Source organism: Xyrauchen texanus, chromosome 45, assembly GCF_025860055.1.
Source record: "Xyrauchen texanus isolate HMW12.3.18 chromosome 45, RBS_HiC_50CHRs, whole genome shotgun sequence".
NCBI classification, from domain to species: domain Eukaryota; kingdom Metazoa; phylum Chordata; class Actinopteri; order Cypriniformes; family Catostomidae; genus Xyrauchen; species Xyrauchen texanus.
Window position 1 is genome coordinate 23,557,362 of NC_068320.1, and position 72,089 is coordinate 23,629,450.

General features: G+C 37.9%; 3 protein-coding genes across 7 annotated transcripts; 2 read left to right on the plus strand and 1 right to left on the minus strand.

Annotated features, from left to right (window-relative positions):
* Positions 1-4,574: 4,574 nt before the first annotated feature.
* Positions 4,575-16,320, plus strand: tmem63a (transmembrane protein 63A). 5 transcript variants are annotated; one of them, XM_052119033.1, is made up of 24 exons: positions 4,598-4,665; positions 6,022-6,054; positions 6,842-7,003; positions 7,139-7,218; positions 7,463-7,538; positions 7,612-7,649; positions 7,828-7,970; positions 8,171-8,222; positions 8,317-8,425; positions 8,501-8,571; positions 9,563-9,643; positions 9,775-9,901; positions 9,985-10,118; positions 10,397-10,561; positions 10,702-10,855; positions 10,963-11,069; positions 11,156-11,242; positions 11,993-12,052; positions 12,196-12,358; positions 12,497-12,602; positions 12,696-12,863; positions 13,024-13,139; positions 14,496-14,552; positions 14,665-16,320. In XM_052119033.1, the coding sequence occupies exons 3-24, from the start codon at positions 6,842-6,844 to the stop codon at positions 14,803-14,805; spliced, it is 2,397 nt and encodes a 798-aa protein (XP_051974993.1). In that variant the 5' UTR covers positions 4,598-4,665; positions 6,022-6,054; the 3' UTR covers positions 14,806-16,320. The 5 variants fall into 5 exon arrangements, with proteins under 5 accessions (XP_051974992.1, XP_051974993.1, XP_051974994.1 ...); XM_052119034.1 differs by having other exon boundaries at positions 4,615-4,665; positions 6,019-6,054; XM_052119032.1 differs by lacking the exon at positions 6,022-6,054 and having other exon boundaries at positions 4,575-4,665.
* A 6,876-nt stretch (positions 16,321-23,196) lies between these two features.
* Positions 23,197-30,810, plus strand: rsph9 (radial spoke head component 9). Its single transcript, XM_052119010.1, has 5 exons — positions 23,197-23,560; positions 25,056-25,224; positions 26,621-26,750; positions 27,251-27,397; positions 30,494-30,810. Exons 1-5 carry the CDS (start codon positions 23,322-23,324, stop codon positions 30,652-30,654), a joined length of 846 nt encoding a protein of 281 aa, XP_051974970.1. The 5' UTR covers positions 23,197-23,321; the 3' UTR covers positions 30,655-30,810.
* Positions 30,811-30,912: 102 nt separating this feature from the next.
* Positions 30,913-33,748, minus strand: mrps18a (mitochondrial ribosomal protein S18A). Its single transcript, XM_052118903.1, has 6 exons — positions 33,563-33,748; positions 33,262-33,293; positions 32,925-33,029; positions 32,675-32,798; positions 31,491-31,566; positions 30,913-31,373 (listed from the first exon to the last, which is right to left on the minus strand). The coding sequence occupies exons 1-6, from the start codon at positions 33,708-33,710 to the stop codon at positions 31,229-31,231; spliced, it is 630 nt and encodes a 209-aa protein (XP_051974863.1). The 5' UTR covers positions 33,711-33,748; the 3' UTR covers positions 30,913-31,228.
* Between the last annotated feature and the right edge of the window lie 38,341 nt (positions 33,749-72,089).

Genomic DNA, 72,089 nt, shown 5'->3' on the forward strand with positions numbered 1-72,089 from the left:
AGAAAGGATCAATAATGTGATACTAAAGTATGTGGCCCGCTACATCATTGAAAAGGACAGTGTCTCTTTCCTGACTCAAAGTTACATAAGTCAGGTGAAAAACATCACAGTAAGTGTCTGCTCCATTACCTTGAAATTTGGTTGCAACCTTGAAATGGTTTTGTGTGGAAATAAATGATGAAATTTAATTAATCAAGATTGGTACAGACATTATTTATTTTGTAGTATGTACTGATATTTAATGTAAATGTATAGTTACATTATATAAACGTATTTTGAAAGTCATGTTTTTTTCGTGGTGCTCAGAACATTGTCTCTCAGGGTTTAAACGGGTCTTTTTTGATGGCAAACCCACCCTTTGCTTTAAGTGTGAGCCATGTCCACCAAAAACCCTTTCTTATCAAACAGGTAAATATTAATCCCAAGTATATATTCACCCTACTGAAATTATAACATCAGCCAACACTAGTTGAGTAAACTTTCAATTCAAACCTTTTTAGTTACACCCACCCACCTGCACACCCAACCACACACAAAAAACCCACAATATATATATTGTAAAACTGAATTATTCATTTAACTTAATTCTTAATTTGCAAATTATATATTCTACTGACAAATGGTATATACCATAATACAAACATGTGCTAAAAATCTGTTTATTGAATGTCCCTCCTCATTCATTCCCAGATGCAGATGAATGTGAAAACTGTTTAGATACCCACTGGTCTCCTATAAATGCAACTATGCTAGTGTTTGCTTGTCTTGGTCTCCTGTTGACCCTGATTGTGATGCTTGTGTTCCTGGTGAACTGGACCACCCCGGTGGTCATTGCCGCAGGGTGGCCCATCTCCATCCTCATTTTTCTGTCCCTGATTGGGACATTCACCAGCTCAATACTGTTTGGTGGGAAACACACAAACACACATTGCCAAACTGGGCAGGGACTTTTCGGTCTTAGCTTTACACTTTGTGTGTCCTGCATCCTTGTCAAGTACTTTAAGATACTGCTGACATTCAAGACTAATTCTACAGTGAAACAAGCTCTGAAGAAAATGTTCCTGCCCTACTGTATCATTGGCATTTTGCATGGTGCTCCAGGAACTTATCTGTGGCCTGTGGTTGGGGCTGAGTCCACCCAAAGTTTTTGAGACAGCAGGGACACGGTCTGAACTGCTTATGCAATGCATCGAGGGGAGCTTCGTGTTATTTGGACTCATGTAGTGCCTGATGGACTTCTGGGTTCACCTTTCTAAGTCCAAAATGCTACAATGAGTAGAAGTACATCAGCTTCAGCATACTCATCTACATCATGGGCTGGGGCAGTGGTGGCTCAGTGGTTGAGGCTCAGGGTTACTGACCAGAAGGTTGGGGGTTCAAGCCCCAGCACCACCAAGATGCCACTGTTGGGCCCTTGGGCAAGGCCCTTAACCCTATCTGCTCCAGGGGTGCCGTATCATGGCTGAACCTGCACTCTGACCCCAGCTTAGCTGGGATATGTGAAAGCTAATCAATTTCACTGTATATATGCAAAAAACTGTGTGTATAATGTGTGACCAAAATAAAGGATTCTATTCTATCATCAGTTGGGTGTTGTTTGGATCAATCTACATGAAGAACAGTCTCTGTGGTCATGTCATACTTGCTTAAATCAACATTTTGGAAGTAATTCATATGGTAACTTTACATAAATATTAATTATGAAATTTTAATGTTTTGTCTTGTCCTGTGTTAAAAGTATTCCTTTACAAAATGCTAATCAGCAAGTCTTTATAAAGAAACATATTATAACATTATTTGTGGCACTTGATTTTTTATATGTTTCAATCACATGGGCCAAAAAAGTAAAGATACAGTGAGGTAGTTCCTTAAAAGACACCATTATTCCACATGCTATCACAAGTTTTCATGCAGAAAAGATGTGCAGACATGTAAACTGTCATGTTCCCCCTGTGTAAGGACAGTGATTTACCTGATTAAAAGAGTGAAATCAATCACAAGCACAGCAAATGCATTTTCCATGCTCATCTCAGAACGCAATAAGACATCAAACCATCTGTAGGAACTTAAAGGGAATCTACTGCAATTTGACTATTGTTTAAATATAAAAAAGTTAGTCTAGTCTAACCTCAGTTTCAATGAGGAAACCTGCAGCAAAGAAGGAAATATGATTAATGCTACACTCCCTTAGTGTCTTTACAGTAGCCTAACAAAGCAAAACATCTAAATGAGGGTGTGTATGTTTATGTTGTGTGTGTAGACTATGACTGTTCATTTGACACTCATTCCAGTATCTTGACTAAGTTGATTAGAGGCAGTATTCCTCAGCTGTCAGGCTGACTGAAAACAATCAAAGGCTCCATCCCCCAATCAACGCTGCTCTCTCCCAGAGCGACGCTGCAGCAATCAGCCATTGATTAGGGAACCTGTCGCCCTTCTCCAGCCTGCAGCAGGGGTTAATTTGTGCATCAGATGGTGTCGCAGAGGGCCTGGAGAGGGGAATGAGAACGTGAGCTGGATGATATTGCACGGATATAGTTGTCATGTCAATCACTTGGGATTCACTGTAAAGGCTCAAACACTTTCTTCATCTCTCTCACCACCCTCCCTCGCTATAATCTATTTAAGCCAAATGTGAGGATGCACCAATTTAATCAGCCACTGTTTGGAAATTCTGCAAATTTTTAACAGCCAAAGCAATCTAATTGCATGGTTGGATAAATAATAAGCCTATGTTGCATTGCACATAGCAAATTAAATTGGAGTCTGTACAATATTTTGGCACTTGTTTATAGATTTTTACTTTTCACATTGCGTTTTCCCTATATACTGAAGTCTTAACTCATTGTGATTCTTTCTCTGATTTCAATAGTACTTTATTGGCATGACTGTCTTTAGATACAATATTGTCAAAGCATTAGGCCTACAGTATATCTGCTTTTCCTCAATACCTTTTCAAAGCATCAATAGTCCTACTAATTTCTTTCTCCGGAGCTTGTACATACAACTTTTCATTGACAATGATTTCTGCATGCAATGCTTTTGATAAATAAACAAGTATTGTCTACACTGGAAATTAACAATATTGTAGGGTACAACGTGGTTAAAATTGGGTTAAAAACCTGAAACGACAACATTTATTTGTGAGACAAAATTACTCATTTTCAGTGATTTTCAGTTTTCTTCCAAGGTGATTAAAAAAAAAGAATTTTAATAACTGTCCAATAATTGAAAGGATAGTTTTTGGGGTTAAAAGCTCACTTGTTGAAGGGGCTAAAGACCACCGTAAAAAGATCCATAAAGGAATATTCCGGGTTCAATACAAGTTAAGCTTAATCAACAGCATTTGTGGCATTATGTTGATTACCACAACATTCATTTTGACACGCTCGCCATTTTCTTGAAAAAAAAAGAAGCAAAAATCGAGGTTACAGTGAGGCACTTACAATGGAATTGGATGGGTCCAATTCGTAAATTTTATATTACTCACCGTTTCAAAAGAATAGCCACAAGACGTAAACAATATGCATGTTAAAATGATTTAAGTGGGATAAAATTGCTAACCAACACTTTCAGTGTAAAGTTATATCCAATTTTACAACTTTGTTGCCAACCTGACGTAATGCCTTAATCCTTTAAAACCCTTAAAACTTTAAAGCATAAATAACAAGCAAGTTTTAACAGAAGAATCAATTTAAGTGGTTTTAATAAAATTATAAACTTCACATTTCTGATTTTAAACCCTCCAAAAATTGGCCACAGTCACTTCCATTGTAAGTGCCTCGCTGTAACCTCCATTTTTGCTCTTTATTTTATTTATGTTTTTAAAGAAAAAGAAGGGACGAGTCAAAATAATTTTTTGTGGAAATCAACATTATGCCACAAATGCTGTTGATTGAGCTTGACTTGTATTGAACACAGAATATCCCTTTTAGTGGGGGGAATAGATTTGTTATGAAGACTCTCACACTGGCTGACCCAACTTACACTGACACTTTGTGGCATGGATTCAGCATCATTCACACATGGTAGCTTTCAGTTTCCAATGCCATTGTAGAAATTTACTATTCACAGTAAGCCATGATTAATTTAATTAATTGTTGAAAGTGTCCGATAACAGTGCAGTTACTGAGATTAAGCCAGTACTATTTGGCAGGTCATGTGATTCTGACATGGCAGCCCCCATGTGAGGACTGCACCATGTAAAATAAAACAGCTTTTATGAGGTTGATATGACTGGAGTCTTCATCTGAGTGCTCATGATTTTATGCATATCTCAATATTACTATTAATTTCTTTAGGAGTAAAACTTTTTAAATGAGGGAAAAAATTACTGAGAGCACCTTTAAATTATGAAATGCCAAATGTGATTAAAATGAGCATGCAATTATGCAGTTTTAAGTGGTTTTATTTAATACACATTAACTTAATTTGTTACTCAAAAAACCATCTTGCTGTGCATAGTTATTGAAATGTTTAAGAAAGATATGTTTGCGTGTAATGTGTGTATAGCGCATTGGTGTGTTTGACTGGGTGGAGATCAGAGTGTGTCTGCGCATGTGCGGAAGTGAGACTTTGCGAAGTTTACTTTGCTCATTCGAGTTCGTCTCAGCTGAACATCCGACCGGTTTTGGAGAACCTAGAAGCGGAATAAAGTCCACCGAGGTATGCTTTTGTTTTGTAACATTTTTATAATATTAATAGGATACAACTGAGGTCCAGAACGTCAACAAGTCTTTTGGTTTATGCTGAAAGTTGAATCAAACTAACTTTGTCGGGCCGTTAGAAGAGTCAGATGCATTATTACGTCACGTCACCTGTCACACTTATTGAAGCATTTCACTGGCACCTTTGTGTTTGTTTTAATGCGTGTTCATGATAAAGTGTGGTTGAGATGCTGTCTTGTGTCCGACCGTCGGACAATGATAATTTAGTTGCTGTTTAGTGGATTGTCCAATGTCCATCACGATCATCAGCTGTCACTCAGTGAAGAAAGTATTGTTTTCAATAATGCACAGATGTTGCCTTGACTATGGCAAATCATAGCAGAACAGCCAGTTAGATAGGTGCATACTGCATAGGGGTTAATGCAATAAATACATGAAATATAATAAAACTGATTCTATAAAGAAAAGTTCTACAAAAAAATGTAGACAACAATATGTTTCATGTCATGCAAAATGCTGCCTAAACTATGGTATAACACGGCAGACAGTTTGATAATGGTTCAATGCAAAAGAGTTAGGGCACCACATTATAAGAACACATTGAAAGTGATCTTTCTTGAAAAAAATCTCTGTTGAAATCTGTTTTGCACTCATGTCTGTGTGATTTCACAGTTGCATCTGACACATTGTGAACCAAGAATTTCTCACTGATGGGTTAGTTGAATTCCTCAGTCAGTGGACACATAGTAGTTTCACTTACTCTAATGTGGTTTTAAGGCGGCTACAACTACTTCTGCATAATCTGTGCCTTTCAGCCACAAAAACACTCTCAGGAGTAAGTAAAACTTCTATGTGCAAATGCTGGGCACCACAGAGAGGTATGTCGATAAGATATGATTCTTATAATAGTCCTCGATTTTAACCTCCCATCATGAAGTAAGTTGAGTATCTCAGCTCTGTTGGTGAGTTGGCAAGTGAATGGTGACCAGACCGTTGAAGGTCCAAAAATCTCATAAAGGCCACATAAAAGTAATCCATAAGGCTCCATGTCAACAGAAGCGATAAGATAAGTGTGGGGGAGAAACTGATCATTATATAAGTCGTTTTTACTATAAATCTCCTCTTTCGCTTTCTTATTTTTAAAGTGAAAGTGGAGATTTATGGTAAAAATGACTTAAATATGGATCTGTTTCTCACCCACACCATGGATTTAACCACTGGAATCTAATGGATTACTTTTATGTGGCCTTTATGAGATATTTGGACCTTCAAAAGTCTGGTCACCATTCACTTGCATTGTAAGGACCAACAGAGCTGAGATAATCTTCTAAAAATCATTGTTTGTGTTCAGCAGAAGAAAGTCATATGGATCTGGGATGGCATTAGGGTGAGTAAATGAGATGAGAATTTTTAGTTTTTGGTGAACTATTTCTTTAAGGACTTTTATAATCAAAATGCCACATAATTGTAGTCCAACATCAAGGACCTTTAATAATAATAAATATGAAACTTGAATGCACTTTAACTTTTAGGCACTATTATGGAATGTCTCAAATCCCCCATGAATTTATGGCATTGATGTGGAATTATCATGTGATCTAGACCATTGTTAAATTCAGTTTTGCTTGTAATACAATCTTAAAATAAAATAAAACTCCCTCTCAGTTTTGACCTGAATGCATGTGACATTTTATTGACTGCACCCCCCTTAAAAAAAAGAATCCCCTTTCATTTCCTTCCCAATTTGTCAACATCATTTAGGCTAGTGTATCAACTGCCATCTGGGATGTTGTTTACTACCATATTACTGGCATATATGTCCTCTGAAACACCCAACAAATATTGTGTAATATTTAAAATAGTACGTTGTGGTTCATCTCTTCTTTAAAAGTGAAACTGAGAAAATGTTTTTTTATATGGTTGTCCACCCACAATCTACAGCCACCTCATTGTGACAATGAGCAATCAGCATTTAGCCTATCTTTAAATATTGCGAACTGTATTTCTGTTGATTCCCGGCCTGATTTCAGCTGAAATATCGATAAGACATAATCGCAAGGGGTATAAAAACCTTAAAGGACAACAAAACACTAGTCATTCAGTTTGTGTGGCCCAAAGAAAATCATATTGTACACTCTAGTCTGTACAGTACCTGTAGCCTGTATATCTTCCAGATGGCCTCCACATGGTGGGAGCACCTCCCCCTGTTGGTGGATAATGGAACTGGGCATGTGGACAACAGTAGCTGTTTCAGTGCCACACAGAGCACTGTACTAAAGGGGGTGACATTCGGAGGAGTACCCACAGTACTGCTGCTAGACTTTATAGTCTTTTTGGTAAGTTCTCATGTCATAAATTATATTATGTTAGGTTACATAAAATATTGCTTAGCAAGAGAGTTCATTGTGATCTGATTGACCCATACACATTAGAAGTGCGTGATGTAATTGTGTTACCGTTCCCATCTGCAGATACTGCTATTGGCCTTCACTTTGATCAGAAGGAAACTCTGGGATTATGGGAGACTCGCTCTTATCGCAGAGTCTCAAGGGTGTGTGACATTTCTCTCGCTATGGAAACATACTGTGCCTTACTTTTACCATGGAAACATACAATATCATATTTTTTTTGTAATTGTCTTAAACGCTGCAAATTATTCTGTTATATTTGTAACATTGAAGTTGCCCAAATCTTATTTAAAAAAAGTATATGTATTTTTTAATACCTATTTATTATTATTATTTATTTGTAATTAAATTAACTATTGATTACTGATATGACTATGTTTGTCACAGGTTGAGCGATGCCAATAAACGACGTTACAGTAGAATGACGTCATCCATTGCCGGTGAAGAACCAGAGTATGAGAGGGTACGTTTAGGATTTATCATCCTTATTATGGCATCAACAGCATCATCATTATGATTTTCTTCATTTCTTGTAGGGTTGCTGTTCTTGGCTCACTTTCATCATCAATATGGAGTAAGTACACACACACACACACACACACACACACACACACACACACACACAAAAAGCCTTTGTTGTGTTCTAATGTTGGTTTCTATATTTTTTACATATTCATAAGCTCAGTACGGGAAGTTTAGATTTGAAAGTTGAGAAGTGAAACTGATGTGAGTGTGTGTGTGTGTGCATACAGTGAGACGATAGTCAAGGAGAGATGTGGAGTGGATGCCGTTCATTATCTGTCTTTTCAGAAGCACCTGATTACTCTGCAGTTGCTCATCTGTGTGCTGTCAGTGTCCATCATACTGCCAGTCAATCTGTCCGGAGACCTGCTGGGTACTTGTCACACATTCACTCCACCACACATAATCCTCATAGTGTTAGACATATAGGCTATTTTATATTCAATTTGGTCTCAAGTAGGCTGTTACTGAAACCTTAGCTCTCACTATATGAAATATGTTCCTGTTTTTCTTCATAAATGACTTGCCCTGTTTCGGTCTCTGCTGAAAGGAAAGTGATTACTCTTTTTCCAGGCAATGACCCCTACAGTTTTGGTAGAACCACAATAGCCAATCTCCAGCAGGGGTATGTATGTGTGTTTGTGTATACAGTATGTCTTTAAATATAACTGTGAATGTGAGTGTCTGTTTAAACCGTGTATTGTATTATGTCTCTTCAGTGATAAACTACTGTGGCTGCACACTGTGTTTGCAGTTCTCTATCTTATGCTGACGGTGGCGCTGCTGAGACGGCACACTTCAAAAATGAAGGGAACTAAGAGAGAGATGGTAAGCCATTCTGCAATCTCACTCACGCATATACTTGTTGGTTGATGTCAGTCTAACGGGTTTGTGTTTTCATAGGCCAGAAACACCCTGTTTGTGAGTTCTGTTCCAACTACAGCCAGTGATGAGAGTATAAAAACTCACTTTATGTAAGTGGGAACACTTTTACAAGACTTCATGCAGTTCACTCTTATTAGCTATTCACTCCATCTTTTCCCTCCTCTGACTTACTTTATATTTCCACACTCTTTGTTTAATTAGAAATGAAATACACGTCCTCAGGCCACATCCATATTAATCAGTTTAATGTTGAAACCTCAGTTTTCAGTTTTCTAACGTCATAGTTTTCCAAAGCACGTGGTTGTGTAGAGCGTTTTTGAAAGTCTTTGTTTTCAGTGGAGGAAAATGCCGTTCTGGTGTGGATGAGAGGTGTTTTCAAATAGAAATTTGGCCTCTGCTTACAGTGGGTTAACCAATGGAATTTCAAGGGCAATTCGATAGGTAAAATTTTTCAAGACAAACTTTGATGTTTTAAAAGCTTGAGGTTTAAAGGTTTTACAGACCTTACAACAAACAGCCAGCTAGCTATTTAGGGCAGTAGGATCCGGGAACAACCACCCCACTTCCCTTCAGCTGCTCAGTAGCATGTCAACATTTGCTCTGTGAAGATTACCTTTGGATCTACGCATTGTATAATGCAATATCTTACCTTGTTTTATGGGATAATTTGCATTAAGTAATTGTGTGTAACAGTTTTTCATATTCTGTTTATGTTTCATGGAAAAAAAAACACACGACAAAAGCCACATCTGTTTATAAAATATATAACTCTATGCTGTACACTAATGAGCCAAAACATTATGACCACCTGCTTAATATGATGTTGGTCCTCCACGTGCCCAAAACAGTGCCGACCCGCTGAGGCATGGACTCTACAAGACCACTGAAGTTGACTTGTTGGTCCAGCACATCCCACAGATGCTCAATCGGATTGAGATCTGGGAAATTTGTAGGCCAGGGCAACATCGTATTCCTCAAACCATTCCCGAACAATGTGTGCATGAGAGAATTTTGGGTGAACTACTCCTTTAACCCATAAGATGTTTACATGTCTTAATTTGTTTAAACATTTGTTTGCAGAGAGGCATACCCTACTTGTCAAGTGATTCATGTTAACTTGTGTTATGATGTGGCCAAACTGATCAACCTGTCCAAAAATAGGTGAAGACTTTTCTCTCTTTATTTTTCCCAAATATCATATTATTTATGTTTTTGTGTGTCCTTAAACAATGGGAGAATCTTGTTAATCTGCTGTTGTTAGTTTATGTTTAATGACATTATATTGTAAACAGAAAGCGGGCTGAAAAAAACCTGCAGCATTACTGTAAGATTCTTGAGCGGCATGGCCGGCGGGAGGTCATCAACACGCGTCCGTGCAGCTACCTGTGCTGCTGCTGCCACTGTCAGAGCTGTGAAAAAGTATGATGAACCATACCATAAGTGGGGGGGATTTGTGGCTTTGATGTTTTGGGCATCAAGATAACATGTGTATTTCTGTATAGGTTGATGCTATAGAATACTATAGCTCACAGGAGGCTGCGCTAGTTGAAGAGGTAAATAAACTACAGGAAAGTGAACAGCTGGCTCCTCTGGGCATGGCTTTTGTCACCCTACAGAACGTATACATGGCCTCTTAGTAAGTGCTCTTCTGTCAGACTAACTACACAAAGTCTGTTCCAGAACCTAGTGAGCTGCCTAATTGGGAAACATTTTCTAGGCAGCATCAAATAGTAGGCAGCAAAAATGTTGATTATGAAAATAAGCATATTTTATTAAGTACTAAAAAGTATTGATGGAAAGAGTTGGGTAGTAATTTGCCATTCAGACACACTGTTCAATTAGTACAAACTCTGTTCTAGTGGTTCTAAAATTCAGCTGATTATATATCTGAGTGTCATTTGTTCTACCTCACAGTATTCTGAAAAATTTCAATGCTCTGGACTGTGGAGGCGGGGCAAGGGGTGTGGCTGGAGTTAAGTGGGGGTGTGGCCAGGAGCCTCAGCCATCCTCTAAGAGCACAGAGCTGAGGGTTCGAAGATGGAAAGTGAGTTACGCCACAAACCCACATAATATCTACTGGTAGGTTCCATTTTTGATGGCAGAATCTGTAATATTACAACATGCTTTTGTTTGGGAAGATTATTCCAGCTGATCTTCTACAGTTTGTTTTGTTTATCATTGTATTTACCTTCTTTTCTCTCTTCACATATCTCTTAAAGGGAGAATTTGTCAGTACGTGGTTGGCGTTGGTGGTTGCGTTGTCTACTGCTGAACATTGCCCTGTTCATCCTCCTTTTCTTCCTCACAACTCCCTCCATCATCATCAGCACCATGGACAAGTTTAACGTCACCAAACCCATTCACTATCTGAACGTATGTGACCAAACATGCATTTTTATTCTGTCTACAAAACACACATAGCATGATGCATGTATACCTATGGAATACATTGATGATAAGTCTGTGTGATGTGTTTTTAGAGTGCTGTTGTCAGCCAGTTCTTTCCCACAATTCTACTATGGACCTTCTCTGCCCTGTTGCCCACCGTAGTGTATTACTCTACTCTGGCAGAAGCCCATTGGACCAGGTACACTCTCAATCACAAACACTCACTTTCACACACAAGCAATTACACTCAGTAATGCTTGTCTATGTGTGTTTGTGCATGTGTAGGTCTAGTGAGAACATGAGCATGATGTACAAGCTGTACACCTTCCTGATCTTCATGGTGTTGATTTTGCCATCACTGGGCCTGACCAGGTAGGAACTCTCTCTTACTCTGAACATATACACACTAAAGCAGTAAGCTAAAATATGTTGTGCATTACAGTGACATTACCACAGTTAAGGGGTGTTAATTGATTCCATGTAGTCTTATGTAACAGCATTAAGTCTGACATAAATTCTGGTTTGCTGCCTGTTCTAGCCAAGAACAGCCCACTTAAACAGGAAGAGACCATCTGACTGACATTTAAAGCGCCAGCAACAGTTTTAATTTTTTTTATTTGTTGTTTAGGTGTTTTGTTTTGTTTTTGAAATAGAGTATTCCAAAATAGACCAGCTTGGAAAAAAAGGGTCACGAGTGATTGTAAAGAAAACACTATAAAAAAAAAAACATGGAAAATGTATGTGCTACCCAAACTGCACACTTCTGCACTCTTCTATGTCATTTGTAAGTGTAAGTAGTGCAAGTAGTTTGTTAACACTGAAATTGCAACAAAAAGAAGTTTACTACGAATACCCGGATGATGCACTTCTTCAACCATCAAAATGCTGTGTGGAATGTTGGACACTTCATGCACTCAACATTCGGGGACTGCTGTACGTAGCGGAAGGTGTGAAGATACCTGGCTGCATTGCGGGTCTGAAAAAACTATTGTAATTAATGGAGAACGTAGCAATGAGCGAAACTTCAGAACAGGACACTTTAACTCACATAATTGCTCTCTTTGCCTCTGTAAACACCTCTGATGGTGATCTAATGATCAGATCCATTGCCTTTTCCCTCAGTCTGGATGTGTTTTTCCGCTGGGTGTTCGACTTACAATCTGAGGGGAAGCTGAGGTTTGAGTGAGTATTGCTTCAGCTGTCGTCTTTTTTCCCATGTTATGTATTTGCAGAAAGATCTGAATGTTCTTTTGAAATGTTTTAAACATTTATTGACATGCACATAAATAGATGCAACCTAAATATAGTCTCTCCCGGTCTCTCAGGTGTGTGTTTTTACCTGATCAGGGGGCGTTCTTTGTAAACTACGTGATCGCGGCAGCTCTTGTGGGCTCCGGCATGGAGTTGCTGCGGTTGCCAGGGTTACTGCTCTACATTGTGCGTCTGGCACTTGCACATTCGGCAGCTGAGAGAACATATGTTAAACAGGTCAGTTTTTGACCTTTGACCTTTCAAAGAGGAATATTTACCAGAGAACCATAAACTGATTTGAATAGACATCTCTAATTCAGTTGTAACTTAAATAAACTTCTATTATCTCATCTCATCCCTGTTTTCTCTCTGTAGAATCAGGCATATGAGTTTCAGTATGGAGCAATGTATGGATGGACGCTGTGTGTGTTTACAGTCATCATGGCGTACAGCATCACCTGTCCTGTCATCGTCCCCTTCGGTGTGAATATTTTCTTCAATTCCTCTTACACAGTATGACTGTATTTAACACTCCATTAACATACAGACTTCTCCTCTAATGTCAATGTTGTAGGTGTGCTTTACCTGTTGCTCAAACACCTGGTGGACAAACACAACCTGTACTTTGCTTATCTGCCAGCCCGACTTGATCGGCAAGTTCACCTGGGTGCTGTCAATCAAGCACTGGCTGCACCAATCATATGCCTGTTCTGGCTCTTCTTCTTCTCTGTGCTCAGAACAGGTACTGCCCATTAATCACTGATTGGCTGAATACATGTGTGCTTCTCAGACTTACATTTTTGTTGTGCTTTATGTTGTGAGCTATTTTATTAGTGTGTTGGATAAATGTGTGTCCTGATGAATAAAACTGTTCTGTTTGTGATCTGTATCTGTCTCTGCAGGTTTCATGGCGGCAACATCTCTGTTCACATTAGTGGTTTTGTGTGTGACCATCTTCATCGGTATAAGTTATACCTGCTTCGGACACTTCAAATACCTCAGCCCCCACAACTACAATGTAAGATTATATTTGTTTCATTATAAGTGTAATGTCAATGTTTTAATTATGCTGATGCGACATCATGTACACGTATGGATGTTGTGTTTTGGCTTCGCTATGCACAATGCATAATTCAATTTCATTTAAACTGACTGATCTTAGTTCAGAAGACTCAGTACTGTCAGTAAAGGGTTAAACTTTTGACGTACAGTCATGTGACAAAACAACATAGCGCCGATCACAGCAGAGTTTGTCTTTGGGAGAAACGCCAACAAAACTACATCTGGTTAGAAACGTAATTATGTTTTAATTTTGAAACCTGTTTGAGTCACAAAATTAGAGTCTCTAGTTTCATCCAAAATGCCATTTGTAAAATTTTCACATAATTTATCACAAAACGTCACACTGCTGAACACAATGCACACTATAGTGTACAACATCACAAGGTTTTCATTAGAAATCCTTTATTTACGGTGCAATTTTACATTTTAGAGGCTTTATATGAAGAAAATACATTGCATTTCTAACTGTTTTGAGACCAGTGCAGACAGACAGCACACTGGAGGTTAAGTCATTCACTAAATAGGGAGCAAGAGAGCTTTCTATAGGTTTCCTATGAAGCTTCAAAAGCATTCAATCCATCTTTATATCAAAAGTTCAGTTTTAGGCTGCAGATGATGCTTGAAGTACTCAACATGTTTGGCAGACATAGAACAATGGTAATCAGTACTTGGATTCAGAATTTATAATGTATAATTTTAATTTAACATGGTTGGCAGTGATTTGAACCATGTTGGCTATAACTTATCAGAAATTAGCATAATTAATTCTGATTGGTAAAATGTCTCAGCACAGGCTATCACTTGTTTGTTTGACAATGAGACAAAGAGAGAATAGAGATTTTGTTGACAAAGTAGAAAAAAACATTGTAATATAAAAAGTCAAATCATTTTTATATGTGTAATTTTTTATTTGTGCTTTTCACAATACACATTGTTCCAGTGCAACTTTATAGATACTCCGCTGTATCTGTAATGTCTAAAAAAACATGAATATCCAACACTCCCGGAAAAATAATAAACAATTTGATAAAAACAAAAAATCTGACTTTTTATAGCTTAGTTTTTATTTTAAATTTCACAGCTTAGTCCTGCTGTCCACAAATGTGGACATACATTTTTAGGAAAACTATTTGTGCTAGATTTATTTCTGCATGTTTATTAGGGGTTACTTGTTACAAATCAAAAAGGGATACGGAAAATTCACTCAGCAGTCATGCTCTGGTCTCAGGAGGATAAATATTATATACAGTATATGATATAATTTACAATTCCTCTATTTTTATATACGTGTATGTCTGTAATGTCTATTTAGGTTAAAGAGGAAGATGAAGATGCTACAGATGGTGCCTCAGATTGCTCATCTGCCTCGGTAAATTGTTATTGAATCTGTGTTGCTATTTCAGTTATGAGGCAATTCAATATTATGTCTGTCTGACTTTGCAGTTTTGTCTCTGACTCTCTCTCTGTTTAACTCTTCATAGGTGTATATTCCCAAAGTGCTTAACCCAGACTCATTGTCTGAATCCTCTGATAAGGACGTTCCTTGTCAGTCATACGGCACAACGGACACAAGCCCAGCCTTTCTCATCACAGAGGAATACTGTCCAGATTCAGATATCTAACAACATTAGTCAACACATCCACCAATCAGATGATATCTATCAATATAACCAGCAATCTCAACTGCCCTTACATAATCCCAAAACATGGGAGCAAAAACGGACAACCTGGAATGTAAAGTGACAATTTGGAAAGTCCAAATACTCCAAAAAGTGGATATCTGGGGGGATTTTTTTTATTATTTTATTTTAAATCAGGCAGCTGTTGAGGAAACATAAGGAACATTTAATCATAAACTGCTGCGTAATTTATGCAAAGGAGCTTTTCGGGATCCAATTTTTCTTGCCAAAGACTGAACTGTTTTTAAATGTCTAAATTGCCTTTCAGATTGCCAAATATTTCTACATTACAAAAGGAGCCTCACCAATGAGCGTTTGCCAAGGTTTACAAATTTAGCTTTAGTAAATGAAAGCACACCTGAACACCTGAACTGACTTTTAAACTCACTGGTGCCTTTTTGGAAGCAACGGATCATACTCTTTATAACTGTAATTTTGCTGAATTTGGAGGATTTGCTGAGTTTTCTATGTCTAAAACTCAATTTTATACAAATGTTAATATATTGATCAATATTTTGAGCTCATCCCTCAGTGGCCTTTCATTGAAATATTTCAATTAATGTGTGTTATGTGCAATTCTGGGTAGTAACGGATTACATATAATCTGGATTATGTAATCAGATTATACAAATCAAGTACTTGTGATTAGATTAAATGACATTTTAAGATAATTTTGTGACATACTTTATTGAAAAACTTTTGTTATTTTTTTAAATCTTAAAAATATTTCATTCTAAATAAGCCTACCGCTAATATACATTAGACCATGCCTTCTCATGAAATAATAATGCAAGTTACTTAACACCAATGATTTATAACTGTGAAATACTATGTCTACATCATATCTAGTGACCTTCATTAATTATTGATTCTGGACGTCAACAAAAAAATACAAACCTGGAAGACAATATTTTTCTGCCATCTTGGCCACAAATAGCGTTGGAATCTTAATTTATCATGTATCAATTTATACATTACATTTTCTTAAATGCATTTAAGCAATATTATATCAAACTAGTATTGATTATCCTCCTTTAATGCATGTGACAATAAATAAACAAGAGTATAAGAGGTAATCCAAAAGTAATTAGATTACATAAAAGATAGAATCCAAAAGATTCCATTACGGATTACAATATTGTCATGCCATTTGTGATCTGTACTCAATTGCAATTCTGAAGTAATCCACCCAGCTGTGTGTGCGTGCGTGCGTGCGTGTGCGTGCGTGCGTGCGTGCGTGAATAGAATGAATAGGTTTATCGGTGGCTGTTTGAACTGATCATCAGTAGGTGGCACTGTTGCATTCTGAGTCACCTCCGAGCAGTTCAGGCCAAAAGAGGTGAGACTGGTTTGGGGCTGGAAAAATCTCCTTCTTTTCTCTTCAACAGTAATGCAATGTAAATATACTGTATACTATGTGGATATAAAGGGAAAGTCACCCACTGAAATGCTGTTTGGTGTTTCTGCAGTATGTAGGATGTGAACACTGCACACTGTGCAAGTTTTTTGAAAATGTATTTTAGTAGGCCTAAGTAGTAAGAAAGTATTCTGTCCTGAACATAGTTTAAGCTTGACGTGGTTCCTGGTTTTGTGTTGTGTGTGTGTGTGTGTGTGTGTGTGTGTGTGTGTGTGTGTGTGTGTGTTCTTCTGTATACGTTCATTATATGAAAAAAACAGTAACTGAATTGTAATTGCTGACCAGTTTAACGGCTCAACAGTTGTGAGTCTCATAGTCTTAAGCCTCTGGTTCCTGTAATGGATGAATGAACGCACCCCACACAAAATCTTGACATATCTTGTTTGACTGTTTCCAGCTCATTAGTCAGGATAGAGCAAAATCTTCTTATATTAATACCATAATCAGCCATAAACTCTGCAGCCTCAGTGACCTGCAACAAATGCCCAGGATCAAGCGCCCGAATTCAAGAACAGAAACTGATCTGATGATTGTGCATGCAGATACGTTGGAAAAGACGTAATTTAGAAACTCATTATTACTTTTTTATTTAAAGATATTGAGGGTTTTTAAACGGACATTATAGTGATGATGTTTTCAACCATTTTGTCTATTGTCATTTAGGAAGTATTGGCAGTACCATGGTAAAGTGATTATATGTTAATATCATGTTACTAAATGATTACTTTATTCACGTGCCATGGAATTTACATGGTACTTCCAGATATGTATTGTTCTGCACCAAAAAAAAAAATAATTTGATGTTACTCAGTTTATTACTCATGCCTTCAATTGAATTGAATAATGATGTCTCCAAAACTTGTGTAATTAAGTTCTCTTATCTTGGTGTTCGTGTAGAATGAACATAACTATTTAAGTTAAGGTAACTGATGCAAGTAGACTAAACTCAGATTTGCTATCTAAATATAATTGTTTTTTCTTACTTTTCATTTAATTGACTCAAACCATCATCAATGACCACACAATAACAAAGCTCAAATAAAGAAGATTATAACTGATTCTAGGGGAATCATGCAATAACTTAATTCTCCACAGAAATGCATAAACAGGACTGCTTGTACTTCATTTGCATTTGCACATGCACAAGCAAAACTGAGATAGATTTAACAGGGTCCAACTTGACTAAAGGGGACAAAGATCAATTGAATGGTGACATCACATAAAACAACAAGTTGCAGATAAATAAATAAAACTACAAAAGAGCTTAAATCTATATGGATTATTAATAACAACGGCAACATTTTACTATAAGGTTCCATTTGTTAACATTATAGTTAACAACATTATTTAACATGAACTACCAGTGAACAATATTTATTAAGCAATTATTAATCTTTTGTAAACATTAGTTAATGCACTATGAACAATTATGAATAAATACTGTAAAAAAATATTGTTCATTGTTCATGATACCTAATGCATTAACTAATGTTAACAAATGGAACCACATTTTGTTACCATAACAACTATTTAAATGCATCCATAATTTCCCTTTGGAATTACCCAAGGAAACATAATTAAAGCACAAGGGATTATTGGTATTCCCCATAGCCACAATTTTGTACTTAATCATTTGCGTTACTAACGCTTAAAAAACTTGTAAATGTTTAAAAAGTAATGTTTAATTAAGACAACTTAATTTATCCAGTCATTTCAACATTAGGGTTTACAGTGCAGATAGCAGATCTTGTGCTATGTATATTAAATAAAAAAGAACAACTTTAACATCTGCACAACATTGTAAATGAATAAGTGTATATACCGTTTAAATATTTTTATAGCTCCATTTCATCCTATGAGAGCCAGAAACAACAGCATTCACAACGTTTTAGACCACTATAAACCCTCAGAGGGTTTTACAACTTTTAACCTCAATACCCATGTGCGACTGCTGTGCATTTTCCATTCCCTTTTTGACTTGTAACTAGCCCCTAAGAAACACTGCCTAATAAATGACACTGCCGTTCAAAGCTTTGGAGTCATCAAAACTATGGAATAACATGGAAATATGGGAATTACGTTGTGACAAAATAAATAAATAAAAAATAAAAAAACATTTATATTTTATCATCTTCAAAGTAGTCTCCATTTGCCTAGAATTTGCAAACATGTGCTATTGACATTTTCTCAACCAACTTCTTGGGATACTTTTTATATAGTATTGAAGGAGTTCCCATCTATGCTGTGCACTTATTGGCTGCTTTTCTTTATTATTCAGTCCATTTCAAATACTCTTTTGTTTTGTAATGAAATAAATTAATTTGTTGGCACAATTATACATTTGTCTACAAAATATTTCAGCATATGCCTTCAGATCAAAAGGTTTTTAAGATCATGAGAAACAATTCAGTCAAGTTAACCCAAAATTGTGAATGGCAGTATATGTACTCATATGTGGACAGTGGGACTAAGTTGTTAAATGGTCTCAGAACAGTTTGTAATGCACATTATTTTCACCCTAACTCCATATAAATATGAACCCATCGATTCTCAATGTGATAATGCACAATGAATACAGGATATTTTAACTGAAACTGACCATACAGTCCACGAATGTGGTCATTGTGTTTAAGAGCGCACCGTTTCACAATAAATCACTCAAATGTAAAAAATGGCATACCGGATGAAACTAGAAACTCTAATCTTTTTACTCAAAAAGGTTTCAATGCAAAACTTAATTAGGTTTCTTACCAGATGTAGTTTGGTTTGTGTTTTTCACCAGTTTCTGGACTCCTCTGTGATCAACGCCATATTGTTTGATCTCATGACTCCATGCTTTGAAATTTTAACCCTTTACTGACAGCCCAGAGTCTCCTGAACTGAGATAATTCGGTATAAAATTCAATTAAATTATGCGTCACTTATAGCGAAGCCGAAACGTAATTTGGACATAGGTTGATGTAGGGTCTCAGGTGTTTAAAGACATAAAAGGCCACATACTTAGATGGATTTGATAAAGATGCGTCAAATAAATAAGCATTTTAGTGATTCTTAAAATCAGCTGAAAATGTAGTAGTTTGGGGCTTCAAGTGGCAAAACCCCCCAGACCAGTGAAGCATTCTGGGTTGAAGAGAGTCAAGCGTTGGCAGCTGAAGCGAATCCAGAAATACTCTAGAAACAGCTACTGAAGGCCTGTAGGCAAACCAACCACTTGGATAACAAGTAAACTTTCACTTTTTAAAGAAAGTGTACCACCGTTGACTGGTCTCAAACACACATCATATGATGAATGAGTCGTCTCCAGCTGGGTTTGGTCTTTCATACCACAGGAACTAATTATTGTACATTGCACTTGTATGTGGTGCCTCAAAATACCCCCAAAGATGATTCATCCCTCAATTAACACAGACAAAGATGTTTCCTCCTCTCCTCCCTTCTTCTCTTGTCTTTTCAGATAGTCTGCGCTCTTTATCGAAGCCATGATTGATGCCTCTGACCTCATGACCAGAGTATGTATGACTGATCTGTATGCTAGCCAACCACAAAGCCCAACAGCATTGATTTCCCCTTTAGATCCCTCCCTTTTGTTTGTGGGGATTATTCCCATGGCAACACTGGTGGTCTGTAAAGTTAACGTTCTCAGAGGCAGTGTAATAGACCTTCACCAAACCCTGGGGTTAAACTTATTCCCATTACCCAGACAGAAATTTTTCCTTGCCAGATGTCTTTTAAGGTTGGCAGAGTTTACTCAGGAAAAAAATGATGACAGCCCAAGGAAAAATAGAAATGAGAAAAGACACTGAAGAATTAGAGAAAGAATTCCCTGATTGAGCCTCATTCCTAGTTATGAGACCGATTCTTGCAGTGCTACTACTCTTTGTTTTGAAGCTGAAGTGTATATCATGGGATCGTTAAAATAGTTTACCCTCAGCTTACTATAGTACAGAGAGAAGTATAAGTAAACTAGCCATACATTAGGTTGATTTCCCTGAAAAAGTGTAAACATTGTAGCTCTGTGGCACATTGGTTTGAGCGGCGCAACATTGACTCAACAAAGAGACTAAAGTGAGTCAATTTAGGGAGATTATCAGATACTTTTGTTCTGCCTAATAATTAAAACAAATTATGCTTGGAAAAGGGTGTTTCTATAAAAACAAAACGTGGGCTGCATTCATGCCAATAGGTGTCACTATAACAAACAAGAACACTGTCGGCAAACTGATTTTTAGCTATTACTTATAAACTGTGAGCTCTGAGTATGGTATATTCTTCTGATGAAGCCATCAGTCTGGGTTGTTTAAACTGATTATTAAAAAAAACTGCAGAAAACTCTGCAGTGTCCGTCCACTTTATATCAGTCGATATTTTCGACCTTTTTAATTTGAATAATTAATTTGCAGTATATCATTGGATCATAGTTAATTCCTTCATAAAAGATACAGCCTTGTACCTTTTGTCTTTTTGTTAGATTTTCAAATACCTTTTAGCTTAAAATCAAAGTTTGTAATATTGGTATTCACCTCGGAGCTGGTTGGTTTGGGTCATGGAATAGAACTTCTTTATGAAGCATTTTTATGAAATCCCCTTGGGGAAAATGAATGGGAAGAATACTTCCGAAACCAAGATGACTGGAAGAAAGGCACTGTTGCACTCTAGTGTCAATCCAATATAACCCAATATAACATAACAAGGTGTCTAAGCTCCAGGCAAATCTGTGTCCAAAGATTTGAAATTCAGATATTTCTCTTCCTCTACTCCCCAAACTCCCCTTTCTTTCCTGTCCAAAATCTTTCCCCTACAGTCATAGCCTTTAAGAGATGTCTTCGCTTTGTGAGTTATAGCCAGAGGCGGTTGTGATGTTGTCACTGCTAATCTCCTGTGAATGTGTGTGTGTATGTTGAACTTCAGTGCTGCCAACTCAACGGGGTCTTTGTGGCAAGCCATTCCTTCGCTAATCACACTGATGCAGACATATCAGCTAGCACTCATGCTCAATGTCCTAGTGCTGGAGTGTTAAGTAGGCTACATATATGACACCTGTAACGGATGTTGCTTCTCAAGGTTTTTGGTCTTATGTGTGAGGTTTGTAAAAGTGCAGAAAAAAGCCTATGCTATTGAGCAGACATATAGACCAATAAAGGTGAACAAAACAAAACAAAGCACGTGAACATGTGAGTGGCAAAATGGGTGAATCTCATGAAGAACATAATTCAACCTATCTCTAAAAAACACACTGTATATACATTTTACACGAAGACAATTAAGCATGCATTAGAACCATTAAGATTATTTGCATTGTGACATTATTCTCATGAGAATGAAGCATTGTCACAAATTCATTAGTTATTAATAATGATTCTCATTTCTGTAATACATGTGAATCATCCTGTCCTGACACATTAATTGCTTTTACACACACAAACACACATGGATTAGTTCACAGCAGGCAGCTGACTTCTCCCATCACCTTTAGTTGGTGTTAACAGCACTTGACACATACAGTGTGTAAAGCTGTTGGTATCACGCAGGGGCTTTAGGTCAGACAGAACATACATCCTGCCAGCTGTGTCAGATGCTTCCTGTTTGTCTCTCTCAGTAGAGGAGCATCCTTAAACTGCAAACTGTCCTAAAACCACAAAGACATCATTCAACCAGACTACAGTTCTACATAATGTACATGTGCTAAAATTTCTGATTTTAAAATAAATTATGTTCAAATCTTAATAGAGACTTTCTTATCTCTTGTCCCCACAATGACCCTAAAAATAAATGCCAAAATGATTTCATTTCTCAGTTTTTCAATCTGTAAAGATTTCAAAGGGATGACGATATTAGTTTTAAAGGTGCACTCAGTAAAAGGTTCCTCATAAAAAAAAGTTGTACTCCTTAAGAAATTTATTGCAATTTTGAAACATATAAAACAATGTCCTCTCACATGAGCGAAGGACTTGAGTCATATCAGTAACCTTCAAAAATTTTTGTGGCTCTGTGGCTCAGTTGGTAGAGCGGGTCAGCCACTAATCGCAGGGTTGGTGGTTCGAATCCTGGCGCACACGACTCCACATGCCGAAGTGTCCTTGGGCAAGACACTGAACCCCAAGTTGCTCCCAATGGCAGGCTAGCGCCTTACATAGCAGCTCTGCTGCCATTGGTGTGTGAATGGGTGAATGAGGCGCTTTGAATACCGTTAAGGCTTAAAAAGGTGCTATATAAGTGCAGACCATTTACCATTTTACCATTTACAAAGATCCCAAATCCTTTTTTGAGACCAAAATCATGCAGAAACGGTTGTTCAAAACAACAGCAGCAAAAAAGTGCTGTCAAGTGACAACTGTTACAAGCAACATGGCATAAATATGGCAGTAAACTCAATAATTCACTGAAACTGCAATACAATGAGAATGTGCAAAATGAGTGACAGGCTGAAAGTGTCAATGTCCATGGTTAGCGGACACATTTTTGTTTGTTGTTTACAAAGTCTACAGCTATCACAGAGAGTATGTGAATGTAGTGAAACATTTCACTACACTTTTTTCAGGGTTTAGGAACATTTTTGCATTCCATGAAAAAAATTTGCTTACAGCACCTTTAATCTTAGTTACCACTCTGTTACTGGACACTTTTACTAATGGATTAAACTAATCAGAGCTGACAAAATATTTAATTTCTTAAAAGGCATCAGTAACTGAAAACTATTGAGTATGAATGATGTTGCTTCCACACCGCTAGGTGTCAGTGTAAGCCAAGGAGGACATGCATAAAAAATGACTAAGTGCACCTTTAAATAAATCATAAATAAATAAAATAATAGGCTACATAAATATTATTTTTATGTGAGCAGAAATGGAATTAGCACAGAGCTTTTCAATTTGCACATTTCAGTTTGTGCCTACAGTGTCCCTGAGTTACTATGGTAACAGGCCACTAGGGCTTTTGTTTACCATAGCAACCATATAGCAGCTGGAGAGTGAGGCTGATTAGCTTGCTAGCTTTCGTCAGATATTAAACTACACTAGTACAAATCTTTCAGTTGTTTATTTGAATGGTTTTAGAGATGGACTCTGATACTTTGCATTACTCGTTGGATTTAGTTGCTGGTAATGGTTTGATTTTGAGCTGTGAGCAGAGAGCTGCTCTTCAAACCTCTCTTATCATACTGAAGAGAAACTACATGTTCAGCCGGGTTTTGTTTTGGGGGAAGATTCTGGGGGTAAAATGTGACTATTTTATTGCTCAAGGGGTTGGAGAGGATGAAATGAACAACAAAAAGTCTTTGTACAGGTAGGACATCATCACATTGTTATTGCTCTTAATTTGAATAAAATATTGTGTATTTAAAATGACAATAAATCTATATATGTGTGTGTGTGTGTGTGTGTGTGTGTGTGTGTGTGTGTGTGTGTGTGTGTGTGTGTGTGTGTGTGTGTATGATTTTGGCGCCCCTATGCGTTGCATATTTTGCATACCCCATTTTGTCCCCTATATATATATATATATATATATATATATGTATATGTGTGTGTGTGTACACGTACACATACATATATATATATATATATATATATATATATATATATATATATATATATATAGGGGCGCCAAAATCATACTTTTTAAAATCTCCATAATACCTTGCAAATAACCAAAAGCACAATTTTAAACAATAATGAAAGGATGAATTTTAAATAAAATTTTATTTGAATTAAAAAAACATCTTAGCATTTTAAATGGGTTTCAATAAGCTTTTCAAATTATTTGTATTATTATAAAAAAATGTTTTTGTAATTTATCAAGAGGTACCCTAATAGCTACCGCTCACCTTCTGTCACATGACAAAAATGGTAAGAGTGGGAATATGTTCTGGCCTGGGCACAAAACAGAAAAACGATTGAAGATGGAAAATAAAAAACAGTACATTTTTTGAAATTAAGAAAAAATTCCCAAGTGGATGAAGAGGGACTGGGAGGCTTAACTCACTTTATTTCTGAAAATCTTGAAGTAAGGCTTGAAGTTGAGGTCTGCTTTTCCTCGGACCTCCCACAGGACCAGAGGAACCCGATGAGATTTCTTGCGACATGGTATTACATTACCGAGTTGAAGCAAGGCGGTAGGACGGTATGTCCATGAGTTGTGTAATTATTATTATTTTATTTTACATTTAATTTATTTTTGATAACAATAAACAGAAAATCCAACGTAAAAATGTGCACACAACACATGCATTAAATTTCCCCAAATTTAGAGCAGGCTATAGTCAACGGAGAATGGTAGAGCAAAGCGTGGACACTGTCATAAAAGGATGTGAAACTGGGACTGGAAAATGTCAGTGTTGAGAAACCAACCTCAGGCAAGCCAGATGGGCATCAAGTTACGCACCATTTGATAATAGCAATAACAGGAAATTATAACGTTATTTGTGTACTCTTGTTAGTGTTACTTGTTGCATACCCCTCAAAAAAAGTGTTGTTGCGCCAGTGTGTGTGTGTTGCGTGTGTGTATATGTATTTATTTTGATTAGTGTCTTATGTTCATGTTTATTGTATATTACCATATATATTAGTACATACATATTTTATAACATGCTACTTTTGAAAATATTTTATTACAGGAACCATTGATTATTATATATTTTTTATTAGTTTTAGTAATTTCAATACTATATTTATTCAAGAGATATAGTGTTCCAATATTCTAGTCTTTGACATAACATACATATTCAATACCTATGTCTGTGTATTCTTATTAGGCCTATTCTTATTTATTCATCATTTAATAGTTTAAACTGCATGGACTGGCACCTGCTGCCTCCAGCCACTGAGTCCATGATCGCAGATGTGGCTTTAGCTGCACAGGGGCGATTCACAGGCGACCTGTCCCATGAATATGAGCACACAGAGACACGCACTCAAGGAGAGGGGGACGAAGCCATTGAGGAGGAGGTCACGGTGAGAGGAGGGGCGGGTGGTTTACATGACACAGATGGGGCTATAATAAGCATGCTTCATCTCTGGAAATAGGAAAAAGGAGAATACTTAAACCCTTCCCCCATCTGTCTTAGTTTATGTGGTATATCTTACATGGACTTGTTGAGGAAGTCTTTTAAAGCGTTTTGTGGCTTTGAGTCGATGTCTGTTAATTTTAAAGTAATCTAAATGCAAGTTTACCCCTAAAATGTATTTAAAAATAAAAAATTGTATCTTCTTGAAAACAGACCAAAAATATTGATGACTCATGCAGCACTCACTCATCAAATGCTCTCTAGAATATAAATGTCCCTCCCCCTAATAGAGTGCAACAGTCTTGTTACGGCAGTAAAAATCCCATTCATTTTTCCATAGACTAATTGATTTTCAATGATAACTTATAAACCTTTAAAGATAGACCTACCTTGAGCTCTGAGGTTGTTCACCAATGGTATATGCTTCCATTGAAGCCATCCATCTTCATTAATTCATCTTCATTGTTTTAACATCGTGTTTGATAGCATAATTTCTGGTAAACAACTACATTACTCATGGCACAGCAGAGAAAGATCCACCAATCAGAGAACTGCGGCCAACCAAGCCTCGGAAACGTGCCTCGGAACGACCGCCCACTCCCATGACACTCTGTGAATGACGTAATCAAGTTGGTGTCTCTTCATCCTTAAACTATTCTCTAATTGTACATATCAGAATATTTTGCAATAAACTTAAAATATTATGTTTCTATACTTTTAATGAACAACCTAAAATCAATAGTTTTATATATTCACATATTTTTTTATTCAGTGACATCATTCACAATGCTTCATGGGATTGTAGTCTGTGCCTCATAAAAGAGGTTAATTACACTGCATTGTATCTTTTTCTTTGTCTGATTTTCAAATACTTTTTTGCTTCAAATCAAAGTTTGTAATGTTGTGTTTCAGCTCAGAGCTGGTTGGTTTGGGTCATGGCTTACAACTCTTTTATGAAGGATTTTTTTGACAAGTCAATTGGAAAAATTAATGGGAAAAATACTTCCTGAACCAACACGGCTGACAAAGTGGGCGGGCACTGTTGCACTCTATACAACCTAGTTTTAACATACTTTGATATGTCCTTTCTGAGCTTAACTTACATTTTTAGTATTCAAAGTGTTTTTCAGATATTGGGGGACGTGGGAGCTTCAGAACAATAATAATAATAAAAAAAACAATCATCAATATGCTGTTTATGTCAGCAGGGTAATGTTTTGATTTAACAGAACTGTTAGCCTATCATTTATTCAGTGTCTGTTTATTCATGGTGGTGAGCGTTGGAGTAAATATCATAAATGGCAAGTGGCTTGTTGAATGTTAATGTTTTGCTGCTCCTGTAGGTTAAAGTGAATGAGGAGAGCCGATTGGCGACGACTGTGTTTAATATTGATAAAGATGCATCCGTGGTGCCACGTGGTGCATTTGTCAAGAGTCCCAAAGGCAAAGTGCTGACAAACCGAAGCTTTGGAGGTATACTTACAGCCAAGCTCTTCCAATTTGTGAGTTTGTGTGTTTGCATATGTGTGTGTGTGTGTAAATGTATACATCTTCTACTGGAAATTAGAAGCAGCTGTGTGTATGAGACCAAATTCTGTATTTCTATTCTGCTGATCATATGTCATCATGTCAGTTGTGTGTAAATATCTTATTTTCAATTACAGCAACTCTCATCTTAATTCTCTTAACACATTTGCTATGTTTGAAATAAAATACTACAATACTATTCATACTACTATATTTCTGCAATGTACATGATGTTTACTGTGAAGTATGCACATTTTCTGTATGGTATATGGAATGAGAATTAATATATTTTAACACAAAATTATATTTAAAAAATTACAACTGGACAGCACTTTCTATCTAAGTTAAACATGCAAAGTAGTGAGGTCATGTGAGAACTAAATATTTATCATTGTATTATACGTACTGTTTCATAAATATGAAACACATACATTCATGTTTCACAGGTCTACATCCCTCTGAGGCTACAAAACTGCGCAACTACCTGCACTTTCGTGAACCAGTTAACCTGAAGAAGAAATCTATTTTGGAAATGGCTGACCTCAACCCTGCACTCGACTTTCTAGATCCTTTGAGTGAGGACATTCCCAAAGGTAATTAAAAGCAAGTCTGATATATTTCCATTTTGTGTGATGCTTTATTCTTCATGAGGTTTTATTTTCAGGCACAATATTCTTTCTCAAACTCAGAACGACATCTTCAACTCCCACCCTCAAACCCTGAAATGAAATATTTGCACCAAAAGCCCAACTCCCCTTTTTCATTAGACATTGTGACTGTAATTCAAAGGTAAACAACTCCTGTTAACACTACCATGATTTCCAAAAAATTATGCTGACATGCAAATGGCGTTTTTTGCCAGTCCTAATAGTGGTGGGAAATATGATGAGGGTGTTAGAATCCTTCTGTTAGGTATCCCATGTTGCCCATAGCTGGATTTCCCTGGGCTAATGACAGATATGATTTGGCAGCTGCCTAAAGCTAAACTAAAGCCAAGAAGACATCTGGGGTGTTGTTCTGCAAACTAAGATCCCATTGTTCTCTTTCCTTACACTCTTTTTTTCTATCCTTTCTGAGAAGAACCATTCAAGCGATTGCCATTTCTACAGTACATCAACAATAAATCAGGCTTCCCATTTCATATATATTGGTGTTTTCTGTCGTTTTTGTCAGTTGGGTAGCAACTAACAAAAAGTTGTTCAGAAACTGTTCTTCTGTGGTACTCACAAGCTTGCTGAAAGATATTCATCAAACATGCTTCATGAAGCTTTACCCATTGCTTGCCCAGGCCAATACAGATTGTTTAACGTTGATGCAGCTGTAGAGTTCCTAGTGGAATATCGTGTTCTGCTGATCCTGAATCTTAAACAGATGGAATCTATACTGAGCAAATCGCATCAGTTTGAGCCTTGAAATTGACAGAAAACACTGCTTTGGCTCATGACTTTGGGAATTATCCTTGGATTTAGAAGCCTCATATAGCATTCAAAGCATGATTAAGACCTCTTGCTGGATGTGACCTTAAAGAGTAAAGACAGACAATGAAGGAGAAGTCTATGATAACCCTTCAAAGACTACAAGAATTAGAGGACAAAGAATCATGTCCTCAAAGGGAATATTGCTCTTGGACTGTCGGATTTAGAAGGCAAATGCCACTTTGTTTCTCAGAAGAGAATTTAATGACCCGGTCATACAACTGGAGACATGCCCAGACTTCAAGTGTGTTAGAAACATCTCAGCTGTTTCATTAAATGCAGTGATCTGTCCTTCTTAATTTCCCTCTCTAAGAGATAGTTGCTCACCTCAGGCAATACCCAGCTAAGCTGGTTTGATTCGTCTTTGAAGACAAATTGTTTTGAAAAACTAGAGCGGGTCTTTTGGATCAGGCCTCAGAAAGAGGAGATTTACCTTCTCTATGTAACACTTTCCTCTTTTTTTTCTTTGACCAATCAGGTGAAAAAAACAATCCGGTCTGTAGAGGTTTCAGAGGTGAACAGGTTCATCTGGATGCTTTAGGTAGTGGGCAAAGAATACTGGGAAAGACTTCTCTTGATGAATGCTATTTGCCGCCCTTCGGCTTCACTCAGGTTTCGTTGAATATGGCCTGGACAGGAAAAAGTGGTTAGATTTCCAAAGAACTTGGAAATGCAGAAATTGTTGTATAACTACACAATACTGCATTTCCTCCATTGGCATTTTCATGTCCCAGGGGTACATTTTTACTGTGTTCCATATCCAGACCTTCAACATGAAACTACAAAACTCTATCATCCCTCCTTTTCTTTAAAAAAAGCTAAAATCTGGGATACAGTGAGGCACTTACGATGGCAGTGAATAGGGAACATTTTTAAAGGCAGAAATCTGAACCTTATAATTTAAAAAATGTATTTACATTTATACTGATATTAAAACTCATGTATTATTTGAGCTGTAAAGCTGTTTAAATAGTAATTTCTACAGTCATTTTAGGGGTTTAGTGTTTGTCGACTACATCGTCATGGCAACGAAGTGGCAAATTGGCTATAACTTCACACAGAAAAAATTAGTAATCTATTTTATCACACTACAATCATGTAAATACACAGATTTTGTATGTCTTGTGAAAATACTTTTGAAACACTTGAGAATTTTAACATTTATGGATTGGCCCAATTCACTTCCATTGTAAGTGCGTCACTGTAACTCTTCACTGTGATTTATTATTTTTTTTTTTTTTAATAAAGTAGGTGAAAGTTAAAATACATTTTTGTGGTAATTAATATTATGCCACAAAAGCTGTCGATTGAGGTTGACATGTATTGAATATTCTTTCAAAGAAAATGACTTGTAAATAAAAAAATCAAGGTAAACTATTTTTATTTTGAATGTCATTTCCAATCAAGAGTGCAAAAAGTGTGAAAATATATAATTGTGTGTATTTAGGATACACAAAATGTTAACTGAAATTAGCCTTGGAAAGACTAAGTCATACATTTTACTTCAAAAATTATAAAAATGCCATTTCCATCACTATAATTTCCAGTTCTATAAAACACAAGGCAGAAGTTTAGATGGTGGATTTGACACTGTGGTGTCAAAGTAAAAATGTCCAGTAATGCATGTACATACCCTGATTTTTTATTTTATCGAGACTTACTTTCTAGAAGTGTATAGTGCTATAAGTGCCCGAAGTTGAAGAAATATACTTAGGTGAATGGTCTTTAGAATTGCTGCTCATGAAATATTTTGATTCATAATAAAGCGGAGTCTGACAATGGACATTATTGTTGACATTTGAATGTTTATCAGGTTAAACATTGTTCCCTGTGAATGTTCAGAGCTGCGATTCACACACAGACTTCATTGGCATTGAGTTTTGTGGTGCTGGGTTCAAGCCAATACCAGCAGCTGGATACAGTGGCCACCCAGACAGAAAGACCCCTGAACGCCTCTTCTTTATACACTGCTATTATAATAGTCATCTCTAACTGAGCCAACTCTCTGTCACAATTTCCTTCTCTCCAGATTTTGTTCAGCGTATGTCAAATTATCAGAGTCTGGATTTTGTCAATGCTTGTTATGTTGATAATTCACATTCAGTTTATGTGAAATCATTTCTTGTCTCATTTTCTCTTTGATCCTGCAGACTGGGATCTTTCTAGTCTGTTTCTTGTTTGAAATTAAGCTTACTGCATGTGTTCTTTATGTAGGGTCATGGAGCCTGCTGTTTGAGCGGGGAGGCACGGTGTGTGTATTACGCAGCATGCTGTGGATGGGTCTCACCTTCTTCCACGTTCCCCAGACCTCACAGCATGGGTATATCTACATGGGGGATGGACTTATGAATCTTGACCTCCCCTTCATGCTATAGATGGCAAAAAGCGAAGCACCCTCCCCTTGATGCTATAGCACCCAATTCTGGTGTTCCAACCTTTTGAATGCCTTCCCCTAAACATTAATGTGTAGTCAACTTTGTGACCTTACATTCACAATTTTCTTTCCTGTTATTTTATGAAATAAAAGCAAATCCCAAAATGTTTAAGTTCCATTTATATTTCATTCCCGAGGCAGTCACGAGAGAGAGCACCTTGCTTTTTTGGGGGGGTACAAACTCAGAAACAGCTACTCGTGAGGTTTACATATCTGTTTTATTTGCACATCTGCCTTTGCAATAATATACTGTACAGACAGTACACACAATCAGAGGGCTGCAGTTAGGGCTAAAGTTCATCTCAGGACATTATAGGGATTTCTGAATTTTCTTCTTGATGGTTCATCAAATAACAATTCACATGATATCACCATTTCATCTCAAATGACAGGCAATGAACAACAAGAAAAAATACCAATCCAGTTTTATACCCACTCCATGAGTCATAAATCCCACTGTCCCATTCATGAAAAACACAAAGTCACTGTTTTGACTGGGTGAGCAGCTGTGTCTGTCAGTGCTTTGTGTACAGTGGTTTGGGGCTGTATCTGACATTGTTTTTTAGGGCAGTATGCCCTACAGGCATTCTAATCTTGCACCATTTCAGCCCGGTCTTGAAAATGGGCTTCACAGACTTCACAGAGTACCGTGTCAGATACCTAAAACAGACCATAAGAGACAATAAAATATGGCAAATCAAAAATGTATTGTTAATATATGCTTTCTGGTGTTAAATCAAGTCTTGATTTTTATGTGGCACAGAGTAGATATCATACCTGTTGAGAGGTGGGAATGGCTTTGGTTTTGGTACATGGCCTTCAGGCAAGCGGGGTCGATGATCTGGTAGGAGACCTGGAAAGAAATGAGAAGAAACTGGTTAAATTATCATTATTATTACTTGAGATCAGATAATTCATATCAAATCTACTGAAATTGAGGGACATAATTTTCAATCAAAACGTAAAAAGAGTAACCGCAGTGTCACTGATAGGGGTGTAAATATTTGTACTCACAACGATTAGATTATGATTCTTTAATGACTACAATGCATCGTAAAATCTGAAATTGTCACCATTTGATCCGATTTGATTATTTTGGAACAATTAATAAAATACTAGCCTGTCGCGATTATTAAATTATCATCCGATTGCAGTATTGATCTAACAGCAATTATTTGAAATAGCCATGATTATTGTGCACTTCAAATTCCAATCACATTTGCTATACAAATAAAAGGACATTTTAAGCAAATGCATAGAAATGTCATGAGTGGCACATTTTTGCATTATGAGAGCTCTCCATAAAAGGAACTTTGATCGACTGAGCTGCACTGCGGACCGCATGATGCACGTAATAAAAGCGTTCTGATGCATGCGCAGTCTGCAGAGGTTCATGACAAACTCCCAAAGATTTTGATAGTGAATGCAATGCGCTTGGGCTTCACTTTAACATTTCTTTAATGTATTTTAACCAATAAGGGCGCCCACCTAGTGGGTTTAATCAGAGAGCCTTAAAATAATGCATGAAAGTGCTGAATTTGGGACAAAAATATTTTAATTTTGTATACTTTAATATGTTATTATAAAATGGACAAAGTTGACCAAAAAGAGAGACATTTTTAGTGTTTGGAAATAAGTTTATATTTTTCCAAGTCATTCTTCCTGTGTGCAATATTTGTAAAGTTTTTAAAGCCTTTAATGAAGTCATATGTACATATCTTATTACGTCATTCAATGTTAAATATTTAAAAATGCCTTCATAAGGTGTATGAAGCACATATACAATTGAAGTATTTTAATGACAATTAATTGTCATAATCATGAAATCCCTAAAACAGACAATGAATTGTCATAATCCCAATTATTTGTTTGACTTTGTTAAACTCAATAGCCAAATTTTCATAATCGTCACTTTAAATGGAATGGATGGAACAAAAAAGCTCATCTATGCAAAATCTCACCTGCACGATGGGCCATCTGCACACAAATTGATATCTTGTTGTGTTCCTGAGCACATAGGCCTGTGATGCGCCGGGGTAGCATCCCACCATCTGAACGAATGAACTGACTGAGTAACAGGACGTCCTACATGTTTATAAAAGAGAGAGAGAGATTCATTCAGACATTGAGCAGTCAAATATGAAACTGGGTTCAGAATGCCTACACAGAGGTGCACAAAAATCACACAAATTAGCATGTATGAGCACTTACAGTGTAGTTGTACTTGTTTTGAAGGTTCCATCTGTAGATGGGACATTGAGCAGTGGGGTTTGGAGGCTGAGGTTGTTCAGATGTAGGCTCTATAACCCCCTCTATCTGATAAACAGGGAAAAATGAAGCATCACTAGATTACTGTAAACAGTGAGTTTGTTAGGGATAACACAATGGCAGCTGGTTTAATCCAGGGCTGTGAGCACCATAGAGATTGCGTGCAATATTCAGATTAATAGGGGAATTAAATGGTTAATTCCAAACATGTATAAAACATAAATCATATTGCAATAGCATGATAACTTGCACGTCTCTACTACATAAAAAAACTACTTACAACTGTCGTTTTTCCTTCTTTCTTTTCCTCCACTGTAACAGAAACAACATACACACGAATTCATGACAGTTAATGGTGATATTCGGAATGTGAGTCCACAACACAGAAATTGAACAATAACTTAACTATTGATAGTTTTTTTTTTTTTACTATTCTATAATATAATATAATATCGTAAAAAATAATATAATTGATCAGCAACTGTTATGAGCTAAAATATAATATGTCTTATATTTGAAATGATGAGGATGTTGTTGTGCAGGCGTCCCACTGCAACAAGATGAAACTCCCGCAAACTCACCATGCCTGAGTCCGCGACACGGCGTGCTCCCCAGAAACGACAGCTGCAAGAAACTCGGTATTCTCTGAAACAAACCCGTGGAGCAGAGATTGCTGTGAAACGATCTGGACCCTGCCCTTATAGACTGTATGACACTGCGCGCCGCCATGCTGTCTTTGACCTTCACTTCCTGGTAGATTACGTATTTCCTTCACGTGACTTTAAGTTGTAGCGGGAAGACTAAATTCGGTAGTATTTCAGACATGAAGATACGGAAAACATGAATAATGGCATTCACTTACGATCAATTTCACAAGGTACAGTTTTTGACCCACATCGTAGATTAATTACATGCATGAAAGATAATAAGCACAACTATTTATGTCAAGCGAAATGCACAGGTAACGGCGGAAGGTGTAACGTGATGAGGTAATCGGCGCCAAAATAAGATGTATTTATAATTTTTTGTAGATTACAGTTTGATTAATTAGACCATAACAATGTGATCTTTACGTTTTCAGTTACATTTTCATGGGAAATGAATGTGAGGGATGCTGAATTTATCTCTGACAGCAGTTGTCCTTTTCCATTTCCAGTGATATTTGAAAGAAAGGTGAGTCCGCTAAAAGGTGAGTCTGAATTTATTACATGAAAAGCAGCTTGTATTTTGTCACTGACGTCCATGGACGCAGGCAGGAGTTCATTCATCTGCCCAATACAAGCTTATATCTAGGGGTTTTCGGTGGCACGCTCCCCCAGGATAATTTTGTTGTTGTTGCAAAAACAACACCAAAGCACTTCATTCTGGTGACTTTGAGAGAAGCATTTATTTCCCTCAAGTATGATTAGCGTTCATATAAATATTGGCTAAAGCATTTCTTCCAGTAAGCGATCAGAAAAAACACGTTCTGGCAACAAAAAAAGCAAAACGCACAACAACCAATAGAGCCGAACGCAGATGTCTTGAGACTTGTTCAGTTGAAATTATATTTAACTTGACACTCCCGTGAAAAATTCTGTCATAATTCTTTCACACTCATATTGTTTCAAATCTGTATAATTTATTTTCTTCCATGATATGAAGGTGATTTTTTTAAAAGAATGTTGTCGTTGCTCTTTTCTTTTCTTTTCTTTTTTTTACCATATTACAAAAGCAGATTCAGTAGTTGCAGGGGATTTCAGCCTCTGAAAAAGTACAAATAAAGACCCACCATGAAGTATAAGTAGTCTCGTGTACTAGCATATAATTCCTCGTCCCCTGAAGACAAATGTGTGGAACAGACCGTAATTTGTAATATTTTTCAATCATATTCTCCTCTGCTGTAGCCCAGGGGTTTTCAAACTTGTGTCCACAGAAAATGTCAGAAAAGGGGTGAAAGAAATGTAATTAATAAATATTGACAACATTTTTGTAAACCAGAATGAAACCGTAATAATTAACTCCGCTTTATAAAGATTACAAATTAAATTATTTTATATCAGGTTTGAACATTTTTTTCTACAATTATTCTAATAGTAGGTAGAAAAAGTAAAAGTTTTCCAGATAATATTAGAATAATTCATTTTGGCTTTAGTACAATGACAATTGTTAAATTAATTATTTAATTATGTCATTTATTTAAAGGAATAGTCCACCCAAAAAATGAAACTTCTCTCACATTTACTCACCCTCATGCCAACCCAGATGTGTATGATTTTCTTTCTTCTGCAGAACAAAAATTAAGATTTTTAAAAGAATATTTCAGCTCTGTTCATCTTTACAGTGCAAGTGAATGTGACCAGACCTTTGAAGCTCCAAAAATCGAACTTTTACTTGTCAAATAGCCAGCAGACTGTATGTATGCTTGCATTGTATGGACAAAAAGAGCTGAAATGTGCTTAAAATCTTCAGTTTGGTTCTGCTGAAGAAGAAAGGTAATACACATCTTGAATGGCTTAAAGTGGTGTAAATCATGAGAGGATTTTCATTTTTGGGTGAACTAACCCTTTAATCATTGTCTTCTGAAGCGATATGATAAGTGTGGGTGAGACACAGATCGATATTGAAGTCCTTTTTTTCTATAAATCTCACCTATAATTTTTACTTTCAGAATAGCAAATTGAAAGTGTGATTTTTGGAGCTTCTGGTCACCATTCACTTGCACTGTAAAGACCAAAAGAACTAAGATATTCTTCTAAAAGTCTTTGTTTGTGTTCTGCAGAAGAAAGAAATTCAGTCATAAACATCTGGGTTGGCATGAGGGTGATTAATTGATGAGAGAATTTTCATTTTTGTGTTAACTATCCCTTTAGTTTTGAAAACTCTGTATTGCTTTTTTTTTATATATATCATAATTACTACATTACTACAACTGGATCAATGTACATAACATGTATATTTTAGAAAGGGGTTCCCTATCAAGGGGATCATCACGGGATGTCAAAAAGTTTGAAAACTGCTACTGTAGCCTACAAATGCGTTCATACTAGTGTACATTCAAATATTAAGTCAAGACATATCATGCTTGGTTTCATTTCAGTGGTGAAGAATCACATCAATCCTGGCATGTTGCATCTTGACTGTTTGTGATATTTTGCCTTGCATTAATTAAGACTCTGTGCCTATAATGCAAATGTGATATGATTAACGGATTCTCAGGACATTGTCAAGGTAAGTCTAGAGGCACATTATATATATTTTTTTTACTTTTTTCACAACATACCCCACAATCTGTCTGTTCTTCATACGAAAAATCTCATAAAACGCCATCTAAGCTTTAACCTTGTAAAGACTTACCATCTCGTTTTTGCTGCGTGACTGTGGGGTATGACTTCATGCTTTTCTGAGATCATGAAACCTGTGGAGGCAAACCTATGACTGTATGCCGTGACATTCAGTTTATTTCGCTTTACAGTAACAGAAGATTCACCAAATTACATGTCTTATCTACCTGCTCTAGCTTCACATGAAACAATATAACATGATGAAGGCAAAATGCACAATCATCAGTTTATCTGACTGCACAAAGGTATCTGCCAGGAGCATCTTAACGACTTGTGCTGACTGTGATATACTTTAAATACTCAGAATGAAGCACAAAGGCAGTGATTGTCACTTATCTCAGAGACTTTGCTTTTGTCATATGTTGGAAATACTATAATAAACAGACAGCACCTTGTAAACTAGGCTATAGCATAGATCACTAAAGTAAAGCATTGAAATGCAAGACAATTATCAAAGCTTTCCCTGTGATGAAACATCACTCATAAAATTACAGGAGGTTTCAAAGAGGCTCACATTACATTATTTTTTCTATAAAACAAAATCCTACATTCTTTTACTGGAAACAATTGCATCACTGACTTTTTACTGAATTGCTTTTAAATATGAATCATTTTCATAAATCATATTCATTTGAGATCTGACTGAGCAGAAAGGTAGGATTCAGGTTACAGTTTTTGGTGTGAGCTTAGACTTCCCTCTAAATTTATGAGGGCTTGTGGTCTGGAACTGCTTTCTCACAGATGTTTGCAGATTTTCACAGTGTGTAAAATTCTGTGATTTTTGTACTCGCAGAGAGAAATTGCCTCAAATATATCTACAGTGTCTTGATGAGATATGACAAGTAAATAATCGATGTGACATATTTTTTACTTATAGCCGGAAGTAGTGTTGAGTTTCAAACACTGAAGCTGAAGAGTGATGATGTAGACAAGCTGTGAATTTCCCATATCTGAATCTTCAGGAACATGTCCTGACTTTCTCGTAGAATGGTTGAGATGCAGGTGTTTTGCCTTGGGCTTCCATTGTTTTATTGTGGTAGTATTCTTTGCTGACCCCTATGTCCCTCATATAAACATATTTTCTCCAAACATGCAAAATAAAAAAGGGCATTGTGAGTATACCTGTGTTATAAATAAATATATAATGGTTAGTTCCGGTCCTCGAATCTGATTGGACGAGTGACATTCTATGAGCACTGATGGCCTCACACCATCAGCACTCGGACACTTCACTGTGTGTGTATCACTCCGCTTGTGTTCATGCTGTTCTAAACTAAAGTGTAAGAGCAGTGCAGATGTGTTAAGAGCCATTTGTCTCTTTACATTTAATATTGTTGTATTTTTGTATGTAATATGAGCCAGTTTGGTGTTGTGAAGTGAATCCGTGTCAGCCAGTATTTACATACAACAGCACTCAGTGATCGCTCGTATTACTACTAAAGCTAGGAAACAGCTTTAATCGGCTTTAAAGTAACAACTTCAGCATTAAGGCTCATTACAGCTGAGAGACACAACAGACTGATTAATTACAAAACTCAAGGTGCTTACCTCTTACTGGACTTTCCATATTGGAGAGGATGTGCTGTTTAAAATGGCAGAGAAGACTGGGGTCTCTCTAGTGAAAGACTTTTGTGCACTGGCTACCGCAAATTAGGGAGAAATACTCCCGCTTGGGAGTATCCGTCGTTTAAGAAAGTTGTTCCATACACACATGAGTTTTTATGACCGTACTCGGTGTTTTCAAATTTTTATAAATTTACTTGTTCATTGAACTGTTGTATATAAGCAATATCACACTCGCAATCGTGCTATATGGCCCTAAATCAGCACTGCTGTGATGTCCTGCGGCCTCGTGCCTGCGTCCGAATCACAGCAGTGCTGATGTATCACAACAGTGCTGATGAAGGGCCATATCGCACACTTGCTCATGTGATATAGCTTAAACATCAAAGAGTTTTTAAATGTTTTGCTCTCTTTTTATTCTGAGCCCAGTTGTGTTAATTAAAGTGAAGCCTTGTGTTTGTATTTCCAGAAAGATATCTGTTCTTTACCATCTTACTGATGGCAGGTGATAAAGTTGCTCACAAATTTGGTTTCACCCCTCACAAAGAGAATCCTTTTTTTAAGTTACGTAAAAAAAATAAAAAAAACACTTCCCATTAATGTCACCTCATTTTTAAGGGAAATGAGAATGCTTGTCCCCCCTCTTACACAGTCCTCTGCAAATCTCTATAGCACAGATGGAAATGGATGTTAACAAGGTCGTCTCTTTAGTGAACGAGCACATAAGTTTGCACAAATGGTTATTGGACTTTTAGACTGGCGCCCTTTGGATCTGGTGGGCCTTTTGAATTTCTGACACCTTCTGTAGAATTATTAGTGCATGAATAATGGACTCCTTTTGTACTTTCAAACAAAACCAATCATTCAGAGAGCTCTTATGGCATGGTGGTCAAGCCCTTTGATTGTTATTTTTTCCTTCTTGATTTACTGATGAGAGTGATTTAGTTTGTTCCTGAAAGAGGTCAAGATGTCCTAAAAATTGAAGAAAGGGAACCCAGGTAGGAAATTTCAGCTTCACACACAAGTCATGACATTATATTTTGGTGGATAATGGTGGGAAACCTTTTTCATGAACTTTGGATACTGTTTCTATGAGAAGTACCTTTTGTAAAACATTTGTGTATTTGTAAATTAGGCCTTTGTTAAAATTATTATAATTTTTTTTTAAATTAATATTGTAGTTGTAGTTAATTCATTTAATATATTAGCTAGCATGATGCAATGTGTTGATCCTCTGTCAAGTTCTGGAAAAGCAAGTGAAAAATAGTGCATAATAGCGCAACTATGTCTACACATCTGTATATTGGCACTTGAGTGCAGTAGTCAAAGTGTTGGCCTATTTTGGGGATCCCAAATGTGAGAACAGGCCAACAAGGAGGTGCTAATATAGGGCTTTCTGATCAGGGTTTTTAGTATTGTGTTTGTGTGTGTGTGTGTGTGTGGGTTGAGCTACACAAAGCATGCATTGTTTCTCCAAACTCATTCCTTTGGTCATCAGCCCTTCAGCATTCACATTCCCTGGCAAACAAGCTGTACAAAATTTGGTATTTAAAGTGTCTGGCCACCTTCTCATGGACTTTGATATTCAAATGAAATGTGGAGCTCCCTAAACAGCCAGGCAATCTAAATATGGACTGAAGGGGAGTAAATCAGATAATTTTCAAATGATGAAAAGAGTGCTACTGACGTCCCCTCAGACTAAGGTGGAGGACAATGGCCCCATGTTGACTCAGTGTCACAGTGAGAAGTTATGGATGTGCACAGGAGGTATGCACCACCGAAACATGTGGGGGGTGATGAACATGACAAAACATAAAAAGCCATGTGGAGGTCACAGAGTGCTGATACAGGCAATGATCATAAGGAAGTCTTCCTTGTCCAGCAAAGGCATAGTAGTATATTGTTAATATTGTGCCATTTGCCTGTTACTTTGGGAGTGTTTGATGAAATGCCCAATTAGCAGGCCTTTACTGAATCTGTACATGCAGAACTCTGAAATCAGATATTATGGTTAATTTGATGCTTTCAGATAAGAGCTTAATACTCTCTGTTTGACTCCATCAGGTCCTGCTAATTAGCCTATGTTGGAAAGGAGTCTGGTAAAAATGTCAGATCACATTATCCCAAGTAAAATTTTTACAACAGATTGCATAATTATTCTCATGTCGACTGTCTGACTTTTATATTTCCCAAATTGCCCAAATTAGAATACCTTTGGTATTCAATTAACAGAGGGAGACCTCTAAGAGGCTTTGCTGACAGAGTAACTTTGCTGCATAGCTTTTGCATTATGGGAACTCAATTAAGAAATTTTAAAGTAAACTGTCATTAGTTAAATTATTCTTAAAGGGGTCATATAATGCCATTTTTGTACAAGTTAATATGAATCTTTAGGGTCTAAATGAAAACTTTGTAATATAGTTTTATTAAAAATTCTCATTAGTATTTTAAGAAACACTAATTTTACCTGCTCAAAATCAGCTCTGTTTTCAGCACGCCGTTTCAGTGCATATGACTTTAAATGATAATGAGCTTTGGTCACCCCGCCCCTCCGTACACAGTTTTTAATAACACAATAACCATAACGCGTTGTTCATTATAAACGTGGGATTATGAATTATATTGAGAACGTCGTAACGTTATGGAAAACATGCCGTAATGTACCCTGAGTGTAATCATTAGCCACATTCATTGTGAAGCGTGCAAGCGATTTGCAAAGATTAATATAAAGGTTAATAAAATGTTACACTTACTTCTTCTGGAGGTGCAGAGGGAATATAAATAGTTGGTACCGAATCTTTTTTCAGCAGCAGCTTCTTAGCAAAACCAGCTTTATACTGACCCTCGTTTATAAAGCAGTCTGGTGAAAAATTATTCGCGCAAACATGAACGCATTGACGTTGCTCGTGGGGAATATTCCCAACGTAAATAAAACTCAGCCACTGCGTCTTCAGCGGTTCAGATTTAGGAACATGAAAATGACTGCTGTGTTCGTTATTACACCGAAGAACAGAACACCACAATCGCTTAGGCGCCATTCTGCTCCAGTGTATCAACAATGATGACGGACTATGATTGACAGCTCGCTCACGAGCGAGGGCGGGTCTGTGTTGAAACACTGCTGTCAATCAACAATCCTGGGAGGGACGTCCGACCGTGTGACGTCACACGGTTGAACGGCTGGATTTGAGGCAGGGGAAAATATATAAGGAGATTAAAACAAAAACACTGGATGGATTTTTATCATAATAGGATGGTTGTGTACAGGCACAGCCAACACACATTTCAGTACAATCAACTTGAAAAAGTGCATGTACCATTATATGACCCCTTTAAATTAAAACCTAAGTGCTAAGCAAATACACACATTTACTATACTAGTACACTCTATAGAACACTATAGTTGGGATGCACTGCACCCAGAAATTAACGTGAATACATACACGATACAAACATTCATTACATTTTGTATTACTACACAACCCCACACGCACTCAAACAGTGCCTCATCACAAACCTTATTCATCAGAAAAAGCCTTTTCAGACACTTCCCTGCTTGTCCGAATCCAGATGGAGTGATGCATGAATGATAGCATTCATAACATCCACAGTGTGTATTCATGACCCCCTGTCTGATCAGAAATCTGGGATATATCGCACTGCCAGCAACGTGAAATTTCACCCATCCGCACAGTAACAAATGTCTCCCTTTCATCCTTTCTCTGCCTCCCTTCCTCACGCCCTCCCTCCCTGCTCTTGCTCTTCTTCTTTCTCTCTCTCTTTTTCTCATTCCCTTTCTTTTCTGCGCCTACACTGAAGCCAGGCGACTGGAGAGGCTGGGTGTACGTGCAGAGTGGCAGAGGCTCCTCTCAAAGAATCAATGCACTTTTGGAAAAGCCTCAGGAGATTCAGGCCTCTCCATGTCTCCCTCTCTTTCTCGCTCTGCCCAAACTCTTCACATCCGCCAGCCTCTATCCTCATGTACCCTTTTCATTCTCTCACTTCCTCTCTCTTTCTCCTCTCTGTCCACCTAATTTTGCACCTTTCCCTTTTTCAGGCAAATATATGCATATGCTTTCACTGAAATCCTGTTGCCCATTAGCGGTAATGTCATGCAAGGTGCATCTCAGTCAACACAGTGGCCAACAGACTCCTGAGAGCTTGTGGTCTAGGAATGAAAACATTCAACCTTTTCTTTGTCTTTCCAACTTTAATTAATTTCCTGTGTTTGTTTGCTGTTCATTCACTCATATTACATTTTTTTTTTTGACCAGCAAAAGGTATGAAATATACATTTGTAACTCAGACTATTTAGTTATATTGTTTGAGAAATAAAACTATACAAAATTATTTTGTGGAACAAGACAAACATTGAAAATAGGCCTAACATAAAGCTTAAGAACTATAAGGAAATAATGATGAAGCAGTTTCCAGAAAAGTTGTAAAGACAACACCAAATAATTTGTTGGAAAATGTGTGTAGACTTGTGTCTGATCAGAATTTCTTTTGGTACAAAAGTAGTAAGCAGGCCAACGATTACTTCACAGACATAACTGAAAACAAAGTTGAATATACAGCTGTGCTGGCTGGGAGATATCCTGCATTTTGCCAGTATCAGGATGTAGCATTTGAAAAGAGGAAACAAGAACAAATTTTGAGGGACTTTGTATGGATCTGTGAATTTAGAAACATGAGAAAGAATTTAGTGTGATTTGGAGTTTGTTTATGGAGTAAAGATGTTAGCAATAGCCCACCATAGTTACAGGTTAACCACTTTTCTCACTTCCCCAGGCAATTACCATGGCACATTTAGAGGCACTCTTAAATCAGATAGCTTTAGCTCAGCTGGAGAAAAGTAGAGGACAAACAAACACACACATACTTTAATTAATGTACACACATTAAAGCAAATTTTTACACATGTACTTGCATATATTAACTGCAATGTATGCTTATGCTTGCATACAAACAAATGTCACATATATAAATCAAAAACATTGATAAACACAGATAATTAATGTTTTTACAAACCAAAAGTAGGTGTTTCGTTTATTCTTGAAGTTTGACCTGTCTAGAAAAGCTGTTCTGAGGCTGAAAAAAAGTAAAGGTAAAAAGTGTGAATTGTCAATTTTTTTTCCCTTTTAATTGTTTCTTCTCGACTGAATAGGTGTTTGTTTGAGTGCTGATCCTCATAACACCCCTAGTGACAAATGTGCCTTTTAGAGGAAAAGAGCACTTGCCATAAAGATGGCACCACTGTCCTCACACTCTATCACTATCAGTCTTGTTTGACTGTTGAATTATTTTTCCGAGTATTTCCCATTTCTCATTATTAACCACGCAATGGCTAGTGTGCATGGCTGTTTTATGTACTATGGCCATTAAACATATTTGGACACATTCACATTTGAATTAAATTGCATTAGGTAATGAAATATCAAACCAAGTGGCATCTGCAAGCAATTTATGTTATACCTTTATTCAAAATTAACTTCAGAACCAAAAACCTTTTTAGGTTTTTAAGTTTTGCTTGAAAGGGTGTTATTTTATTAATACAATTACATTCATAATTTGTTGTACAAGTGTGGCAAATAATATTTGGAGCCACTGAATGTATAACAAGGATACAGTATATTTACTGTATCTGTAGCCTGCAACCCTATACTTTACAAACCTATGTGGAATGTTTAAAGGAATAGTTCACCCAAAAAGGTATTTAGCTTCATCCAATGCAATTGAATGGGCACACATTTTTGACAGTCCAAAAAGCATATTTAGGCACCATCAAAGTAATCCACTCATCTCTCGCCGGTCAAGTAATGTCTTCTGAAGTTAATCGATACATTGTGTGAAAAACAAATAGCTAATTAAAAGTTTTTAACTTTAAATTGCCGCTTCAGCCAACTCTCTGTAGCTGTTTGAATTTACCTAACTCTCGCGTGAAGTACGTTCATCTGTAGTAAACAGAGTGGGACTTCTGAATTCTCGCATGAACATGCCAATGTGATGATGACGTGAGGCATTCAGAGTTTACAAGAAACTATTTTTTAAAAGTTAATAAAGTTTTTCACACAAAGGTATCGATTCACTTCAGAAGACATAACTTGATCGGCGGGAGTTGTGTAGATTACTTTGATGCTGATTAAGTGTGCTTTTTGGACCGTCAACTATTAGTGTCCATTCACTTGCATTTGATGAAGCTAAAAACCTGAGATACTTTCCTAAATATCTTAAATCCTATTCCGATGAAGAAAGAAGGTCATATACATCTTTGATGGCTTGAGGGTGAGTAATTTATCAGCAAATTAAAATGTTTGGGTGAACTATTCTTTTAAGTCTGATTCACCTGTTATTGCTGTGCATTAAATGTCCAATAGGGGGTAGTCAAATTATTTGAGATAAAATATAAACATTGCACTAGGATACTCTTCCCACGCAGATCTATATGGACCAGGAGATGTGCCAGATAGGAGACAGCATGGAAAACATTTATAAATACTATTGATGTCTCACAGATTTCGCTGTAATACTGTTGAATTAAGTCAAAATAGCATTTATTCTAAATGTTCTCAAAGGAGATATTTTCCTGTAAGAAAAAACTAACCATAAATGACATCAGCTGTAGGGGAGTTAGTGATGCTAGCCTGGAAAGCATGCGCTCAGATAAGAAATGTTACAGTTGATGAGCTGATAAGTTAAAAAACAAGATGTAAGTTTTCATTAATGCAGCATTGTCTTTGTTATCAAAATGACCTTCATTAGCCCCCAATTTATAATTCTTAAGTCAACACAATAAAAAAAAATATATATAGAAAGAGTCTGCAGTTTGTAAGTCTGAAGGACACTCCATTCAGTTACTCGTGGTGCTTTGTGTGTCTAAGGTGGAATTCTGTGAAAACTCCCTGCTCACCTCTCAGCTGGGGGTCATTCACTGCCAAAAACTTGAGACTGTGTCCTCCATCCTTGTGTAAATGTAGAGAGGGAAATCAGGTAGTCAAGAGCTTCTTTAGTCTGAAGTATATGCCTAATTAAAAGACATGCTGTTACGAAAAACACGAGAAAAACAAGCTACAAAAGGTCATAAAACCAAATCCCACTGTTTTAGTGTATGGGAAAACTCACACATTAAAGAATTTTAATGTTATGTAGAAAGAAGAACTTTCACTTTCTAACCTTTCTAAAACATTACTCAGAAAATATTTTCATAAATCAATGTCATATGGCACCTGTGACTCCACTATGGAACTAGTGGGTCAAATAAGGTGGATGGGTCCTAGATATAAGTGATGTCTAGAACGTGAGTTTTAGTTTGCCAGCTGTTCTATGTAATATGTGGGCTTTTACCAATCTGTGGATTCTGTGGGACTTTGTGTATTTTGAGAGTTAACCTCAAGTTTTAAAACTTTTTTTTTGTTTGACTATTTTCTGGTCATATTTAGTTTGAAGCACTGAGGGGAAACTAACATTGATGTGAACCCTACGGTGTTCAGTCTGTGGGGTTTGTTTAGCTGCTTTTGAGGAAGAGGCTTAAGTGTTTGGTTTTTCTTCTCTTGCATACTCCCTCCTATGGTTTGCTATCCAATCAAGCGAAGCCCAGTTGAAACAGAACATTATCCAAAAGGACTAGAAGTTGCCAAGCTGGTTGGTATCGTGCCTTCTGAAGAACCTCTATTGTGTTTTGTATTCCCTTTGACAAGCGGAAACCAACATTTTCCATCTTGCATGACTCCCTAGAGAGAGGACCATCCTTTATTCTGTGCTATTCTGCACTTTGTGTAAAGTCAGATGGAAGTAATCATTAAATTCTGTTTGTTTTGGACAAGGATAAATATCTAGCATCTGTTTTTTGTGAGATCTAAAATTCTCATTTAAAAGGCAAACCTTTACTGAAATGTATGATGAATTATGTCAATATTGTGATTTAATCCTTGAGTCAGATATTTAACATCTAGGATGTTAAATATCTGGACCTGTCTGCGATTCAAAATTGTGTAATTTGAAATATGTTTTGACTGAATACAACATCAGCGTTTACCTACATCCAATGAGAGCGCAAGAAACGAGGCACGGGAAGTTTCAGTGGGAGGAGTCCTGATGTACCTACAACAGAACATCAACTAGCATGGCTGCGGTATCAAGAAAGTCTCACTGGAAATTTGTGGAAAATTGGCAGGAGCACCAGTGCCTATTTGATGTTTCCTCTGAACTGTACCAGAACCGGGTGGAGGAAAGAGGAGAGTTGGAGAGAAATTGCAATTTTTCTTGGACAGTCAGGTAAGCAAATAGGAAGATATTTCAGTAGGAGGTACTTTTTAATATTGCAACCAATAAAATATATGATGCCTTTAGGTGATTAAAAACATACACATCATATTCTGAAATGCATAACATATGATCATGCATTTGTTTTCGTATCTCGTAGCACTATTCGCATATACTCTGTTGGAAACGTAATTTGAGTCCAGTCGTCGGGGATTCGTCAATAGTGAAATGTTTTGTAATGTGTTCACCCCTATTGCCGATTCATTGTGTAATTTGAAAACGCCATGACAAGACAGACAGATGTTTAATTTGAAATGTACCACGATCCGACGTCTTTGAAAGTTGTGTAGCGCGTAGGAGACATAAGAGGAAACCACTCTTATTTGCAACCAAATTTCGCACTATGCAACTTAAATGTATATATTTGGCAGCTGGCTGGTAAATTAATATTTAGCTTAATAATAATATCAGACATAAAATTGCCCGAAGTTAAATAAACACTCAGAAATGAAAGTTAGGGATGGTAAAATAACTTTTACAAGACTTCAAATAATTACTACAAAGAGATAAATCTGACCATATAATATTACAAAAATGTGTTGGTCTTACCACTGTGAGACAGTTTTGATTCACTGTTCTCAGAGATCCATAAAAGACAAACCATCAGTTCACATAGTTATACTGCGCTGTCCAAATCAAGTCCAGGAGGGATTCCCTCCATTCACATGTAGTCTTCTTTTCTCCCATAAGCCTGACAGGCTGTTGAGTACTATATAAGGCTCATATGTTAACTGGTTCCTCTACTGGGGTAAGTATGGATCTGATTAGGGGTAAGGATGTTGAATAACCAGAAGCCTCAAGTGGGTTGGCTAATATAAAACAGACCTCTCTACAGCACCAACGAATCAGGCAGAGACCTGTCTATGTCTCCATGATGCTGGACAAAAATCTCTTCCTCAGCGGGAAAGCCTCACTGATTCTCAAGATGGAGTCAACTTGGCCTGCACTCTTGCTGAAGACTTTTTCTTCCACCTGAAGTAATATCTATATTGTCTAAGGCTACACTAGTGAGAGGAGGCTTTACATGCTAATATTAGGAAGTGTGTGAACTAGGATAAGTCCTGTGTGATTTAAGGTTTGTTACCCCAGTCATACCTGTGGTCTGTCTCTAGAGATGTCCTTGAGAAATAGCGTTTGAGAGTTCTTTGGGAACTTTTTTATTATAATTCGTATTATTAATATCCCCAGTATAAAACCACCTTAAAGTAAGTGCTTGTTGCTTTTGGATCCATTGCTACTAGATAGAGTCTAGAATATTTTTTTTAAACCCAGAGTGCACTGCCAGTTATTTTAACAGAGTCACTGAAGATTAGGTCATAATACAGATTAAGCTTTTGAAAAGTTTGGTTTGTAAAGTCTTCATTATAAGTTATATATTTGGGCTAAACCATGCTGATCTTCATAATGTTGACCTTTACCACTGTTATTTGTATTTTACTATTGATCTACTAAAGACTCCGGTCTCTAAGAAATATGTGATAAGCGAATCCAGATTAAAAATGTATTGTGCTTTTATGAACATTCTAGGGATTCACATATGGATGAAGTTATTAAAAGCAAACTGAGGGCGGGACTAATTACTGTGAAAACAGTAAACACCAAATATAGGACTTTCTTTACACTTAAATCCATTTGATACATTTTAATATTTTATATCCATCATTACTGGTTAACCTTGTGGGAATCTAGGGTCCAGCCACCTGTTTTCAGGACTATATTGTTGTCTTCCCTTGTGTAGGAATATAAAAAACTAAATGTATCCATATAAGACTACTCTGATTTGCCTATTTAAACCTCTGTCGATCCACGGTTGTATCTCACAATTACCTGCGGTTAACCTGTAATCCCTTGGTGTATCTTTGATTCAACATTGAGAAGTGTCATTGAAGCTTTAATTTGAGAAGACAAGTTCTTTGTTAAACATTTGTGAGACCCAAACCCTCCAATGATTCTGATTAAGACCACTTGACTTCATACACATTTCATATGTCATGGATGTAAGGAATCCCACGAAATTGCTTGGAGCCTTGCCAGAATGGGTTCAAATGACTTTCCAATCACAGACTGTAAACCCAGTGGGTCTTTATCACATAGTATTTCATTCAGTGCATTATATTTGCTTTAATTAACCAAAAGATCTTGAACAGTGACTACATTCTCCTTTTGTGGCTACTCAGCTTGCAGGGTTATGACCCTGTCTTGAACATATATCATTAGATGATGTATGTTCAACCACAAGGGGACATTTTTATCTATGGACTCTGTCGCCATTCTCAACTTACCTTATGCATAGGAAAAAGCTTAGCCTTCCCATGTCAGGAGTGACCCCTGGTCTGGTCCGTTTCATACAGTAAGTTTCAACATGCTTGTAATGTCTTGTTTGGGAAGTGGACTTGGTTCTTTGTATGACTGCATGCACCACTGGGTCTGGAGAACGAGGCCTCTGTTCGCTCAGGTCTTCCCTTTAAGAATGTATGGCTAGAGGCTCTGTGAAGGCCTGTAATCCTAGTATCCTGGCAGTGGAACGCAGTGGAACTGCTCCAGATATTGCTAAGAAGCTTTAAAAATTCAGGCTGGAAATTCAATTACACTTTCCTTCAGAGAACTATGGTGGTCACGTGAAGAGAAGTCATTGTGAGTAATGTCTTATTCTGTTCTATCATTCTGCATAAAAGCCTCTCTTGGGCTGGCTTCCCCAACTGCCCTTAGAGTTTCCTTTCCCCCTATATTTACAGCACATAGCCTCTTTTTGTTCTGTATGGTATATTTTCACTTAATGCAGAGAGCGGAAGGCTATTTTTCACAGATATGGTTCCAAATCACAGTTGTCCCATGTGATACACATGAAGCACTTTTACATTTAAAAATGAATATTGACTACACAAATGTAATATATGTGTGTATTAAACATATGTCTATTTTCCTCTATAGTTGCCTGGATCATAATATGTAATGTCATGGTTTGTTTTACTAAATTTCTTGCCTGATCCCTCAGGCTTGCATGAACAGAAAACAGACGGAAGGCAATGGGAATCCTAAGTGACTGCAGCACTGTTGGGAAGTAGAACAGGGTTCATGTCTCAAAATTTATTTTTCTGTTCCTAATGTAGTGATAATAATATCCCTGTTAAATTCCAGCATTGAAGCCAGAACAAGGAAGAAACATCCAACTTTCCATGTTTAAGCAAATTACAACATCGTACACAACTGCATGCAAACAGCACACAAAACCTCAAAATCTACCACATACTCATAGCTTATTTTAGATTCAGTTAATGTCTCAGAAGAAGCCAACTTCTTTTGTCTTCCCTGAGTAAATTATTTGTCAATATGTAACTAATAGAGAAGATGGCATTATTGACATATCTGACAAAATGAGAGCAAAAAAGTGTTTTTTCCTCTGTTTTAAAGCAGTAGGAAGCAGAACAAAGCTCCATTATTTCTCTTGCAGCCAGGACGAGACCGGTTTACTTTTTCAGCTTGTCTTGGCTTTTGACTTGTGTCGCTTAGGGACTGGCAGTTTATTTCGGGAGGAGTATCTGAGAGAGAAATACAAAGCAAAGAGGAGCAGGTTCACCCAATCTCACCATTTTTGCATGTCTCTCAGCCCACTCCCTGTAGAAAGAGAAGGGAAAAGTGTTGCTATGAACATGATAATGCAGAGAAGGACAATTTTTGTTTAATTCCTTGAACATATCATCCAGCCTGATCTCATGAAAATTATGTTACTGTGGCATCATATTTGCAAAATTATGTCATGTGGTTCATTACAGGTTTCATGACAGTTCCAAGGTGAAATGTCCTCTGTATGGCACTAAAAGTGTGTTAAATGCTCTCCAAAACAAAGTTTTCACCTCTCTACTCTGAACCCTAAACGTAAACCAAAACAATAGTTTTATAAAAGCAAATGTGAGGTGAAAGCGCAATTGCTGTAGCAAACAAGATCTGCTCACGTGTCATCTCGTGCAGGAACCCTGTTCTGAGCAACTGCGCAATTTTTGTTCACATTCGAAAAAGCTTGTGGTTGGTTATGTAATGCAAATGTTAAAATGTATTACCTTACAAGCACTATAGTAAAAGTGTTTGATGCCATAAGCAGTGTTGGGTGTAATTGGATTACAAAGTAATTAGTTACTGTAATCTTTTTACTTTTAGGCACAAAAAGTAATGTAAACATTATATTTTAAATTGTTGTATCAGGTTACTGACTTTAAATGAAAGTAATTATTTTAAAATAAAGTAATTAATAATGTAATTACTTTTTCAGTGAAGTAATCATTAGAGTAATCTGATTATTATTTGAGATAAGTAGTTAGTAATTTGTAGCGGATTCTTTTTTTTTTTGTTACTCACCAAACACTGGTCATAAGAGGGCATTATGTGAGGAACAGGGTAAAAAGTACATGTTTATGAACTGATAATGTAGTTCTAGACTACAATATTGTTGTTGTAGTCCCTCTAATGTTTATTTCACCAGGATACTGCCACGATATGCATGAGCCATATAAACATTTTATTTGTTGCAAAAATGTAGGTATAGTAACGTAATTCTATGTGGAATGAAATCATCACATCACCTCTGGAAATGAGGGCCCATATTCACAAAAAATCTTAATGTAAAAAGTAGCCTCCTCCTGAGGACTCCTAAATCCTTAATAGTGACTCACAAACGATAGCTGCTGTCATCAATCAACATTAACTTGTATTATAATGTTGACATTGACCTTTAAACAAGGTATCGCCTGAATCATGATAGTGTTTTCATTATTGTAAACTTACTTAGAGATGTAGTTACCTCTCCCAATTAGACCGGAGAGGTTCTGACAACTCTGCACTTCCTGGCCACATCAAAATAAAACTATGTAGCATGGATGAATTGGGAATTTCTGTTATCTATCAAACTACAGTATATATGCCCTCTCCAGACTGCTCATCATCTGACAATTCATAGCTTATTTTTTCCTATGGGTATGTGCTCGCTGCAGAGAAAAAGAATTGTCTGTCTTAGCTGACAAATAGTGGTTCCCTGTCTACCAATCACTGAGGGCAATTTAAAAGAGCACGCTAATAAAACGTAATGTCATCCATAGCAATGAGGTCAACTCCTTAGACGTTCCTTAGTAAAATATTTCCTTAGTAAAACTTGCGCTTAGCTGTTTTTGAATAGGTTTTAAGCAAAAACACCTTGCTAGGAACTCTTTGGAAAACTCCTAATGGTAAGATAAAAATATTTTCGAATATGGGCCCAGACTTAAACACACACATGTTGGTACAGCTATCATTTTGAGGACTTTCCATAGACATTAATGATTTTTATACTGTACGAACTATAGATTCTATCCCATAACCCTACCCCTAAACCTAACCCTCACAAAAAAACTTTCTGCATTTTTACATTTTCAATAAAACATTGTTTTTTTTTTAAGCAATTTGAATTATGGGGACACTAAAAATGTCCTTATAAACCACATTTATAGCATATTACCCTTGTAATTACCAGTTTGTAACCTAAAAAAGTCCTCGTAAACCACTTAAACCTGCCCACACACACACACACACACACACACACACACACACACACACACACACACACACACACACACACACACACACACACACCAAAGAGACCTGGAAGCCACATCAGTTATCAACAAGACAGCTCATCATAATAATGACAGAACGTAATAAAACTTATTAAACAGTGCAGTTTTTAAGGTTAATTTTGGTTTCACTGTAAAAACTATTTTCTTTTTTTATATCTGTGTTGGTGTGAGGTGAAATCTATTTACAATGGTCTTGAATTCAACATAAGTGAATGCACTTACATCCTTTCCTATTCTGACATGGTCCTCCTAGTCACCTTTTTTTTTTGGGTTGACCCACACATCTGGGTTTGGTTTTGAATGAAGGTGTTTCCTCTGGGCCGTTTGGTTTGCAATGCTGAAATATGACGCATCCATTGACATCCTAGGAATTATTCTTGGTTTATAGCTCCACTGAGACCCCTTACACTTCACTTATCAGCTCATTTCTCTGTCTGCAGAGGCCTGACACCACCATTATCATCCAGCACAGCACTTTATGGTGATAAACACGCCATAGAGTTAATGTTTTAGTGATCTGCTCACATGAATGAAGCCAGTGTTACCTGTTAACCTCTCAGGGTTGCTGAGGGTGGTGCTTAGTCTGACCACAGGTGAGTTATGGAGCCAGGAGAAAGATGTTACCTGAGGTTTCTGTCTATTTAATGTTACATATGTGACCTCAGGTCGTAAAGCACATCATGTTACCACTGAGGTAGTGTGCTGCTAAAATATATACTTTGAGAAAGACACCACTGTTAATGCATTTGGACAGCTAGATGGCTGCTGGTGAAAATATATGAGAAAATGGTACCTATATCCAGGAAGCAGATTGTTAAACGATAAATAAATGAAAGCGTTTGTCTGGCAGATTTAATGTAATTCTTATCAAAACCAAAACTGTTAAAATTCATCACTACAGTTTTGGAGTCAAGTTCCAGTTTTTGTGCACACGTGAGCAAAACTAGGTGCGCAAGTCCAGATGGTCAGACATAAGCCACTTTAGATCATTAGACTGAATATTACAAACACTGGAAATGAGTTCTTGTGCGATATTGTCAGCTACAATACCAGTCCTGTTGAGAATGTTATTAACTATGTTTGTGCATGTGGTTAACACAGCTTTGTTGCCATTTTCTGTCTTTCTGTCTCTGTGCTGCTCTGTCTTTGTCTCTTGCTCTCTTTCATCCCCTTATTTCCATAATAGGCCTTAGGGTCAAGGTCTGAAATAGAAACAGCTGTCTCCCTCTAGAGCCACCTGGCCCAACACAAACACACACAATTAGGTAATACTGATTCTCCACCATTATAATACACATAGACAAAAACTTTCATAATTCTTTCATTTGTGCCATTATACACACATAAAAATGACAGTTCATTTTTGTGCTGTGGCAACAGGAAAGAATGGTGTTGTAGTGCCAGAGCCCAGTGTGGTTAGTCAGACTGCAGGAATAGCAACTCAACACACACATAGACACACTATCTGTATACCTCCAGACAGCAGACAGGGAGCTTGTGCCAAACCTCTCAACCGAAAACACACATCCACACGCAAATAGTGACCTTAGAGAGGCTTATACAAACTTTCAAACATAAACACTCACCGAAATCCAAACAGGCAAACTCATTTGTACAAAATTTGGTTGCTAAACCGGACAAGCTTTGCGCGTTGAGAGGTCTGAACACTTATACATGCTCAAAGGGTGTGGTGGTGGTGTAGTGGTCTAAAGCACATAACTGGTAATCTGGTAATCAGAAGGATGCTGGTTCGAGCCCCACAGTCACCACCATTGTGTCCTTGAGCAAGGCACTTAACTCCAGGTTGCTCCGGGGGGATTGTCCCTGTAATAAGTGCACTGTAAGTCGCTTTGGATAAATGCCAAATGCATAAATGTAAATGTAAAGGGTGAGCAAAGGCCTCCGTTCTTTTTATCTCCAATGTTTTTTCACATTCATCTGACAAGCATAGACCTCAGCCTAGAATCTTCTTATTCTCACTCACACAAAACCATGGTTTAAGGTGCACCGTAGGGTAGTGTCCAGACCGCCATGCTCACTGTGCCATCAGCAGTCGGAGAGATGCAAATTGTTGGTCACTAATCCGCCTTAATTGTGGAATCCTAAAGCAGCAGTCCACTTTGATCAACACCCAGCGAGATGAAAAGCTTTTAAGCCAGACGACTGCTTTTACACCCCTTTTCCCGCTAGCTTTGTAAGTCCTCTGTCCTTTCACTCATTTATCACATAATTATTTTGTCTCAATAACCACACATGTGAAAGAAAAGAAAGACCGGAAGGCCACAAGTACAAAGAACGGGTGGGTAAACGTCACTGATGTACAGTAACCAACATTGTTTGAGCTATATTTATCAAACCCATCTTGTGTTCAATGCTGTTAATCAATTTGTATATTTCACCCAAACTAAAACCCAATGAAATCACACACAAGTCAACAGATGAACAATGCTTGATATTCTTATTTGTGGTTTACATTAAAGGTACACTTTGAAATTTGTTCCTCTTAAATAAGGTTTTGCGGTTAAATAAATGAACAGTACATTTATACATTTCTTTAAAATGAGATTAAGTTTTTTGTTTTTCTTCATAAAGATGGTCCCTCACATGGTTGCTGTCATGATTATATCACCAGCCAATACAACCAACTTTTCTTTTAAACAACCACATTACAAAAAACACTTTTTGCTGTGGAATAAATTAATAATGCAGCATACATACACTCACCTAAAGGATTATTAGGAACACCTGTTCAATTTCTCAATAATGCAATTATCTAATCAACCAATCACATGGCAGTTGCTTCAATGCATTTAGGGGTGTGGTCCTGGTCAAGACAATCTCCTGAACTCCAAACTGAATGTCAGAATGGGAAAGAAAGGTGATTTAAGCAATTTTGTGCGTGGCATGGTTGTTGGTGCCAGACGGGCCGGTCTGAGTATTTCATAATCTGCTCAGTTACTGGGATTTTCACTCACAACCATTTCTAGGGTTTACAAAGAATGGTGTGAAAAGGGAAAAACATCCAGTATGCGGCAGTCCTGTGGGCGAAAATGCCTTGTTGATGCTAGAGGTCAGAGGAGAATGGGCCGACTGATTCAAGCTGATAGAAGAGCAACTTTGCTTGAAATAACCACTCGTTACAACCGAGGTATGCAGCAAAGCATTTGTGAAGCCACAACACGCACAACCTTGAGGCGGATGGGCTACAACAGCAAAAGACCCCACCAGGTACCACTCATCTCCACTACAAATAGGAAAAAGAGGCTACAATTTGCAAGAGCTCACCAAAATTGGACAGTTGAAGACTGGAAAAATGTTGCCTGGTCTGATGAGTCTCGATTTCTGTTGAGACATTCAGATGGTAGAGTCAGAATTTGGCGTAAACAGAATGAGAACATGGATCCATCATGCCTTGTTACCACTGTGCAGGCTGGTGGTGGTGGTGTAATGGTGTGGGGGATGTTTTCTTGGCACACTTTAGGCCCCTTAGTGCCAATTGGGCATCGTTTAAATGCCACGGCCTACCTGAGCATTGTTTCTGACCATATCCATCCCTTTATGGCCACCATGTACCCATCCTCTGATGGCTACTTCCAGCAGGATAATGCACCATGTCACAAAGCTCGAATCATTTCAAATTGGTTTCTTGAACATGACAATGAGTTCACTGTACTACAATGGCCCCCACAGTCAGCAGATCTCAACCCAATAGAGCATCTTTGGGATGTGGTGGAACGGGAGCTTCGTGCCCTGGATGTGCATCCCACAAATCTCCATCAACTGCAAGATGCTATCCTATCAACATTTCTAAAGAATGCTTTCAGCACCTTGTTGAATCAATGCCACGTAGAATTAAGGCAGTTCTGAAGGCGAAAGGGGGTCAAACACAGTATTAGTATGGTGTTCCTAATAATCCTTTAGGTGAGCGTATATGATGACATATGTCTGCAGTTTTTTAAATGGCTAAATTTTTGTCTGCTTTGGTGTGAAGATGAATCCATACAGTTAAGTGCCGGTATAGCAGGGATGTACACTAAGGTACCATCACTGGTGTTAGTGAACAAAAAAAAAAAAATAGCACATATTAAAATGTATTTGCACTGACTATGGTCAAAATTATTTTGTTTTTATTTTTTTGTGTGTGAATTTTCTCCCCAGTTTCGCATGCCCAATTCCCAATGCATGCTATGTCCTTGAGGTGGCATAGTGACTTGCTAATTCACTTTGTAGCGCACAGTACATACAGACTACATATTTATTTAATGAAATAGCAGCTTTTTGCAGTTTACTAATCACACTCAGTCACTGGGTAGCTCAGCAAGCAAAGACGCTGAACACCACCCCAGTTTCTGTTCACACAGCACAAGTTTGCTGAAAATGCGGTTGTGAATCCTGAAAATTTGCGGGTTTCAGTTCGGTTATAAATAACCAACTTGTGTGAACATAACTGTATTAAGCACTCAAAACAGGACTGACAACCGTATTCCGCTGCCATGTGAACATGGCCTCAGAAACATGCTGAATCCATTGTATCAGCACTGCTTAATTATATCCTCAGAAAATCAAGCAACTAGATGCTCACAGACATAGGGGGGCCAGCAGAATAATATCTCTCATCTTTATTGATGGCATCAGTTCTGCTGGTTTCTTTTTTTGCCTGTTGGCCGTAGTTGGACTCTTAACTCTTTCCCCGCCAGCGTTTTTAAAAAACGTTGCCAGCCACCGCCAGGGTTTTTGACGATTTTCGCTAAACTTTAATGGCCCACAGAATATTTTCTTCCATGAATATATGAAGATGCTATATATCAAAATAAAGATCTGAGCCTCTGCTTTTACCTACTTGAACAGAGGTAGGTTTTGTCAAAAACAACATTTCGGACAAAAAGCTGAGAAAAAGGCATTTTTATCAAACAAGTGCTTTAGTAATAGTATGGTGTTCCACTTCACATTTGAGACGATTGCAGTCTGTTTCTTTGATCAAAGAGTTGCGTACTCTTTCAAAACATGCATGCGGGTCTTCCTTACCGTATACCACCTAAAACACGGATACCCGGAAAATTCAGTGTTTGGCGGGGAAGCGTTTTTTCATAAAACCCGGAAAATTCCGTGTTTGGCGGGGAAAGAGTTAAATGCGACTGCACGACTACCACACTCCATTGAAGGAATATTATGAAGGCCCAGACAATGCATCCACAGCAACCCACTAATTCGAGCGCTGAAGATTTGGCAATTGATTTGGCAATACTCATTGCTGAGTCAATGTTATTTGTTGAAATGCTACGGAGGTGGCTGTGGCTCAGGTGGTAGAGTGGGTTGCCCTCTAATCGCAGGGTTGGTGGTTCGATTCCTGGCCCACACGACTCAACATGCCGAAGTGTCCTTGGGCAAGACACTGAACCCCAAGTTGCTTCCAATGGCAGGCTAGCGCCTTGCATGGCAGTTCTGCTGTCATTGGTGTGTGAATGGGTGAATGAGACACGGTGTAAAGAGCTTTGAATACTGATAAGTTTAAAAAGGCTATATTAGTGCAGATCATTTTGCTACTCGTAGGCTGAAATGACAGGCACATGCAAATGTGTACGTGTTTAAATTTTTTGTTGCATATTCAATTATTTAATCACAAATTCAAGCAAAACTGTTGCACAGTACAACCCTGGTATAGGAAGATTAAGAAGGCTAATAAGAGCCATAAACAAAACATGAACAAAAAATTACTTTGTGCACCTTTAAAGTTGAGTAGTATGCATTACAACATATGAGAAAGTTTAACATTGGATACTTTTCACGTTCTGTACACATAAAGAGATCTCACCATTGTATTGATTGATTGCTTGTACACACTCCTGCTTGAAAAGAGAACACCCAAATACTCATCTTGTTGAGGTTAAGGAGTACAGCTGGGAGCATCTTACTGGGTCATTTATCTTTCAGCTTAGTAATTAACCCAGAGAGGAATGAAAGCACAACCACCTTCCCTTCCTTGTCCCATCCCTCTTTCTCTTCCAACTACTGAACTGCCTCTCTCCGTCTTTCTCCCTGTTTCTAGATGGCTCTAGGGAAGAGTATTTTTCTTGCAGGACTTGTATATTATCTGAGGCATCTGCTCGTGATTCATCTGTATGTGTATGTTGGCTTCTCAGTATGTCTCAGCACTGTGAATCACCACACAGACCCACATACTTCCTGTATGACTTCCCTTCTTTCATTCAAAATGCTTTCTTAAGATCAGGATTTACAAGCAATTACAAATAACATATTTGACTTGTACAGTAAAGTTGGATCTTCCTCTTCTTGTAGAAGTCCATTGGCATGCCATTTCAGTAGTTAAATTAACTTAATTCTACTGTAGCCATTGTTTTAGTCTGAAGCATCAATGCAGATAGGATAACGTGATTTCTGACTGATAACCTGAGATTAAGTTTGTCATCCTAGAAACAAAAATCATTCACATATGTCCGAGACATGACACATCCCTCCCTAGATGTGACCATTGGGATGCCGCTCACTTGACTGAACTGCTGCACGTATTTTGAGCCTTTGTCTGTGTGACGACAATGTGTTTACTCATTTAGGAATAGAACTGATGTTGCAAAGGTGGATACTTTGACAAATACAGGTGGTAGTGGTGGTGGTAGGAGGCAGGGATGTTTTTTTTATTTATTCAGGGTTTCCTCTTCAGACATACTTGGCCTAATATCATAATTCTCATATCTGTCTCACTTAAACTTGTAGATTTTGTACTCTGGTTTATTTGGATGTTTTTCTTAAGACATCTTAAGGTTTAATCTTCTCTTTGTATTATAGACCTATCATTTCACAGTTAAGGATGAATTAACTGTTTGTGCATTGCATGTGCCTGTTCTGTTGCTTCAATTTGACAAAATAAATTCATCAGTCTCTCAGGGTTATTTGGATGTTTTTCATTCACTGACATAAGACATCTTTAGGTTTAATCTTCTCTTTGTAAAATAGACCTATAATTTTACAGTTAAGGATGAATTAACTGTCTGTTGTGTGCCTGTTCTGTTGCTTCAATTTGACAACATAAATTCATCAGTCACACATAAAACCTGCACATTCAAACAATTATTCTAAACTCATTATGGCCACAATTTAACCTAATTTGGCTCTTTTTCATTGATCTCTGAAATGGGACCAGGAGCTGATACAACCCAGCCTGTGCTTAATTAGCGTTAACGTTACACCGAGACTTAAATTTGAGATGGTAATTACCTTGATCACTAGAAGTGTGATTTATAGTCTGGGTGTATCCCCTTTTATAGTAATTTGTCATGAAAGTTTTTCAGTGTAAGAAATAAAACTCATATAAATAGCTGTGATGTGTTTGGTAAACTCTGAATTGCAAATTAATTTAGAGAAAATACATTTTACAATTAGATGATCTAAATGTCACAGATCAAACTTAAAAAATGTGGGGTATTATTTTGACACTTATGGCAGTTTTGAAGAGAAGTTGTCAAGTGTCAAGAGAAACATACTTTTGAAGAGTATGAAGGTGTGCTATGACTTTTTCCATTTATCATGAATAATTTATTATTTTTCAAAACAGAACACCTGGGGCATGACATCATATCCTGTTGACCATATTCATTGTGTGGTCCAAAATAATTTGATCTGCTTAAAATGTAATGTGTCCATCCCTTTTGTGTATTGCTTATATATTTCCTTTTTTGCCCCATGACCAAGACACCATGAACATGCCTATGATCTCGTTCTCTCTTGAAAACAAATGCCTGATATCTCCAGCACGACAGTGTCATGACTGTGCACCGCTACAAAAACCAATCCTCATCAAAAGTCTGCGCATGTTTTATCTAAAAATCCCAGAGAGAAACAGAAAGAGAGAGTTTGGAGTACATAAAGTAAGCAAAAAGAAAGAAACCCGGAAAACAGCACAAATAAAAAAAGAGTCTTTCCAAACATATTGACTGGAAAAGTAAATGTTTGGAGAGGGAAGACAGGAAAAAGAGGTATCGACCCAGCTCCTCATGGTTGCTGGGATGCAAATCTCTTATTATGCACCATGGTGATAATGTTTCTTAAATCTCTAGGCTAGTGAATGTCCTACAAAATGATAGAAATTTGGAGAGAGGACATGATATAAGAGAGGTCAGACTCTCAAGATCAGAGAAAGTGTCCCATAAGCCCCTGCTATGGAGGAAATTAATGCTTGGGTCATGATGTAGCTGAGATGGGTGATCACCTCTGGCTCTATATTGCTCTAAGTTCCAGCACTTCATGTGATGTTAAATGAGAGGGAGTAGAGTTAGTGTGTCTTTGAATGTACAGTATACATGTGTGTTTGTATGCCATGCTTCAATGTAAAGAATGAACTGTAATCCTGATAATTTCTGTTAAATGTACCATTGCAATGTAATCCAGTCTCAACCATTACCCTATTCTCCAAAGTTCAACACAAACTAACATTAGTTTCAGGCACATTATGACTTAAAAACCTATGATTGTTCCACAACTTAAAGAAATAAGATGCTAGAGCTCACTTATTTAAAGCAGTTAAGTGGTCATTATTGTGCAGTCTAGTGAATGAAACTGACACATTTCTGCTGTGTGCTTAGGAGCCCAAAAGTAGATGAGGACAGGAACTCTGGACCCCTTGCCTGTATCTCTATCATTCCCATCAGCACACATTATATAATTATGAGCCCTATAAATACCATCTGTGCTGACCGGTCCTGTCCAGTCCGATTTTCTCTGTCTTCTCTTGTTTGTTTTTCCTAATACCTTTGTAATTGCTCTGCTATTTACTCTTTATATATAAAACATATGCAAACAAGCAAAGGTCAAGCAACCATGGTCAAAGAAACCATTCTGAGCTATATTTGAGAAACCAGGGAATGAGGAGGGGAGAGAAAGATAAAAAGAAGCAAAGAGGAAAGGAGGAATGGGTGGGAAAACAAATGGCTTTCGCTGGTAGGGTTTGGAGAAAGTGACAGTATAATTAATTTGCTCTTTGAGCAAAAAGAGAGAAAAAGAAATGTAAATCACTTTTATATCTCCCTTCATATGACAGCATATGGCCATATACTCATACACTTGCAAACAAAAATTGACTATCTCTCTCTCTCTCTCTCTCTCTCTCTCTCTCTCTCTCTCTCTCTCTCTCTTGAAAATTCTGTATCTAATTGTGACAGTCTGACACTCAAATAAGTTTATACACTTAATTTGATAATATATTTACCAGAGAACAGTGGAAGCTTTTACTGTTTGACCCAAACAATCAGCCTTTAAATCATACATATAGTCCTCACTTAACCTTATACTGTATGTCACTGTACTCATACATTTTGTATGTCCATTTCTAGGGTGAATCTCACAAAACCTGTCATAAAACATGCCTGGGTCATATTTTACCAAACCAAAACAAGAGATAAATTATATTTTGCTTCCAGAAAATGAAACCTATTTTTAGGAACATACAGTTCAGATATTTTGCACTGTCACATATTGCCACCCATTCCCCCATTCTCATGCTAAAACAACTAATCCTTATTACTGGAAAGCAGAAAAATAATTATATATTATATAAATTGTAACGTATTTACACACTGGTGTAGTATTTGTTCTCCTGCCTTGTATTTATGATTAAATTAATTAAAATCAACATAGACTCTTGACAACTCATAAAAAATGGAAAGATATTGTACGACTTGGCTCACACGAAAAGTTATGACTTTTGTTCCCAAAGAGACCAACCAATCAACAAAAACAGAATTTTAAATCTGTATAATACAGGTATAACATTTTCCTTAGCCTCCCATACAACACTTCATTTTAAGAAAGGAAATATCAGTGAACAAATTTGGTAACTCATTCCATATTTATGCAATACAAATGACAGTTTGTCAGTAACCTGTAATGCATTTACCTTGTCTCGTTTCCATTAAAATCATGGTTAAGTTTAGGGTTTGGATATGGGGTTAGACTTCATGATTAGATTTGGGTTAAGGGTTAAAATTCTTTGTTGGTTAATTTTATTTTTCTCTGTGGGTGTAACATTTTTATGTTTTTGTATGAGACAACTTGTATGATTTCTTAGGATTTTGTAATTATTACGACTTGACCAGTGGTGTAGTCAGGGCCATATGCACGTATACACCGTATTGTAACTTTTTCCCAAGGCTGTTTGCATATAAAGACTTCTAATGATCAATATTTGCATATGTCCTTGGTATACCCACTTGTTTTGCTGCTTCAGAAGTCCATAATCTACTGTCGTTAGTTTCTCTTTAACTGTATTGGGTGCGGTTTTGTGAAACTGTAGGTTCTTTGTTGTAATTGGTGCATTATCACTTGAATTCTACCATTCCCCACCCCTGACAACCGTTGTCACCACCATCATCGACTGAGAGAATTTATGACAGTGAGTGGAGAGGGATGAGAGTGAGCCTCACGCTGAAGCAGTGTCAGGTAAAATTAATTAACAAAATATGCCAAACGTCCTGTAAAGTAAGGAATCGTTCCATAATTAAGGGAAAAATTTTAGCTCTGTATGAAATCCATACGCGATGCCATTTGTCCCATATTTTAGCGTCACAATCTGCTGAGAATGTTTCACAAATTGAGAGAAATGGACCTGAAACACACACCTTTCATGTGAGTTGTGTGAGATATCGGATGTTGCTTTCCACGGATGCTACACTTGTCAGAAATGGCTGGGGGAAAGATCAGTGACAATCAGTGGACGTCTTCGGTCAGAAGCAAGATAATTCTGCAAAAATCATAAAGCATTCGAGTGCTTGATAATTGTTTCCCAACATTGGGAATCACACCTATTCATGACATGCCATTACATTTTATTGCATATGGCAGAGCTCGTTCTGGAAGAGAGAGAGAGAGGCAAGATAAACTGCATTACTGAATTAATTCTAAATAAAAGTACAGTAGTACAGGTTTAAATAAAACACTTAACATGATTTTCTTACATTTTCCTTATGATAAACACTATTTACTGCCAAAACAATGAAACTAATCAGACGAGAAATACACTGTTTTCATGTCAAGCCTTTTCCCTCTCTTTCTTCTTCCTGGTCGTTGTATTACAGCGTTTTTCAAGGGGCTTAAGTTTAGTAGGGGATGTTCACACTGAACATGTTTTTGCATCCGTCCAAGCTGTTTTTCAATGTTATGCAGCGTCTCACACAGGAATGCCTGTAAATATGGGTCATTCTTACAATTCTTTGACATTGAAGTCCCCATTACAAGTGTGTGTGTTTGTGTGGTATTTCAATTGTTTAATTTCACCCGATATTTGATAGGCTTGTTAAAAAGAATAAATACTTTTTATAATGTTACATTTTCTTTGGGCTTAAAAGTAAATTTTTTAATAATTGAAATCAAACCTTTTCTATCGCACTGTGTTACTTTGTCATGTCCCAAAAACTGCAAGCCAAACATCTTTGACAAAAATAAACACTAAATCATTGGATTTCAATTGCCCATTTAACTGGATGGACATCTGTGTCAGGATTGTATGTGCTTTTTCAATGCCATGTTTGTTCCTGTTTCCTTGTCATGTGATCTTGTCATGTGTTTCCCATGTTCGTGTGTCTTGTCCCCATTGGTTCATTGTTTCATTAGGTTGTTAGCTGTCTTTTTTTCTTGTTTAGAGTCCTAAGTGTTCATTGGTTATCATTGTCATGTGTTCTCCCAAGTCCTAGTTTTCAACCCTCATGTTTGCCATTGTCCATTGTCGAGTATTGTTTGTGTAATGTTGGTTCCATGAACAAGTCAAGTCATGTATATGTTTTGTTTTATAGTCAAGCCAAGTCATGTGAAGTTAAGTTTAATCAAGTCTAGTTCATGTTTATGTTTTGTGTTCACGTTTGGATTCATGTTTTAGAATACACCTTTTTAATAAACTGCACTTGGGAATCGCACTTCATCAACATCTCTTAGTTTACCTTGTTGCCAGCCGACATTACATTACATACATTTTTTAGTAATGTAGCTTAACCAGTATGACTAATACAATCTTTAATATGTCCCTGTAAATATGAAACATGTATTTCAAAACTTGTTTCAAAGTCGGAATGTCATAGAATTGTAGGAATGACATATTAACGATATGTAAAGAGTTGCAATTCCACAGCTCTCAATACACAGATTACACAGCACCACCACTTTTTTGGTAGGACAATACCACTGGACATGACATATGATGGGGATCAAAAAAATATTACCCAGACATGATTTTGTTGCACTCTAAAACTTTAAATAAAATTTCTGTTGATTTTACAAAATAATTTACATTTTATCTTATCTATATTGATGTACTATATGCAAAAGTGTGTCTTTGTGAAACTCTTAAAACAAATCTTAAAATCTACTAAATGTAACCGTTTCCATAGAAACCGTAATGAACTCAAGCAAGAAAAGCAGAACATGAGAGAAAGAGAGAGGGGAAATAAGAGTAATGAGGGTGTCTAAAGTTAATGAACTTTTTAAGTGCCGTACATTAACTGCAGGTCAGCGGAGACTGACGCCACTGATGACGGGGGGTGTGAGGAGACCAGTAGAGACTTGTGGGGGGAAAAAAAGGTTAAGGCCAGAATGGGTGGAGACGATGGCGAAGGTCAAATGCTGGGGAGGAAAAGACAAACAAAGAATAAAAAAAGGGAGACAAACAGAAAGAGAGACAGAGAGGGATAGGTTAAAGATGGTCACTAAATCAGGAGCAATTTGGGGTTAAAGCAGACAGCAGCGGCTTTTATGTTCCCACACAGAGTATACTTGTCTTTTTGTGCTTGTATGTGAGTGTTTGTGGATAATAGACTGCCAAAGAGTGTGTAGGGAGAAAGAGAGCTTAGATGATGGTGTGTAATTTCCTTTTTACAAACACGCACTAGTTTAGTAGATACATTAGATATTAAGACGTAATTCAAACCTCAATAGTAAAAAGAGGATGTGCCATAAACATGACCAGTTTAGACCAGCACATCCATGGTATGACAAATGATGACACGTGAGGTATTAGATAAACAGAGATTGAGAAGGGAAAAACCATTCATTTTGTATGTGTGTGTGAGTTTGGGATGTGGCTTTTGCTAAAGTGTGTGTTTGTGTGTGTGTGTGGGCATATGGCTATAATAAAATTAATGACTGGAAGGGCCCATTTCCACTCTGCCTGCTTAACTCTGTGATTTAGACAGGGGTCACCACCACTCACCCATCTATACTTGCACACACAGCTCCAATTTAACCTTGCAACAATTTCCTAACAACACAAACATTGTGAGATGGAGAGAGAGGGATTGTGATCAGTCACATACTCACTCATGCTAGAGTTATTTTTGCCCTCATTTCCAATGCGGCCAATATTTATCTCTGATCACGTCCTGTTAAGTGTCTTTATCACAGCAGTCTTTCGCACACTCTCAGTTTCAGTTTAAAGTAAAGTTGATGAGGCTGTCCTGATTCATGCGGGCTGAGTGCTCAATCTCTCCCCTTCCAGTTTGATCAACCATGCAGTTTTTTGCATCAAGTGTTGTACCTGAATTTGATCGCTTAAATTTTCTACACACCCTGTTCCACTTGAGTGTTTGTTTTTTAAATATTATGTGTTATATGACAATGCTTTCAGCTACCAATAAGAGAGTACTTCTGGCTCTATTAAACATGCTTTTACCATGTTTTAATCCATAATTTTGAAATCTTCCCCTATAATCAGTGCAGAAAATGTGAAATGTCCAGATTATGAATGTCTAGCTCTTGCCATAGAACTTGCTTAAAGTCTACATGTGGCTTCCGAATGTTCATGTACCATAAAATCAACCCCATTCTGACAAATTACTGACAAGCAGCATTCCCATCAGAAATGTTTTACATCAATTCAAATGTATTTACATTTTCTTGTGACGCTACTGATTGTGCATTGTGTTCGCAATCTCTGAGACATGGGTTCAGGTCCCATGAAACCAGAAAATAATCAAGTTCATGCTGAGACACAGGTTCGGGTCCCATGGAAATCAGGAAGTAATTTGGAGGTTTTTGCTCTAAAATGACATTTTTATTCCATTGACAGTTATTTTTAGGGTTGGGCTTTGGGTTAGGGTGAATGGTTTATAAAATATGTATTCCTGTTGACTCTATTACATCATTTACATCAAAAACGACTCATTTTTGTTGCTACCCTGTAAAAAGTTTGCCTGGGAACTGGTCAACAACACTTACTCTTCCAGTTCAAATTTCTGTAAGTACAAACTTATTTCAGCTGCAGATCTTTCGACCTACTGTCGTCAAATTAGTCTGGTTTCCAATCCCTTTTACTTCCGTAATGTGACATACAGTATTTACTAGTGAAACAGGATATTCATTGACATTGTGCGAAAATGTGTGACAATACTTTTATCCATTGGAAATTGATTGGACTGTGAAAAGTGGTCTCTAAATGGCAGGTGATTTAAGAGGGCTTATTGACATTCCAGCTGAAATGGAAAGTAGTTTCAGAACATACATTTTATTTTGATGAAAGATTTCAGACATATTTTTTTAATAACATGCAATAAGAAATGATATAAGGTCTATTTTGATTTCAAGTTGATGGATGCTTTGAAATTTACAATAAAACGTAAATTTTATTATAAACATGTGTTTTCATTTATGCGTTTGGTTGCCACATGGCTAGTATAATATACTATTGTGTAATAAACAGCCCCCTACCGCTAGTTTCACTGCTTTTGCCAGAACATGCTTTGATGTCCGTTAACCCTAATGCAAACACACAAATCTGGGCAGCAAAAAGTGTCGGCACTGCTTACAGCAGCTTTCATTTGCTAATAGGCTCCTGACCCAGAGCCAGGACCCACCTGACGCCCCGGACAACCAGCCAGCAGATGCTGGACGATTCTGTAGAGGTGCAGAATGTAGAGAAGCATAGAAGCTCAACAAGCTTTTGAAACACTGATTCACCTCACACGTCAGAGACACTGATGACTGGTTTAAAGCTCTGTATAAATTTGTCTGTCTGTAAAGTTTGTATTAGTAAATACCTATTTACTTGTTGGAATTACTAGTCTTGCATAGCCAGACTTTTGACCATACCAGGATAAACTCTTGTCCACTTGGCAGCTTATTTTGGCCAAGAACCACCAATTAAGACAGGAAGAGGCAATCTGACTGTATGCCACCAACCTCAATTTTTGTTTTTACATGGAGTTTAGGGGTGGGTTTATCTGAATTGATGAAGAAAAATAGACTGGTATGGAAAAAGCTCATTAAAAGAATGTTGTAGCAGTCTCTGAGAGCAGTTGTACTAAAAACACAGAAGAAATGAGTGGAAATATGTGTGGATTTACTGTCTATCCAAAAGTAGGTAGTATTGATTATTTCACAAGCAGAAAACAAAGCAGAATATACAGTTCTGCTCTTGAATATCTAGATTGCTTGCTACTAATTTCCTCAAACAAAAACCTGTGCTCCCCAACTACCCTATATTGTGTTGCAGTGCACGTACAATATTATAGTATGCATCACAGTCAGTGAACAGACTCTGGGCAGTCACTAATGAATTGGTGTGATTGTTTGAGGGTGTTTGTCTTTTTTTTATATATACTGTTAACAGCCAGAATTGAGAGAGGGCTTGCTCTATGACTTTTTTAACACCATTTATGTGTAGGCAGTGAAAGTTGCATTTAATAATTAATGGCAAAGAAATAATACTTTTTTAATATACCACAAAAACGTATTAAGTGGGTTAACAAATGTTATATAATTGCACCCTTTCACCTCTCCAATTTCATTCCGGCTTCCTGCTCCGTTTTTAATCCTCCATTTTTCTTTTTTTTTTAAGGGTCCTTTGACCTTGATGCTCTCTTTCTCTTGCCTGTCTGGCTTGTCTCCTCCTCCTCTTCATCTTATTTAAACTCTTTGAACCCTTTTAATATTCTTCTTTGGATTAGAGCAGTCAGATGTATTTGGTTGAGAAAGTCAGCTTCAGTAGTATCTTCCCCACACTTCATCTCATTCCAGGTTTTTCCAGACTCTGGCATTCTGCCTATTCAGGTCTGTGCCATTCATAACTTGTGGAGGGCTTCTGGGAGTAAGAATGTCGCATTCAAGCTCTTGTGTCTTCCTTGTATTCACACACTGTAGAGTAGGAATGGAAAATGGGGAGGGAGTCTTGATTCAACACGTGTTAAATTCAGAGTGGCATACAGGGGCACGGAGGTACACAGGTGTGTATGAGTGTATGTTTGGTGTTATAAGGGCTGAGTAACACAACTACCTCAAGATATGATATACATCTTGATACATATTTCATAATTCTGGTGAATATGTCCATTAGAAGTCTGGACAGCTGACAAATGAATGGCTTTCTGCACTCTACACAACCCTCAAATGAGATGCTTCAGGACTCTGAACTCTCTGACTTGTGTGCTTATTCAACAGCAGAGGGATGTGATGTGAGGAGTTCTTTAATGTGTAAAGAAACCACATGTTCATATTCAAGACATTGATAGATTAGTACTGAAGATGTTTCTGGGGGAAAAACAAAACACGGAGTGCGATAGGGAGTGAAACATTGAGAGTTGTCCCGGTTCTTACCCGTAATCAGTATTACACACACACACACACACACACACACACACACACACACACTTTCCATTGACAATGATTTTTATATTGTACAAACAATAGATTCTATCCCCTAACACAGCCCCCTAAACCTAACACACAAAAAACTTTCTGCATTTTTACATTTTCAATAAAACATCATTTAATATGTTTTTTTTATGCTATTAAAATGATGGGGACTCTAGAAATGTCCTCATAAACCACATTTATAGCATAATACCCTTATAATTACCAGTTTGTACCTAAAAAAATTGTCCCCGTAAACCACATAAACATGCCCAAATGCACGCACGCACACACACACACACACACACACGCACGAGCGCGATTCTTAAGCTCCGGGCACTTTTAGCTCTGTGGGTTTCTATAAAACGTCTATAAATGTGTAAAAATAATTACAAATAATGAACGCTCCCCAAATTTTAACACTAATAATGTCTTTCAGTGTATGTATTGTACATGCATCACAGGCAATGTATGTCCTTTTTTGTAATTCTTTCTAAATAAAAAGGAAATTCCCTTTACAGTGTCATTTCCAGCACATCTCAAATTCTGTATGGTGGAAATGATGGTGATGGAAATTATAATTTTTTTTGTACATTTTTTTTTTTAATAAATTGTGCATTTCTTTGTCTTGATGATGCTTATTTCATAGCCAAAATTTTTTGTATCCTAACTACACAATGAAAAAATATTTTCATACTTTTGTGCAAAATTTGAAAAAATTACAGCTTGATTGGAAATGATGCCAAACAAAAAGATAATTTTCACAAGAGATGTTTACCTTAGATTTTCTATGTTTTCTTCAAACATCACTTGTCTAATATTTCATCTCAAGCATGCTTTTCACTGACACTTTTGTCGACTTGGTTAACAATACAGTAACTACTGAAAAAACGTATCGGTTACCTAACGTAACCTCGGTTCTCTCTAGATGAGGGAACGAGTATTGCGTAAGCTAGCTTACGCTACGGGAAAGATTCATCTTTTCTGAGATATTGAAGCCAAAAAATTATCCTTAATTTTTGTATCCATTGTCAGCGCAGTGCGGCAGCTGCAGACCTTGAGCGGGCTAGCTAGCGAGCTCATAGGTTGCTCTGCGCCAACTGCTGCAGCCTATAGACGAGCTTGGGCGAACTCGCATCCAATGAGAGGCGTCCGCGCTCACTGCATCAAAGCCCGCCAAAATGGGCGTGACTAGAGTGCATATAAGCGTAGTTCGTGAGGCTGGAACCCTGGTTTTCATTGACTGAAGCGAAAAGTCGCCGTGGCGCTGAGCACGGCCGGCTACGCAATACTCGTTCCCTCATCTAGAGAGAACCGAGGTTACGTTAGGTAACCGATACGTTCTCTTACGAGAGGTTCTCTCGTATTGCGTAAGCTAGCTTACGCTACGGGAACCCATTGTCAACGCCGTGCGCGCCAAGCATCCACTGTATGAGCCCCAGGGAATTAAGGGGGGACCCGGGGGAGCCCTTATGAGTGGGGAAATAATATTTGACCAGCAAGAATGCGGGTCATTGATTGTGTAATACATAAGCACATAGTGGGAAGGGAACGAAGCGGTGGAGCCGGTCTGTGTGGAATGTGTCCCATCAGTGCAGCTCACCAGGGGAGCTGTAGCGTATTAAACCGCTAGTAGTTTTGCCTGCAGAGCGGGCACTTCCATATTGTAAAATCTGACAAAGGTGGAGGGGGAAGTCCATCCCGCTGCCACACATATGTCGTGAATGGAAATCCCGCTGGACCATGCCCACAAGGATGCCATGCCTCTAGTGGAGTGAGCCCTAATGCCCAACGGGCATGGCAGGTCTTTTGACGGCTATGCAGCAGCAATAGCGTCCACTATCCATCTAGATAGTGTCTGTTTCGAGGCGGCGAGACCTTTGGTGCACCCTCCGAACGAAACGAAAAGCTGCTCAGAGCGTCTGAAAGCGGCGGAGCGCGCAGTATACAATCTCAGTACTCTGACCGGGCAAAGGAGATTGGCGTCGCGTTCGCTATCGGGTGCTGGCAGCGCCGATAGAGAAATGACCTGTGCTCTGAAAGGAGTACCGATCACCTTGGGAACATAGCCGTGTCTAGGCCTTAAAATGACCTTGGAGTCACTTGGTCCAAACTCAAGACACGCAGCGCTGACAGACAGCGCGTGAAGGTCTCCCACACGTTTAACTGATGACAGGGCAGTCAGAAAAACGGTTTTGAGTGAAAGGTATTTCAAATCCACGGATTGAAGTGGTTCGAAAGGGGGGGCTTTCATAGTTTCGAGAACTATAGAAAGATCTCAGATAGGAACCGATGGGGGGCGCAGGGGGTTCATCCTTCTAGCTCCCCTGAGGAAGCGGATGATCAGCTCCTTTTTACCCCATGACTGGCCGTGCAGGGGTTCAGCGAACGCCGCAACGGCCGCCAAATACACTTTGAGCGTGGATGGGGATCTGCCCTTATCCAGCAGCTCTTGTAGAAATACGAGCAGCGACGACACCCCACATGTCCGCGGGTCCAGGTCTCTGTCGGTGCACCATTTTGAGAACACAGACCATTTTGACGCATAGAGTCTTCTCGTGGAAAGGGCTCTAGCGTGTATGATGGTGTTTATTACTCCTGGCAGAGCGACGGGTAGTCGTTGATCACCCACGCATGCAGCGCCCAGCGCTCTGGGTGGGGATGCCAGATTGTGCCGCGAGCTTGAGAGAGGAGATCTGCTCTCACTGGGATGGGCCACGGCGCTGTCAGTGACAGCTGCGTAAGCTCCGGGAACCATGTCTGATTCTCCCAACGCGGGGCTATGAGGAGCACTGAGTGACGCATTTCCCTGATCCTCTGCATTACCTGTGGCAATAGCGAGACGGGAGGAAAGGCGTAAAGCGGGCGTCTGGGCCAGTCCTGGGCCAGCGCGTCCTCGCTTTTCGAGAAAAATATTGGGCAGTGAGAGTTCTCTTTGGACGCAAAGAGGTCTATCTCTGCTCTGCCGAATAGGTGCCATAACATCTGGACTGTTTGAGCGTGCAGGGACTATTCCCCTTGGGGAATATTGTCTCTGGACAGTCTGTCCGGGCCGTCGTTCAGGTGGCCTGGCACACGCGTCGCCCTCAGCGAGCGCAGGTGGCACTGGGACCAACTCAGTATGCGTTTCGTCAGATGGAAGAGGTTCCTGGATCTGACACCGCCCTGACGGTTTAGGTAGGATACCACAGATCTGTTGTCCGAACGGACCAGGACGTGGTGACCCTGAATGACCGGGAGAAAGCGCACGAGCGCGTACTCGACCGCTATCGTTTCCAGACAATGTATGTGAAGGAGCTTTTCCTGAACTGACCATAGGCCGAAAACCGGAGAGCCCTCGCAGACCGCGCCCCAACCCGTGTTGGACGCGTCTGTCGAGATGACTTTTCGGCGAGATACAGCTCCCATTGTCACTCCCCGCTGATACCATTCGGCCACTGTCCAGGGCTGCAGAGCTGATATACAGGTCTGAGTCACCTTGATGGGCTGGCGGCCTGTGGCCCAAGCCCGGCGAGACGCGCGGGTGTTTAGCCAATGCTGAAGCGGGCGCATGTGCTGTAAACCCAGCTGAAGTACTGCTGCGGCTGAGGCCATGTAACCTAGCACTCTCTGGAATTTCTTCAGAGGCGTAAGGCTGTTCATCTGAAAAGATGCGGCTAGTCACTGAACACGGCGCG

What these genes read in the sequence shown, in the direction of transcription:
- rsph9 (XM_052119010.1), top strand. Translation starts at nt 23,322, where the DNA reads ATGGTTTTAGAGATGGACTCTGATACTTTGCATTACTCGTTGGATTTA. An exon ending in GACAAACCGAAGCTTTGGAG is followed by an intron (nt 26,751 to 27,250) that starts GTATACTTACAG and finishes CATGTTTCACAG; the next exon opens with GTCTACATCCCTCTGAGGCT. An exon ending in GAGTGAGGACATTCCCAAAG is followed by an intron (nt 27,398 to 30,493) that starts GTAATTAAAAGC and finishes TTCTTTATGTAG; the next exon opens with GGTCATGGAGCCTGCTGTTT.
- mrps18a (XM_052118903.1), bottom strand. Translation starts at nt 33,710, where the DNA reads ATGGCGGCGCGCAGTGTCATACAGTCTATAAGGGCAGGGTCCAGATCG. An exon ending in GTGTCGCGGACTCAGGCATG is followed by an intron (nt 33,294 to 33,562) that starts GTGAGTTTGCGG and finishes TTTCTGTTACAG; the next exon opens with TGGAGGAAAAGAAAGAAGGA. An exon ending in AAGAAGGAAAAACGACAGTT is followed by an intron (nt 33,030 to 33,261) that starts GTAAGTAGTTTT and finishes CCTGTTTATCAG; the next exon opens with ATAGAGGGGGTTATAGAGCC.
- tmem63a (XM_052119032.1), top strand. Translation starts at nt 6,842, where the DNA reads ATGGCCTCCACATGGTGGGAGCACCTCCCCCTGTTGGTGGATAATGGA. An exon ending in TAGACTTTATAGTCTTTTTG is followed by an intron (nt 7,004 to 7,138) that starts GTAAGTTCTCAT and finishes TCCCATCTGCAG; the next exon opens with ATACTGCTATTGGCCTTCAC. An exon ending in AACCCACATAATATCTACTG is followed by an intron (nt 10,562 to 10,701) that starts GTAGGTTCCATT and finishes TATCTCTTAAAG; the next exon opens with GGAGAATTTGTCAGTACGTG.